At 39.8% G+C, this 72,089-nt stretch overlaps 2 protein-coding genes and 1 long non-coding RNA gene across 3 annotated transcripts in view; all 3 read right to left on the bottom strand.

The window, feature by feature from the left end:
- Window positions 1-1,382: 1,382 nt before the first annotated feature.
- Window positions 1,383-31,795, bottom strand: LOC124119687 (deoxynucleoside triphosphate triphosphohydrolase SAMHD1-like). The gene is made up of 18 exons (XM_048391921.1): window positions 31,686-31,795; window positions 14,378-14,504; window positions 13,483-13,501; window positions 12,922-12,949; window positions 12,472-12,632; window positions 12,194-12,306; window positions 11,938-12,008; window positions 11,350-11,487; window positions 10,729-10,785; window positions 10,347-10,514; window positions 9,438-9,529; window positions 9,193-9,249; window positions 8,336-8,472; window positions 5,696-5,808; window positions 5,370-5,447; window positions 4,609-4,710; window positions 3,812-3,928; window positions 1,383-3,659 (listed from the first exon to the last, which is right to left on the bottom strand). Exons 2-18 carry the CDS (start codon window positions 14,490-14,492, stop codon window positions 3,615-3,617), a joined length of 1,611 nt encoding a protein of 536 aa, XP_048247878.1. The 5' UTR covers window positions 14,493-14,504; window positions 31,686-31,795; the 3' UTR covers window positions 1,383-3,614.
- A 26,410-nt stretch (window positions 31,796-58,205) lies between these two features.
- LOC125377866 (neurogenic locus Notch protein-like) lies at window positions 58,206-66,215 on the bottom strand. Its single transcript, XM_048391935.1, has 6 exons — window positions 66,073-66,215; window positions 64,725-64,838; window positions 62,687-62,875; window positions 61,742-61,891; window positions 59,819-59,932; window positions 58,206-58,789 (listed from the first exon to the last, which is right to left on the bottom strand). The coding sequence occupies exons 1-6, from the start codon at window positions 66,140-66,142 to the stop codon at window positions 58,206-58,208; spliced, it is 1,221 nt and encodes a 406-aa protein (XP_048247892.1). The 5' UTR covers window positions 66,143-66,215.
- Window positions 66,216-68,096: 1,881 nt separating this feature from the next.
- Window positions 68,097-72,089, bottom strand: part of LOC125377860 — a 12,336-nt gene continuing 8,343 nt past the window's right edge. The window contains exons 2-3 of the long non-coding RNA XR_007219850.1: window positions 69,105-69,165; window positions 68,097-68,276 (exon numbers count right to left, since the gene is read on the bottom strand). This is a non-coding gene — a long non-coding RNA (uncharacterized LOC125377860). The remainder of the gene's footprint in view (window positions 68,277-69,104; window positions 69,166-72,089) is intronic.

Consider the following 72,089-nt stretch of genomic DNA (forward strand, 5'->3'; position numbering starts at 1 on the left):
GGTTGGTGTAGTGTAGATGGGGGGTTGTGTAGTGTAGATTGTTGGTGGTATAGTGTAGATTGCGAGTGGTGTAATTTTTAACATGTGAAGCTATTTATTTGACATTTCTTTTCTTATTGCATTATGTGTAAGTATGGGACATTAATTGTATTAAGATGACTACAATGTGTAGAATTGTGTCTATCTATGGCGACAAGATGGACACAATTTTATGGATAACAACTTCTTTCATACTGTGAAAAGCGACGTTTCGGTATAGGGATCTATACCGAAACGTCGCTTTTCACAGTATGAAAGGAGAAAAGGAGGGTCCCTGGGCACGTTGCCGGTTTTGGATCTATACCGAAACGTCGCTTTTCACAGTATGAAAGAAGTTGTTATCCATAAATTGTGACTATCTTGTCATCCGTCAACTTCGAAGTAATGCCTATCGAACAATGTATCTATGGCGAGACGTGTGTTTGACAATAAGCGTAGTATGCAGAAATAGTCCTCAAACAAAATCAAGTGTAAACAAAACTGGCAACGTGCCGAGGGACCCTCCTTTTTTCCAATTATATATAAGGTGCATAAGGTTTTGTTTAGTAGCCAATAGAGAGTTCCTGTGTATTTGCTCCATTGTATTATCTTATATGATTGTGAAACGTATCCGTTGTATTACAGTATAATTTGTTGATTGTTCATTGATCTTGGGTGGCTATTCACTGATTTCTCAATATAGATCTGAACTTCTGGGTTAGTCTTAGCATTACAGTTTGGGAACCAACACGTAACACTATCATAATGGAGTAATTAGGAGCATTAAATACACAACGTCAACGTCGGGGAATCACAACACGTCCTCTCGTGGTTGTCTTCTCCAGCTGACTGGAAGGGTTCTGTAAAGCGGGGGTTGCAGACCAGAGTAGATGACTTGTAAGTTCACATAGTTCATTGGAGATTCAAACGTTGTCACTGTGTGGTTGCTCTCGTTCACGCTCACACTACCACAAGGCACCTTTCCGAGATGCCTCCAGTTACAACTGACTACTGACTTTGCACCAGACATGGCCTTCTGTGAAGGTCTGTGTTCCTGACAGAATGAACCATCTTCTAGTTTATCTAGTATGTTCCTGTTCATTTGTGGCTAACAAATGCTTGTTCATGGCACTTAGTAAGTCTTCTGATACTGTAGGAAAAACGACTTCCATTCTTGTGTTTACAGAGTTATAAATGTACAAACCGCTGTGCAGACTTTGCAGACATCCATTATGCTGATTTACACAGTGTGCACAGCTTTGTACCTATATACCTTCATAAACGCAAACAAATACTGTATTGAAGTCTATTCTTAAATGAAATACGATATGTAAATATGTCTCAAAATATCAATGAAGACCGTGTTGACGTGTGGATTTCAAATTCCTTTATTATTTCAATGAGAAGTTTAAGTACAGATACAAGTGCGTTTATCAAGCTATCAGTTAACTGGAGAGGACAGGGTTATACAGGTACAGTTATACACATATAAATAGAACGACAAACAGACTAACACATGGTGCAAAAAGATGAAAGCTTCAAACAACAAGGGTGTGACAGGGAAGTATGATTTCCAGGAGATACTCCATTGGTAATACTGGCTGGTATCTGTGCCGAAGAAAAGGTAAAACATCAAAGGTTGCTATAAATCAAGCGATTTCCTTTGAGCGTCAAACATCTTATGAAACTTTACCCTTTCCCGCTTCGCCTATGATATCGCAGGGTGAAGGGTGGCAGTAATTAATGGTTTAGACACATTTAAGGGGATCCTGCCCTGTGATGCTAATTGATCAGCTATCCGTGTGATGATTTTTCAACTTCGTATACCACTGTCCCACATGACAAACTTAAGGAAAAACATTATTCCTTGATCTTTTGGGGTTTTTTTTGTACAAAACATGGATACCACAGATAAACTTAGGCATCTATCTTCAGAGGTTCAGGACAAATTGTCAAAAAAGAAATATAAGATAATAATAAATAATAATATAAGAAAATGGTAGAATGTGTTTGATCAACGTTACAGTTTTTAAGGCCTAAAAAAAGCTTTCAAAAAGTGGTTAGGTAGACATGCGGAGACATTTCCAAATTTGAAGCATCAGTGACAAAAATGATGTCCGATGCAATTCACTATTTTGACTGTGTACCTTTTCAGGATAGCAATCGACTGCGTGTGTTGGTGAGGATGCCACCGGTAGGACAGGATACGCTCATCTTTTCGCGAACATAATGTTGTTCTTGTATCGCATTACAAAAATTGGTCGGCAATATTCAGACATGGGCTTTACACATTGTACCAATGTGGGGATTCGAATCCGGATCGCCGTTTTAACCCGTTCAAATACCCAATCACACCTGTCATTGTCCACTTCCCACGTTCTTGAAAAAAAAAGTTAACAAAATGCAACATGTTACAGCAATATTACAAATATACAATTGGGGAACATATTACATTTCAATAAGATGAGATACAATTACGAATACCCTACAGTTATTGATACAAAAAGTTCATTGACTGTATTTCTCTGCTGGGCCTAATGTTATTATTGAAGGCGTGTCATTCTACATTAAACATATTTCATTTAACCTACTACCTTTCAACGGTACATTAATTGGCCAATGTATGCAATTACAAAGTCTATGCATATATATGTGCTCTGTCTATATTATGCTGATTTGAAGGTAACACTAGTACTCACAGTACATGGTATTCGAAAACTGAAGTAATAACTATGTCTTGTTCTTTTTGTGCTTTTCCTTAATCTTAGCAGATTGTTTACTCGAAGACTTATAACAACCAGTTTCGCTGGTAAAATACTTTTACAAGTTAATACAAACCAATCGTTTCTTTTCATCAAAACGGGAGGAGATATAATATGAAGTTGTTGTATTGCTGGATTTACACGAGTTACAATTGAGGTGTTTATCATCGATCAGTTAAGATGACGGACAAATTTTCATGGTATAAATTTCAACGGTTATAATGTCATTACCTCGGATATATATTTATTGCAGAATAAATGTTCAATACTTTATAGTTGCTATATGTCTATATGGTAACTAGTATATTGATATACGTGCTCACAGCTGCTAAGCGCATATTTTATATAATTCAAGATCACACACAACTATTCGATCCCATTCGTGTTTTAGCAGTGGATTTCTTGTACCGGCTAGGCGATTTTGCAGTCATAATGTGCATAAAACTATCTGTTCGATTTATTATAGTTACTTGGAACCTCAGTAACAAGTCGAAGTAAAATATGAGCTTCGGAAAAAGTTGAATTTACGAAGCGAGATGTGAGTCCAATATTATACGAACCATAAAAGAACACATATTATTATCATGAAGTCTATTCAAGTGTGCTTTCAAAGGCACAATGAACCTGGTCATTTTCCTCATGTGAGGTGGGGTCAGTGTCTCAAGCAAGTCATCTGTCTAGTACCATTCCATGACTACGTTAACATACCATCAGTATAGAATAATATAGAGTGAATATGTAGAGTGAATTGTTACACACTAAATAGCACTTGGACCTGAGAAGGCAATCGGCTATCTCGTCACGCGTGAGCTGCAAGCGAACGGCATTCCCACTTCATTGGTTGGAGGCTTCAGGTTCACCGTTATATTCTTCTGGGATCTGGTAAAACAATGGATTTGGGAGAAATGGTAACATAATTAAGAAACGTGAAATTTGGTACGAATATGATAGTGTAACAGAAACCATGCATAGAACATATTGATTCTTAATATGTAAACGATGAATAACTTAAAATGTTCAGCCCAAATCACCTCCGAATCTGGCCATCTCTGTTTGAAACTTCTAGCAATATCTTTTTCAAACTCTTTCTCTTTGGAATAGATAGCAACAGCACGTTCTTGAAATACTGCAGGAAGCATCTGTGATTTCTAAAAAAATAATAATATAAATATTTCATCAACAATATCAACGGATTACTTGATAATTTGTTAAAAACAACTTTCTTGACCAATTGAATTGATTGGATATTGTCCGAAATGTGTTACGTGTTGATTCCCAATGAAGGTCTCGCTCAGCCAACTTTCCAGGAAATAATGCCATGAAAAGTTTCGAATAATATCGTCCTTCCACAACTATACCCGTTCAGATTCAGCTTGGAATTGGTCTTGTTGTAAAAGGCCCCAAATGTGATTGAGTGGTCAGGCTCACATACTTTGTTGATGTACATGCATGATATTTCCCAATTGCGTAGATTGATGCACATGGTGACAATCACTGAATTGTGTGGTCCAGACGCGATTTATTCACAGGCCGCCACCATATTGCTGTGTGCGGCGTTAAAAAAAATAAAAATACACACAACAAATTGCAATAACTGTGAACAAGTCAGTAGAACAAGCTTCTCGCACTATGGAAGAACACTCTTCGGAACGAGCTGCCGTGGACCTCAAAAAGATAACAAACTATCCACAACATTATAGCTTAAAATTTGAATCTAAAACTGCACACACTGAAAGTATTTCATTCCGACCTTACCTGTGCTACAGTAAAGGAAATGACAATGTGAGATCAAAATATTCAAAGACAAGAATAGCAAAGAGTAGCATACCTGTTTTGTCGATAGGAAAGCCTTTCCAGGGTTTGATTTTTTATAAAACCTAACGTTGGTTATTGGGTCCTCTTTTTTCTGTCCATAATCGAAATACATCAGCTACAAAATAAACCAACATGTAACCAACCATCTTGGCGTTCCAAAATCGGGAATAGGAGAGCGTGAGATGGCGTTAAGTGTGTATTTGGTGAGTTCAATTTACCCATTGTCCCTCAATTAATGTAGTTATTACAGGTGATAATTAACACAAACGAACAAAGAATAGGCATGTGCCTGAAATCAAAACGACTGAATTCAAAGATTTTTCTTCCAGTGGATTCCAACTAATACATATAAATATATATGTTTTAGAAATTGTGGCCAACCACACATTTTGAAACAAACATGACAGCTATTCTTAGATTATCGCACCAACACTATGTCATCAAAACGATGTAGGACAACCCCCAGGCACCCAGATGACCTAAAGCACAAAACGCCACTGGAAGATGATGATGATGATGATGATGGTGATGATGATGGCGAATAGCCTAATGATACTGCGTGAAGACTTCGCATGATGTATCCCAAGAATATGTGAAATGTCCATGGCTTATATCAGTTAAAGCTGCAGGGGAAGTAGGACCAATATAGATAATACCACGATTCGAGAGACTTGATTCACCCCATTGGTAAATACCCATTGGTAAATAAGCAGCATATCTAAATTGACCCCAATTGTCGTCATTCTATCTCGGCAAGTACCAAGTTGTACCTACAGCTAGTTCAAACTGATTTTCATTGAAGGACCTTCCAGGTTTCTCCAGAATTTCTCTTTTATACCGTTGAATGTCCTCCTGAAAGTAAAATGTTGAACTGTAATGGTTACTCTTCCCAGACCCAAATTTCTAAAAAAATACATGCCAAAAGTATATTAATAACCGTGGAACTACGAAATGTACCTACTACTTTGCTTTCAAGGGGGGCGTACTATATAAACGTTCACTTAATTTACGTCACAGAAAACAAATGTGAAAATCTTAGTATTTACGTCACGCATGTGTGAACCAATGATAGCAGTCTAAATATGAAACTATCATCATACTTGTGTAAAAGTGTCGCCATCCTGTAAAATGCGTGTGCCAACACATTTATACAATTGTCTTGCCCGGACTCTTCTGATGATGTTTCTTGCTTCTTTCAGATCTTCCATGGCGCCTGTAATTGATCCATAGAAAGTAGCTTTGGTGCACAAACAAGAGACAAAAGGGAAAATAAGATCCATGTGCTATGTTACACAAACAGTTTTGTCCTACGGTAAACGCATGTACGGATTTAAAGCGAAGAGTAGAAACAGAAAATCGTTCAGAATATATATTGTTCACATATTCGGTGTGGCCAAAGTGATCCCCAGGGTGTCAGCAACATGCTCAATTACAAAACGTTTTGGACATACAACCGTGCCGTGAACAGCCTCCACTTTAATTTCAGACGTGGTATCTGTCGGAAGACAAAGCGTCTGTACTGCTTTCTTGCGTATACTTAACATCCCATTTCTGAATAAATGAACACAGCTGAAGGGCAGCCATCCCCATGTCTTCTCTGTTTCTCATTTGGTGACAGGCCCTTTTTGTGTCATTTTGTGAAAATGTAAAAACTGCTGAAACATATAACTACGGTAAGAGATCAACCGAGTATTTTGTGAGTGCTTGTGGTGTGAAACAAGGGTGTACCTTAAGCCCCGTGGTATTTTCTCTTTTTATTAATGAACTTGTAGTATATTTAGATGGTAAGTTTGATGATGGTATATTTATATTTAAACACGTTTAATATAATTGCACTTCTATTTGCTTATGATTTGGTTCTTGCTGCTGATAGTGTTATTAAAATCCAGTGGCGTCTTAATGCTTTATATTTTTACTACAAAAAATGGGAAATGGAAATTAATACAGTCAAGAGTAAAATTATTGTCTTTAAAATGGGTGGCCATTTATCAATATATGAAAATGGTATTTTGATGGTAAACAAATGGATACTGTAAGTATGTATAAATATTTAGGCTTAATTATAACGCCAAAACTCATTTGGTTCAGAACACTTTCTGAACAGGCTTCCAAAGCACTATGGCCAGTAATATCCCTGATCAGGAGACTTGAATTTACTGCTAAAGATTCGTGTTACCTAGTCGATAAGACAAATTTACCCGTTCTCTTATATGGTTGCGAAATCTGTGGCTACCAAAGAAAGGAAAGCATAGAAATTGCCCACCGAAAGTTTTGTAAATATTTGTTACACATTGGATATAGATCATCTAACGCAGCTGTCTGTGGTGAATGGTGCACTACCTATTTTGTAAGATGTGTTAAATATTGGTTAAGATTGCTTCATATGAATTTAATAAATATCCATATCATTGTTATCTCTTTTTATTAGCTACTGTTGATAGGAAACGCCCCAACTGGGCCACATATGTAAGAAATATATTATTTTCATACAGCTTTGGTATCGCTTGGATTTCACAGGATGTTGGTGATTCAAAGCTATTTATTATCCACTTTAAAGACAGCGTGTACAACTGTTCTTTGCAAGAATGTCATGTTTAGACTCAAATGTATTAACTTTTACTCATTTTTAGATTGTGAAAAATATTTATCTCTTCAAATGCCCTGGGAGTACAAAGTTTAGAATTGGCTGTAATTCTTTGGGTGTTCAGCATCTACCTAGGGGTGTATCATCATTGACCAATGATAATGTTCTGTGTGAACATTTCAACGCAATTGAAGATGAAATTCATGTTGTATATGTCTGTAAACATTATGAAGATGAGTGTAAACTGTTAGTAGCTAATTTGTCAAATAAGCGGTATTATTCACTTTAAAGCCTATGTACTTCGTCAAAATTGAATGTATTATTTCCAGTTACCAAGTTCTTAACACAATGTCATCTTTTAAGAACGGTTCCGCTCAATAAGTAATTTTGTTAATTTGAGTCTGTATATATTCATGTGGTAACTCAAATTATGATGTAAAAAGTTTTGTACTTTAGGTCACGTGCTCTTTAATGCAAATAAACCTGTCTGTCTGTCTGTAAAGGAAGTTTTCTCAGTTAAATTCACCTCTGTATATACTCTAGCTGACTATCCAAAACAGATACCGTTATCAGTGTGTGCCTCAGCTTTATGTCATCCCAGAGATACTATTATCAATACACGTGTTGAAGCAAAATTACACAAAACAATATAACAACACGAACGTATCACTTTACCCTCGTACACTACATTGTTTATACGTCAATATCAGTATTAAATTAAAGATTACATCTACATCTATCTAAAATTGAGTTGAGTTGAGTGAGTTGTGTTTAACGCCGCTTTTAACAGTATTCCAGTCATATCACGGTGTGTCAGCTTAATGTGGGAGGAAAGCTCCAAGTGATGCAGGTCTTAGACGTTTACCACTTCGGTGAAACCCACGAGCACGGGTAAGGTGCTGACAAACATAGAAACATAATCTAGGCGAACCGGGATTCGAACCCACAATCATAGGTTTCTGGCGTGCCCAAGGGACGCAAATCTGCACAGCGAATTGCGGCGCCTTAGACGACTGGGCCACCCGTGCCCCCCTCTATCTAAAGAATATCTATGATTGGATACTACATTATTATAATGTGTTACATGTGTGTGTGAGAACGGAATGTTTTGATATTCATTCAAACTAGTAAGGACACTTAAATGTATGATATTCACCAGAGTCAGTTTCTTGGTGACTCGTTCCTAGTGTTATAGGGAGCTCCACCAGTTGTAGGATGCTGTCATTCAGCTTTGAGTAGGCCTTCATGTCGTCGATACATTCAGATATGTTTCGACCTTTTGATACTTGATCACTGAAACAAAACATATAAAATACTACATGCGTCTTGTTTCCTGTTTCTTGAATACTGTGACACATTGGTATGGTTGTATATTGAATCATTTATATCAGTAAATTTCAATCCCAAATAGTGCTGTTTGATGTTTCTGTTGGTGGACTGTGGTTTCCAATTTTATACTGTGTTGTAAAACGAACACTTTTCTTGAACGTTTTTCGCTACTTACAAAAATGAGAATCCCTGCACGTGTACACATCAAACTAATGTCGTTTTAACATTTCTGTTTTAGTTTCAGAGGGATGAGTATGCTGTTGTGGTCCTGGATTTTCTGGTCCATTTTCGATCACTTGATTGTGTGGTTTGTTTACAGGCCGCCGTTGCATGGCAGGCACTCTGATGTGCGGCACCAGGGAAACACACATTGACCGGTAGGACAGGATGCGCTTATACGTTTGATGAACACCTGTTTTGCAGTGATCCGTTCATATGACTGTCACCGCTATTTAGTCATTTGCACCAAAAATAATCTGTTTCGGTGGATAATCGAGATTGATTATTTTTTGTTACTTTGTGTGTTGATGAAAATGATTTTCTTTCAATCAAAGTGATAAACACTCGTGCATCGAATTATTAGTGTCGTAATAGAAATAAATCTTAAAGCATTACCGACCCCAAGTTATCTCATTTCAGTTTTTCTTATGATTAAATTCAAATTCAATACAAAACTTCATTTACCGATCCGATCCTGATATCTGCACAGTTTTGTCAACTTTTACAAGCACATCAACAATCCTGAAAATAAACATGTAGCAAATTCAAAAATATGGCTACAATATAAAAAGTACAGTTTCCCTGTCTTGTTTATGAAATACGAGGTATAAGCACAAAGTATAGTTACTCGTGTGCTTCCATAAATGCTCCCAGGTGTCTGGCCATTTCATATATTTTGTCAATACGTGAAGATGTGTTACTGTACTTACATGAGTTCTACGCCAATTTTAACTTTGTGCTGGTAAGCTCTTCGGTGTAATGTCTCCCGGGTACGAAACATATCGTACAGGTTATTTTCCTCCTGCAGTCAAAACAAACAGAACATGAATCTGGTCACACGTTCAGGTCACCCGGTCACCTTGGGCGTCCGGCATGTAATAACTTCTGATGGGAAACTTTGTCCCAAAATTCAGTTATGGTTGTCACAGATGCAATAAGAGATAAATACATTTGTGATATCTTCAAGTGGCATTTTAGAAGCTATAGTGTCACATCACTGAGTATCAAGCACTTTTATGATAAATGTACTGACGTCTTTACTGATGAAGAAAGACAAAGAAAACTGTTTGAATTCATCCTTGTACCGTTGTCAAACAAGACCACTGTTTTTGCTGTCTTGTCACCGAAACTTGGCCTGTACAGTATTAAAGAAGTTGTTAACCATAAATTGTGTCTACTTTATCATAAACGTTGAAGAAAAATCTGACGGACTTTGTCATCCGTCATCTTCTAAGTAATGCCTATCAAACAATTCAACGTTTATGATGCCTTATTACGTCCTGGCGTGCTTGTATCTCTTCCTCCACCACATTCTATCAACATGACCACCTCTTAAATCATGTATGATCCTGACAATAATTACACCCAAATGTGTCTCCACTGTTGTGTTGGTTGTGTTAGGAATCCGCTTGCACCATGATTTGTAAAACGGAAATTTAATATTTGTTTTCTATATGTGGCCGGATATAAAAAAAAAACATTTCTTAAGCGGGAGATGCAGAATACATTTTGCTTTATGCATAGACACAGTGAAGGGATCCCCTTTACTAGAACAAACATTTCCTGGTAATGTCCTTAGCCTGGAACCTACGACATAACATTGCAGATTAATGGATTACCTTGTCGCGTGCACAGATTCGTGGCCCTTCACCCTCCACGTCGATGATACGAGCCAACTCCATGTACCTGTCGTGATCGAAGTTGTTTTTTATGCCCAGCATGTGACAGTCGCGAGCCAAGTAGTCCCATTTGTCTACATCAATTCCCGTTTGGGCGTTGGCAACAATCTGGTGATAAAATGCGTTTGTGGAACACTAATGTATAAATACTGAAATTTGCAACATTGAGCTACCCCTTGCAATTGTAGCATTTCGGAAAATGTCTTTATCTCCTGGTAACTTCATTCTTTAATGTTTATTTAATTATCCTCAAAACAACTCAACTGCTCCAGCAACAAAAGGCTAAAAGTCGTAAACATCAAACGTGATATGAAATACTTACTTCATAAAGGAAACGTTTTTTTCTCTTTTGTTGCACACGTTCATCTTCTACATGCTCCTGTAACACAGCATTGTACATGATGATTACAAAGGATAAACATATATCCTTCCTGTTACATAAATGTGTAAGCAATATTTATTTTAAGGTGAGATGAGATGAAATGAGTAAATTTATCATTGGGTTCAAGGTTATTGCACCTATATAGCGACGTGTGGTTGTGTGTGTTTTTGTGTCTGTGCATGCGCGTCTTTGTGTGTGCTAGTCCACTGAAATACCCTGCCACATTTTTACACAGTATACTGACTCTTAGCCGAGCAGCCAATGGTTTATCCTGTTTATGTCGAGCGCCATGCAGAGTAACAACTCGTAGCTTCTCTAACGTCTTTTGGTATGACGCGGCTGGAGATCGAACCAACAATCTTCCTCTATCTGGACAAACGCTCTAGCCATGAGTTTCGATGAGTATGGTTTGTTTCAGTTCAGCTTTCCATTTTATTGTAACAATATTCCTTTCATTTGTCAGATAGAGAGATAGCTAGATCCATGGATACTAACACAGGATAGCAGAGCAATATTCATCTTCCATGCTTCCACCCTATATCTGTAGGAACATTACTCAACTGTCTCTTTTCCTCCTAAGATGAGATCCTTAATCAATGCGAGTCGAGTCCCATCTTTATCAAACTCCTCAAAGGCCTTCATCACCTGGTCATTTGCTTTAAGTAAGTGTTCCAACATCTCCACTGATGCATCCTCATGCTGAAGTCATTTAAGTGAACGATAGCAACTTCTTGAATATTGCTCATATATATACATGAATACAATTATATATATATATATATATATATATATTTACAGTAAACTACGTTTATAACGAATCGCTCATAATATAAGAAACATTTTTTTGAGTCCCGGCCATTTGTTGCATATATGCTGTATATATGCTTATTATGAACTGCGGTTGTTACGAGCTAAAAATAGTGGTCCCTTTGAGTTCGTTGTAAACGAGGTTTACTGTACATACATTTTGCTCTCTGTGTGTCTCAACACACTGTTACAATAACTGCCATATCTGACACTACAACTGATGAATGACTACTTGAGTATGGAGAACCACGCGTGGGTCGGATCATGTCAGGACGTATATAACAATATACAGTTTACAAGCGATCTGTCAATACATATTCTGAACATTAGATGTAAATATACCTTCCACGTTTTGTCTTTCCTTACACAAGGTATGAACATCTTCTCAAAGACGTGTGAGAACGGGCCGTGTCCTTAAAGAACAAAAACACACGTCTATTGTACTTGTCCTCTCAAAATGTTTTATTCGCTAGAAATGTAATTAACTGTGCATATTGAAATAGCCAATCCAGGATGTATGGTACCATCCCGACAGTATCGGAAATGATTGAGATTGACACGCATTGTGATTTTAAAATAATCCAAGTTTACCAATTACCAAGATCGTGACACAGTCCTGCTATTTCAATGCACTCGATGTCACCTTCCTCAAACTGTTGTGGATGTTTCTGTTTCAGAATCCGAGCAAATTTTCCACCCAGATAGTAAGTTCTGTTTCAACAAACAATCTTAATATCTATACGGTCATTGAGAGTTTGGGAAAAGAAAGAAACATAAAGTTAAGTATATAATGAAGTGTACAGCAAGTAATTCATGTCATGGGAATGTGATGAATGTAGGGGTGCTAGTTTGACATTGTCATTAAGATATACTTACCCGATGCTGTGCTCAAACCTGCTGTGTGATGCGCCCGGGAATACAAAGAAAGTTCCACCGAGTTGCTTCAAATACCTCAACCTCTGAAACTGCGGTGTGTCTACTATCTTCACACACAGACCTGTCACTGTTATAGTCCCATGAATAGGATCGTTGAAAATCTAATAGAAAAGATGGATCAGGTGCTTCTTTGGCGTGAACAACATTCTGTATACAAACAATTTCATGTGTATATAAATATAGCGACAGAACCCTTTCCATAACCAATAGAAATAGCATAAAGTATAGTCGATTATTTGATTCCTATTATTTCACGAGCATGTGTTAAGGAATCACTATCAAATAGTAACATAATGCCTCCACAGGAATTTACACAATGGTTATACATATGCATATGATTCATATATATTAGATGACATGTCGATGACATATTGACGTAATTATGCTTACCTTTGATTCCTTGGAATCAGAATCACTTCTGCAAAAGTTCACAAATATATTATGAGTGAGGAGAAAAACCTACTGGGTTTTTAAATTTGATGAAGTCCAAAGGCTGAGTAGATACCTCTTATTTTAATTTGGAACCGAGCGCTTTAAAATAGAGGAGTCTAAAAGAGAAACTATTGATACGTTCCTAGGGCTGATAGATCGGCAGCCATCTTTTATGTAGGCTATCAATGTATTCATCCGTTTTGTGTGAAAAGACTTAATATATTTTAAAGGGGTTTCCATAGCAAAACGAAAACCTCTTTTTAACCAATCAGAATCAAGCCTTGTTAAATGTTGTGGTAGAATCATAAATATACTTTACTATTGTTACTAAATCATTTAATCCTTGACGTCGGTACGACTTTGACTGAAATCTTTTCAGGTGTCTTCTTATGTTCATTTACAAAAATATTTCACCAAAGCGCAATGTTTTATTATTAGCATAAGACCTTCATATAATTCTTTAAGTGATACTTTATAGCACAATACACATGGACATAAACACATGCATGCAATACTCACAACGGGAAACTTGAGGTTCCTGTAAGTAATGATAACAACATAACCTTGGATAGGCATTTAGAAGTTGGAGGAACAGGAATGCTCTCACTAGATAGAACCAATGGTCTTTCCATTGACACAACAGTTTATGATATTGTGCCATATCAGACTTGAATGCTGTTGATATTTATTGAAATGGCAAATATCTACTTAAGGATAGTTTCATCTTTGTAGCATTCAACATGTATATAAGTCAACTTAAATTACAGACACACACAAACAGATCTATCTTGATGCGGAGGTATTGTTCTCAGAGTGAGAGGGAGTGAATGTTGTTCAGCAGTATTCTATCGACACTAAGGCAACGTATAAACGAACGATTTCGCACAAGATAAAACATCGATCGATAGCCTGAGCAACGACCCATGCCGTAGCAACTGGATGACAGATACCAAGGTAAATCATTGGAACTCTGTGCACATGATCAAACTTTTAGTCGGCTCTTATGACCAGAATGTGGTACAGGGAGATTATTCGTGGTAGCAAAAACCATACCCAATCTGCCTGTGGTTGACATTGTCTGGTATAGAATTGTCGTGAAAAAATCCTTTCCATGATCATAGGAAATAAGGAGACTCCATTGTACGATTCAGACTATCCTAAGCATGTGTTCATGAATCGCCATCAAATAGTGATGATACCAGGTGTTCGTAAAAGGTGGGCGTGTCCTGCACCACCGGTAGCACCGTCACAAAGACATGCAACGAACAAGAGAAACCAATTTTGACAGCTGTACTTAGACCTTGAATGTTGCAATATTAAGAAGGCACATAGATTCAGTCTTATCAGGCGTCAATATTACCGTTGTTTACATTCATACTTTAAACTTTTGGATCAGGTTAAATTTACGACTTACCAGATTGAACAACATTTTTGAGCAGACTTTGCTTTTTTGAGGAATCCTCTGTGTCACCTCCTTCTACAAGGTCTGCCTTCCGTTTATATACTTTCTCAAGTTGATTCGTAGACATGTTTGCAAATATCTGAAATTACATTGTGAACAGTGAACAGAGTACATTGTGTTGGTACCTCTTATTGCTAAACGTCTAGGATATATTGTATTATGTATAGTGAGTAATAAAAGCTGGTTTGTGAACATTGTGGTGGGTATTGTGTTCATAAACAATACGGTTACCCAAAAGAAATCGGTATTCACAGAAATAAATTATGAAATCAGTAAATGACCCACAATGTGATTAATCCATTGATTTATTTAAACACACGGTTTTAGGTTTACAATCAATAGGGCAATACATAGGATCAAATAAGTGCCAGGAGCAACAGATAACACGCCCTAGTCTTAATGTAAACTCACTCACAAATGTTCAGAAGTTATAAACAAAAAAACAGAACTACTTGTGATCAGACATTTTTGGTTCGAGTGTTGTGATTAGTCAATTTCAATCGCCTGGGGGATAACGTCACGCTACAAATGGCTCTCTAGTAACAGCCGTATTTCAAATAGTGGACAATACGGGAACAATAGCTAGAAATAAAAACTACTGGGACAGCCATCCGATGGACAATAGTCTTGTCTCTGTTCAAATTAGAACTATCTCCGGCGTTAGCTCTGGCTAAGGAATGGAAAGTCATGTACACAAAATTTCAAGCAATATGGGGTAAAGACCCACATAATGAACAGTACGTCCAAACAATCCACGAATGACTTGAGTAAAATATCAGCAATGAACAAACATCACAAAACGTGTTGAAGTCGGTTTTCAATTTTATCACATATTTCAAAAATTGTATCACTTCCTTGGCAGACTGTTTTTCTTTCCCTTCATATAAAAGGGAGTACATTTTCGTATCCGGGGCCATTAAACAATCATCCTAACTCGTCTTTAAATTTGGCAAGAACATTTGCATTAGGTTGTGAATAAAGGGGGTTACTGGGGTCATATGTACTGGTATAAAAAAAATTTGGCATGCTCCTTCATATGTGAATAAAGGTCTGGAGATTTCATAAAAACGATATATGTGCTTGTAAAAAGTAACTGAGATCCAGTGCCATTTATCATTGATGAAGTTATTGTGGAAATCATACATAACTATTTTTGAATAGAGAACAGAATAGAGAACCCTGCACATACAGACTGTTTAAAAGACAGAATGTCTCTCTTAATGCGAACAGAAGTCAAATCATCATTGAATGATTTGAATGCTTAACGGTTGGCTTGGTACAAAGCTTTCTTAATTGTTTAGCAGAATTCGCCAGTTCCACATTCACATGTTTTACATACATTCAACATTCAACGACCCAAAACAGAGCTGTTTGCTAATTTGAACAAGGCCCTTTCTGCTTCATTTTAGCTTGTTTACTGTTTTCACTATTTAATTTAATGTACGGCTTCAGACATGGAGATTGCTTGGACTTTTTAGGTTGGTAACTGGCATGTAGGTTTTAAGGGTATTCAACACCCACCTCTAATACGTAACTACTAATTGAATCATGTGGAATACTCACCATATCTGACTGATCAAGGACAAGTAGATCTCTCTCATGGACATGCTATTTCAATATAAATTTGTAACATCCAGATACAAAGGATAAGATGTAGGATTGTAGGATGAATGGGGTTGTATTCCAGGATTTGGGGACTATTGGCTTCTTGAAATCATAAATACCCCAACCCTTAGCCCTCGTTCTATCAAGAGATGCATATCTAAGTCAATCGGTTCCAACTCAACATTCTACATTTTCATCATGGCATCCCATCAGAAACCAGGAATAGTATAATGATGTACAGCATCTACCTGACAATACTCCAAGGCAGTTGGAGTTCTCTGAAGCTCTTATAAACATCAGCCAAAAACAAGACAACTGTTTTCATGTATAAGTCATGATGATCTCCTATTGTTTTCACCCCAACTGAATCTACATTTGTTGTGCATGATCATCATCATTGTCTGTAACAGACCTCTTTTGTGAAGAACAATTCAGTTGTCTTTCATCAGCATATACAGCTGTTTAAACTTTATAGTATTCTGTACTTTCAAATTATCCACTGTAGTATCCAGCAAAGCACTTAGACACTGTTGTGAATCAATGTACCTCAAGTTTAATGTAGAAATATATTTCTCCAAGTTATTGGACAAGCATCTAAGCTTTTTTTCTGACTTATTTTATTGTCTCACTTTTTTGCTTTGTCAGTGCGTTCATTGCCTTTTCATATTTTCAATTGATACTGCAAGTTACAGTACCGATGGGCAACACCTGTGTACACAATAGTTGAATGATTGTGGTCACGTACTCAGTCTGCACCTAATTTTCTCGGACAAATATGGAAAATATGCAGTGGTTCAAATAGTTGAAACTTTTTATCAATATTTTTATTTTTACCGAGGTGCATTACACGTTTGGTGTCGACACCAGTTGCATGTATCCCATCTGGCTCGTTATCAGTTGCTATAGACTTGGCTTGGTGTAAACAAGGCCGTTTCTTCTCCTAAAAAACTTCAGAAGAATGTCTCTTCATTCGTGATTGACACTTGTGTTGATATAAATCACCCAATCTTGAAAATGAGTGACCACATTCTTAAAACTCATGTCGTTTTAATGCCCACTGTCTGGATATGATTAAGTATACTCCTGTTCTGTGTACATGATCAGTTGCACGCATTACATTTGCAACTCACTGATGGAGGTGTATTGTTAAAGGCTACCCTTACTTTAGATTCACATCAGTATCATGTGAACAATTCTTTGCAACATTTTTCCTGTCAAAATGGGACGTCTGGCTGGTGACATTCCCTGCACATCTGAAGCGACGACGTACGGTTTGCGAGGATATTCGTCGAAGGCCAGGGATGCTTCTTGCAGTCACTGTTGCTGGCTGGAATCGATTTCGTAGGTGTGTTGTTCGAATCCAGTTGTCTTGTCGATTATTGGTTACGCGTGGATGGAATGCATGCTTTTGATTCCATACATGTACTACAGTATTGAAAACCAAACTTGAAAAATACACTAAAATATTGGTGTCACAGGAACTGTTGTTGTTGAGTATATAATTGCTTTTATTAATCACCAGAGTGTCTTGTGTGCTATTTACAGAGACCAGTATTCCCCAGACACATTATTGGTGTGTATGCGAGGGACACCCTACAAAGTATTTGTCAACAGACTATACTTACCCATCGTATAGGAAGGGGCTGTTTTGTGAACACAGATGCATAAAATTCACGTGGACAACACTGGATAGCATTTTACTATAAGAATCATGTTTGTGAATTTGTCGATACTTTTGGTGGTGAAGACGGATGCATCAATTCACGTGTCTATTTTATTGTCTACATTATTGTCTACATTATCATGCATTTCATATTATAACCAGATCACACTAATGCTGTCAGAGATGAGGCGGTCAAACGCGCATGTCTTCTAGTTCGTGCTACGGCTTAAATAAGTATGCATAGTTGCCATAGCCAGCACCAACATAAATATCCGAGACTTCTCAGTGAGACCATGTGTTACTGAAGTCACTCCTCCTCCTCCTCCTCCTCCTCCTCCTCCTTACGCCCCTACCCCTCCTCAACAGATATATACTACTGCTATGTCATTTAAGTATTCGATTCCTTCTTATGCTATCTTGGTATCAGATACCACAGAGAGGTTATCAAAACAGTACCTAACATCAGCATATGGTGTTACACTGAGTGGCAACCTGCTAGTAAAATTATACCTTTTGTGACATTTGTGAAAGGCATTCCTCCCAATCTCCAGGATGAACATTTTTTCGATGCCCAGAACAACATGATTGATCTAGATGACCTGAAGTCCGAAGCTAAAGATGACCAACACATCTTTCAACTGTTTTCACGTACCTCCAACCACAAACATGTAATCATGTCTATGCTATTGCACACCCTATTTCCGAGAGGTAAAGAGCCACGTGACATAGCTCTGAACTCTCGACACTATTCAATTCTCCAGTCGATAGACAACATAACTAGACGCATTTCCCTAAAAAAACACAGATCACCTCATATCAGTGTATAGCGAAGCAGTGCAACACCCTCAGTGAAATCTAACTGTAGACCTTAGACCTTACACTAATGAAAAAACCCGACTACAGCCTAATATTTTAGCAATGACAAAAAGCAGACAAACACATAAACTCAACCTGATTTGACCCGTGACATCAGCTCTGAAACAGCGCTGTTTCAACCAAATAGTATTCAGGGGCATGTCAACTCTCAGCCACATCACACAACAACATCAGTATATGAGGCAAAAGTTCATACAAGCCAGAATTTCAACAGTGATAACCTTGACCACATAAACAGCAACGCTTCTGATGTTAAGCTCCCAGTTCATGGCTCCTGCTTGTGCCGACAAGACCTACAACATCACATCAAGACGTGGTGTCCCAAGAACAAATGGAAGTCGTTAAGAAAATGTGCGAGGTATGACAAGGACAGCGACGAATGACAATGTCATCTGTGTCTGAGCAGAAAGGAATTGGAGTTTAAATTGAACAAAACATGATTGGTAATGAATGGCAATAAGTCGGCCTGCAATGCCTGTGGACTCGTGTCAATGATATATAGATATGGAGAGGAAATGAAACTTAAACGGAAACAGTATCAGAGCAAGGAAAGTCAGACGAGTTATAAGAAACTGAAAAGATCATGGGAATAATAATAAAGAAAGCGATACAACCCTTTCAATATCCAATAGAACTCTCTCTAGAAAGTCAATTGTACGATTCGACTGTATCATGAACATGTCTTTATGAATCACTATCAAATTGTAATGATACCAGGTGTTTGCGAAAAGGTGCGCGTATCCAGCCCCACCGGTGGCATCCATCACAATCACATGCAAAGGTTGGTCAATTGTTCATCAGAAAACAGGAACACGGGAACATATGGTACAAGTCAAAATATGGAATTGCATCGGACATCATTTTTGTCACTGGTGCGTCAAATTTGGAAATGTCGGCCATAAAACCTTTTGAAGTACTGAGGCCTTGAATCGAACAATTTCTGAGCAAGAGTTGTATGACGCTCTTTGAAATCTTCGTAGAAAGTGCATGCTGGATTGTATCTTTAAAGTTGCGAAATGTAGAGATCAAAGACTGCAGCTGATGGACTGATGTTCGACAAGAAGGGAAAGTTGACTATTGGAAAGTTGAAGTCATCCCTCTGGTCATACAGTCTTGTGGGGAGTGTTTTGTCACTCTGAACCTTTAGCATAGATCAAAATATGAAACAGATGAGGCTGTCTCACTGGTATCATTTATTTCTAGTTCAGGTGGGTACATCAGTTCAAGGGAATTGGCAATGTGATTGTTGTTGAACGATATCAGATCATCGATATACCTGAAGCTTACGTTAAAGCTCTTGGCCAATTCTTTTTGTTTTGCCTTTGATAATCCAAACAGAAATTCCGATTCATATGCTTGAAGAATCAGATCCGCAAGAAGGGGAGCACAATTGGTGTCCATGGGGATGCTTGTCAATTTATTGAAATGTGTTCTCGAATTTACAAGCTATTTCTCAGAGGCATCATTGTTTCATTCTATACTTCATTCCCACAACAAATCGAACATTGATCAAAGACAAGATAAAACGTCATGAAAGATATTCTATCTCATGTTGACATGGCAAAATAAGAAAGTGACGAAGACTAATTATATGAGTAAAACTGTTCTTTAAAGGTTGGTTACTGTTACGTCTTCATTAGTTATGGACCCGTGAAGATCCGGGGTAGAATAGGTCTTCAGCACCCCATGTTTGCTATAAAAGATGACTATGCTTGTCGTAAAAGGCGACTAACGGGATCGGGTGGTCAGGCTCGCTGACTTGGTTGATGCACGTCATCAGTACCAATTGCCTGGATCTATGCTCATGATGTCAATCACTGGATTGTCTGGTCCAGACTCGATTATTTACAGACCGCCGTCATATAGCTGGAATAATGCTGAGCGCGGCGTAAAACAACAAACAAACATAACAAAAATTCATTAGTTGTGATTGGGTTGGTGACACTTTGGCATCACAAAATATACCATTAACATTAATATGTCAGTGAACATGAACCGATCTGATCTCCTTAACTGAAACCAAATATTGACATCAATATGGCGACATTGAACATAGACGAAACCTAAAGTAAATAAAAGAGTGTATGTAAAGAGGCGAGCAAAACTGGGTCCTCCAGGCTTTAGAACACTAGTACTATTCAAGACATACTACATACAATAAATTATTGCATACAACTTCTTGTGCTCGTCGAATCACAATGTAACAAACCATTTATTTACTGAGTTAAGAAAAGGACGCAAAATACACAACCGTTTGTGATTATGTCTTAACATGGGTATGGACATGTATGGACACGAAGGTGACCAGGTCTCGTGTTCAATTCACGTGTCATCTTCACTGGTCAAGCCCTTCAGTCGAATGTTACATTTAAAACACACACGTGTCCCCTCTGTTCTGATAGATAAATCCCGCATGGGCCATATCCTTAGCTGCTTGTTTCTTTTGAATTGGCCTGGTAGAAAAACTTCATGGACGACGTTCAAATTTCCTCCAGTCAGTGCAGTATGGATTCGTCTTGAAACCCACCACAGCATCCGTGCAACATTCTGATATCATGCTTCTCAATAGAATAATATAAAAACTGTCAGCAACAATGTTCAAAACGAGTTACAACGAATCCAGACCGAGAGCCAGGCACGAATGACTGATAAAGTTTTAAAAATCTCATATTTCAATATATGTTATAGTTATACTCTTGTTTCCACCACCGTCATGTAGCGTATTAGTTGGATGTTTTAATAGTGAGGTTATCCGCTCCTTTGGACCTTCGGCTTTCGTATAATTGTTCAAGCTATTTATCCTATCCTTGACATTAAAGAATTTTATTCGTGTACACATCGATGCAACTTTGTGTGCGTCCTATATTCTGTGACATGTAGGTATCCATTGATGAACGTAGTAAATTTCGAATTCTTTCTTCTTCTTTTAATCGTCTTTTAGTCGATTATGGATTGCCATGAACTAAATATGACATTAAATTGTTCGCTAAGATCATTCAGGCAGTGTGCGTTTATTCATGGATGTTTATTATTGTGCATGGATGAAAGGTTTCATTTTCCATTGGACCTGAGTAAGTGTTACACCTCTCATTGTTGGTTTCTCATTCAGAAACTGCGTCACGTCAGGTACGGCATGACTTTCGCTACGACAAACGACAGCTCGCGTAGAATAGGATAAGACGAACTGTAATGAAGCGTTGATGGACTGTGGACTGAGGGTTGGTTCAATATAATAGTCGTCTCCAAAAACTTCACTGTCTATTTCCTGTGAAGTTTTATTTCAAAAATGGAGATAATAAATGCATTAACGATAGTAAAAATTTTGGCTGCACATTTCATCAGGAGATGGCATATTGAACTATTTTCGTTCAGTTACAAAAACAGGAGGTACACATGAACAACAGCGGGAAACGGTGAATATTGCTTCCACTCTAAGCAGAGAACCAAACTGGAATGACTGTAACTTTTAGGCATAGTATATTTTATGTACGTTTCTAACTCGGTGACTGAATGTTTGATGACCCAGCAGCTGTAACGCGTGTGCATTCAAGCGATTCCCGCTGTTATATAATAAAATCGTGTACTGGCACACTATATCAGGAAATATATAATATTCAAAGGGTAAGACAAATATTGATTCTACACCAAACTACGAATCAGTGTCTCATGACTGACTAACGAGAGGCTTGCTGCCATTTAAATATCGCATAATACACTCTTTAAAAAAAGAAACGCACAGGTAGTATGTCGTTCACTGAACCTGACTCCATAAAAAATCCGGTATATAAATTGGATATATGTTATTGGAAAATGTTGGTGGCCTGATATTCTACAAACAGTGCGTCAAAACGCAGCCATTGTTGATTTGCAGTGTCTTAAATGGCATTGTTTTCACACCTGTTCAAAAATGTCATGGAGGTAAACAGGAAATCAAAATGCACGTGCAAGTTGTGGCATTCAATTGTCAACATTTTACTAATCGGAACATCGCCATAGGACGTATCTAAAGAGGGAAATCGCAGTCTTCTGTTGCACGTAGCTTCAACGTCGACCACAGAACAATTTGCCGCCTTTGTGACCGATACACACAGTTCAATTCCACTGCAGACCGTCCGAGAACCGGCCGACCAAGAGTTACCACCCCTGAACAGGATCGCTACATTCGACTGTTCCACCTACGTCATCGTAATGCCACAGCTACGGAGACTGCAGGACGCATCCCTGGTTTGAGGGAGATATCGGACCAGACTGTCAGGAACCATCTTCGCGAGGCTGGACCAGTTATCGTCCCTGTTTTGCAACAGATCCATCGACAGCGACGCTTGCGTTGATATCATACCTTACAACCTTGGAATTTGAGAAACTGGAGACGAGTGTGGTTTAGCGAAGATTTTTTTCTTCTTCACCGGCGAGGAAAACCACCTGTTTATCGTCGTCGAAACGAGCGTTTTGCCCCACATTGTGTACGTGAATTCGACAATTTCGGTGGCAGTAGTGTCATGGTGTTGAGGGCCATATCCTACACCACGAGATCTGACGGTTGTGGTCACACCAGACACTGAGTTCAGCGCAACCTTGTGGCCTTATGTGACATGACAATAAACAGTTTTCTATGCCTTAGTATTTATCTGTGTGGTACTTTTTACGGTTTATCTTTTACCTGCTTCTGTTTTTGTTAATTTGCTACTTATCACAACATATCATCCATATATGCCTCTTGATTGTAGTCACTTCAATTTGATACATTGAACCGTCGCTTAATGCAATAAACGTTATGTAGTGTAGACTGCATATTGAACCCTGTAGAGATAATAGTTTTGGGTATGTACTATTTATAGTTTGTATTTGTAGTGCACAAGGTCTGCTGGATATGCAGGTCTCATAACCCAGATCTGATAACAGGTAAAGTTTGTGTTTGCAAGGGTGTTCACGTATTCACGGAAAAACGTGACGCCATATTGTAATGCATGCATTGAGGTGAGGTGAAGTGGTGAGGTGAAATGAGGTTTAACGTCGCATTCAAGAATATTGCACTTATGGCGATGCGGGCATACATGCGCGCGCGTGTACATGCGTGTGTGTGTGTGTGAATGTGTGTGTGGCTGATGGTGTGTGTGGCCGATATTTTAGCGCTAGCCCATTGAGATATCATGCCGCAGTGTAACACGAATACCCCACTCAGACACAACATACTGACTCCGAGCCGACTTGTCCTTGTTTAGCCAGGCAGGGTAACAACAAGTAAAATCTGAAGGGAACCCCCGACCTTCCACTCTCTTGGCGGACGCTCTACCACAAGACCAGGGAGGCGGTCTGAAGTGAAATAGGTTTTAACGTCACGTTGAAGATTGTTGCACTTACATAGCGACGTGCATGCACGTACGTGTGTGTGTCGAAGAGGTGCTGCTTGTATTGGAATGGTTAAAACTGCTTTTATAGCACTAGCCCACTGAGTGATCATGCCGCATAAATACCTCACTCAATCACGGTATACTGATTCAGAGCCGACCAGTCCTTGTTTTATCCCCTTATTGCCTAGCGCCAGGCAGAGTAACAAAAAGTACCATCTATTAATGTATTGTGGTTTGACGCTACGGGTTTCGAATCATCGACTTAGACACTCAAATAACGTAATATTAGTGAGACGAGATAAAGAATGTATTAATATGTTTATAGATAGTTTACATAATAAACCTAGATTGTCTATTACCAATCAACATATTCATTAATGGTACATGAGACATAAAAACGCATAACAATGCCATAGATCGTGTATCATAAATGTCTTACCTGCAACAAGCGTTTCATAGACAAATGCAGCCGGTATAACTTTGTGTACACCAATTGAAACATAAACCTGACAAATAATAGATAAAACGTCCACTGTTCAGTGTAGATACATGTAACTGTAACCAGGTTAGTTCACCGATAAGACGCAGGCCAATGTACTGAGCGATATGACCACTTCATATTATGCATAATTAACATAACTACCTATAAACAACCACAGAAAGTACGTAAGCATTCGCTCGACTCATTCTCAAATGAAGGCTTTTTACAGGGAGACGATATTTAGTGTTGGAATTACCATGTGACGTAAACGATTTATTTACAAACTTAGTTAAAACATAGTTAAAAAATATTAATGACCGGCACTATAGTTAAAACGAATTGAAATTGAAAACGTTGTGATAATGTAAGTAAATAAAATATAGGTATGCGTTCAAAATAACAATGCATATAAGACCTGTAAGCAGTCAGTTCGATGTTGGAGGAGAGACCGAAGTGATGCAGACTCCTACCATTTCGCTGAAACCCACCAACAAGGATATGGTGTCCTACATATGCAAACTGCAACACGTACACTAGCACTGAGATGCAGAGGTCAATGCAATGGAAAGTTTTGTTCTCTCAACTACTGTGATACCAGGTCAAGTATTCGTGGTGTTATCTTGAAATATCATACGGATCCATAAATTATATTTTATTGATTGTACCATTAGGAATTCATTCCGGTCTGAAATCACACCCTTCATTTTTAAAAACATAAGAGAAAAGAAGTGTGGACAGACTTTATGGCTTGCCGGTGACCCGCGAGGCAACTACTTCTGTTGTGCGATGTTGCAGCCCAATGTCAATCAACTAGTCCTTCCATATTTATATTGAATGTACAAGAATGACTTTTTTATGTCACAACCGTAGGCGTAATGAAACATCAAAACCAGATCAATGATAACCGAAATTCAGTTCCGTATTTCAGTTCCATATTCATATAATTATGATATTCCAAGGTAATACATATATGTGTGCTGTGGTTTGAATGATCATGAAAACAATAAATGCAACATGATATACCATGATGACCTGAAGTCTGTGTGCAATATTATGTGCATGTCATGTTGTTTTTTCAATAGTACTTCAATTTAAGTCAGTATTGTCACGTGGCTATTGTTGACATTTCTATCTTCTCAACACACAACTTCCCAAAAAGTTTGCACACAGCATGCAGTATCAACTATCAATGTTTGAGGTAATTGAAAACCCAAAAGATCCTCGTTAAGGAAATCCTATACAAATGTCATGTGTGTAGAGCTCTTACAGCTAGGCGTAATGTTGGCCTTAATTTACAACAAACCACACTGGCACGTAGCTGGGCGGGACTCACCAAACCTACTTTTGTCTTTATGAAGAAAATGATTGTTTCCTTCAAAAGTATTGGTTTATTATGCTCATCGACAGACTCTGTGTTTGGGATTTCTTCTGCAATTTTACTTTAATGTCTCACGAATGTGTCGTTTATACTGCACCATTCCCATATTTATAAAAGTAGATGTTATCTTTATGATGCGCAGATACCACACAGCTAAAGATAGGACATGTAAAGTAAAGCATGGTTGCTTGTTGGCTACATATACGTACCCCTAAAGAGAACTAAAACTGTCAGCTGACACCCAATTGTAGAGAGGTATCTGACACAGGGTAGCACTACTGTCATTATGTCGTACAATAAGAGCACCTAAGGGGTCGGCTGAGAGGGTTTGAAGGGTAGGCCGGGATCGTTGAAAGGACAGGCCGTGGGGGTTGGAGGGTTAGACAGAGACTTTTATGGGGGTGTAGACAGGGAGGGTTGGACGGTGTAGGCTGAGAGGGTTGGAGGGTGTAGACAGAAGGTTGGAGGGTGTAGGCTGGGAGGGTTGGAGGGTGTAGACTGAATGGGTCGGATGATGAGACTCAGGGGGTTGGAGGGTGTGGCCTGAGAGGGTTGGAGGGTGTTGACTGAGAGGGTTGGAGGGTGTAGACTGAGAGGGTTGGAGGGTGTAGACTGAGTGGGTTGGAGGGTGTAGACTGAGAGGGTTGGAGGGTGTAGACTGACAGGGTTGGATGGTGTAGACTGAGAGGGTTGGAGGGTGTAGACTGAAATCGCTGGAGGGTGTAGACTGAGAGGGTTAGAGGGTGTAGACTGAGAGGGTTGGAGGGTGTTGACTGAGAGGGTTGGAGGGTGTAGACTGAGAGGGTTGGAGGGTGTCGACTGAGATGGTTGGACGGTGTAGACTGAGATTGCTTGAGGGTGTAGACTGAGAGGCTTGGAGGGTGTAGACTGAGATTGCTGGAGAGTGTACACTGAGAGGGTTCGAGGGTATAGGGTTGGGTTGGACGTAGTGGACTGAGAGGGTTTGAGGTTGTGGCCTGAGAGGGTTGGAGGGTGTAGACTGAGAGGGTTGGACGGTGTAGACTGAGATTGCTGGAGGGTGTAAACTCAGAGGATTGGAGGGTGTTGACTGAGACGGTTGGAGGGTGTTGCCCGAGAGGGTTGGAGGGGGTTGACTAAGAGGCTTGGAGGGTGTAGACTGAGCGGCTTGGAGGGTGTAGACAGATTGCTGGAGGGTGTTGACTGAGAAGGTTGGAGGGTGTGGTCTAAGAGGGTTGGAGGGTGTAGACTGAGACGGTTGGAGGGTGTAGACTGAGACGGTTGGACGGTGTAGACTGAGATTGCTGGAGGGTGTAGACTGAGAGGGTTGGAGGGTGTTGACTGAGGGGGTTTGGGGGTGTAGACTGAGAGGGTTGGAGGGTGTAGACTGAGAGGCTTGGAGGTTGTGGCCTGAGAGGGTTTGAGGGTGTAGACTGAGAGGGTTTGAGGGTGTAGACTGAGAGGCTTGGAGGGTGTAGAATGAGAGGGTTGGAGGTTTGTGGCCTGAGAGGGTTGGAGGTTGTGGCCTGAGAGGGTTGGAGGGTGTGGCCTAAGAGGGTTGGAGGGTGTAGACTGAGAGGGTTGGAGGGTGTGGCCTAAGAGGGTTGGAGGGTGTAGACTGAGAGGGTTGGAGGGTGTGGCCTAAGAGGGTTGGAGGGTGTAGACTGAGAGGGTTGGAGGGTGTAGACTGAGAGGGTTGGAGGTTGTGGCCTGATAGGGTTGGAGGGTGTAGACTGAGAGGCTTGGAGGGTGTAGAATGAGATTGCTGGAGGGTGTAGAATGAGAGGGTTGGAGGTTGTGGCCTGATAGGGTTGGAGGGTGTAGACTGAGAGGCTTGGAGGATGTAGACTGAGATTGCTGGAGGGTGTAGAATGAGAGGGTTGGAGGTTGTGGCCTGAGAGGGTTGGAGGGTGTTGACTGAGAGGGTTGGACGGTGTAGACTGAGATTGCTGGAGGGTGTAGACTGAGAGGGTTGGTGGGTGTAGACTGAGAGGGTTGGAGGGTGTTGACTGAGAGGGTTGGAGGGTGTAGACTGAGAGGGTTGGAGGGTGTAGACTGATAGGGTTGAAGGGTGTAACTGAGATGGTTGGACTGTGTAGACTGAGATTGCTGGAGGGTGTAGACTGAGAGGGTGGGAGGGTGTCGACTGAGAGGGTTGGAGGGTGTTGACTGAGAGGGTTGGAGGGTGTAGACTGAGAGGCTTGGAGGGTGTAGACTGACATTTCTGGAGGGTGTACACTGACATGGTTGGAGGATGTAGACTGATAGGGTTGGAGGGTGTAGACTGAGAGGGTTGGACGTAGTGGACTGAGAGGGTTGGAGGTTGTGGCCTGAGAGGGTTTGAAGGTGTTGACTGAGAGGGTTGGAGGTTGTTGACTGAGAGGGTTGGAGGTTGTGGCCTGATAGGGTTGGAGGGTGTAGACTGAGAGGCTTGGAGGGTGTAGAATGAGATTGCTGGAGGGTGTAGAATGAGAGGGTTGGAGGTTGTGGCCTGAGAGGGTTGGAGGGTGTAGACTGAGAGGCTTGGAGGATGTAGACTGAGATTGCTGGAGGGTGTAGAATGAGAGGGTTGGAGGTTGTGGCCTGAGAGGGTTGGAGTGGGTTGACTGAGAGGCTTGGAGGGTGTTGACTGAGAGGTTTGGAAGGTGTAGACTGAGAGGCTTGGAGGGTGTAGACTAAGATTGCTGGAGGGTGTAGAATGAGAGGGTTGGAGGTTGTGGCCTGAGAGGGTTGGAGGGTGTTGACTGAGAGGGTTGGAGGGTGTAGACTGAGAGGAGTGGAGGGTGTGGCCTGAGAGGGTTGGAGGGTGTAGACTGAGAGGGTTGGAGGGTGTAGAATGAGAGGCTTGGAGGGTGTAGAATGAGATTGCTGGAGGGTGTAGACTGGGAGGAGTGGAGGGTGTGGCCTGAGAGGGTTTGAGGGTGTGGCCTAAGAGGGTTAGAGGGTGTAGACTGAAATGCTTGGAGGGTGTAGAATGAGATTGCTGGAGGGTGTAGACTGAGAGGAGTGGAGGGTGTGGCCTGAGAGGGTTGGAGGGGGTTGACTGAGAGGCTTGGAGGGTGTAGACTGAGAGGGTTGGAGGGTGTAGACTGAGAGGGTTTGAGGGCGTTGACTGAGAGGCTTGGAGGGTGTTGACTGAGAGGTTTGGAAGGTGTAGACTGAGAGGCTTGGAGGGTGTAGACTGAGATTGCTGGAGGGTGTAGACTGAGAGGGTTGGAGGATGTGGTCTAAGAGGGTTGGAGGGTGTAGACTGAGATTACTGGAGGGTGTAGAATGATAGGGTTGGAGGTTGTGGCCTGAGAGGGTTGGAGGGTGTAGACTGAGAGGGTTGGAGGGTGTGGCCTAAGAGGGTTCGAGGGTGTAGACTGAGAGGCTTGGAGGGTGTAGAATGAGATTGCTGGAGGGTGTAGACTGAGAGGAGTGGAGGGTGTGGCCTGAAAGGGTTTGAGGGTGTAGACTGAGTGGGTTGGAGGGTGGTGACTGAGAGGCTTGGAGGGTGTTGACTGAGAGGCGTGGAGGGTGTAGACTGAGAGGCTTGGAGGGTGTAGACAGATTGCTGGAGGGTGTAGACTGAGAGGGTTTGTGGGTGTAGACTGAGACGGTTGGAGGGTGTTGACTGAGAGGGTTGGAGGGTGTATACTGAAACGGTTGGAAGGTGTAGACTGAGAGGGTTTGAGGGTGTTGACTGAGAGGCTTGGAGGGTGTTGACTGAGAGGTTTGGAAGGTGTAGACTGAGAGGCTTGGAGGGTGTAGACTGAGATTGCTGGAGGGTGTAGACTGAGAGGGTTGGAGGGTGTAGACTGAGAGGCTTGGAGGGTGTAGACTGTGATAGCTGGAGGGTGTAGACTGAGAGGGTTGGAGGATGTGGCCTAAGAGGGTTGGAGGGTGTAGACTGAGAGGCTTGGAGGGTGTAGACTGAGATTACTGGAGGGTGTAGAATGAGAGGGTTGGAGGGTGTGGCCTGAGAGGGTTGGAGGGTGTAGACTGAGAGGGTTGAAGGGTGTGGCCTAAGAGGGTTGGAGGGTGTAGACTGAGAGGCTTGGAGGGTGTAGAATGAGATTGCTGGAGGGTGTAGACTGAGAGGAGTGGAGGGTGTGGCCTGAGAGGGTTTGAGGGTGTAGACTGAGAGGGTTGGAGGGTGGTGACTGAGAGGGTTGGAGGGTGTTGACTGAGACGGTTGGAGGGTGTTGACTGAGAGGGTTGGAGGGTGTATACTGAAAGGGTTGGAAGGTGTAGACTGAGAGGGTTGGACGGTGTAGACTGAGTGGGTTGGACGGTGTAGACTGAAAGGGTTGGAAGGTGTAGACTGAGTGGGTTGGAGGGTGTAGACTGAAAGGGTTGGAAGGTGTAGACTGTGTGGGTTGGAGGGTGTAGACTGAGTGGGTTGGACGGTGTAGACTGAGAAGGTAGGACAGTGTTGCCTGAGAGGGTTGGACGGTGTTGCCTGAGAGGGTTGGAGGGTGTAGACTGAGAGGGTCGGACGATGAAACTGAGAGGGATGATGGGTGTCGAGCGTCGACTGACTGAGTGTGTTGTAGGTTTATAGATAGAGCATGCTCTATTGTACCTCAAACTTTGTGATGTGTGAGTCCCCAAGGGTGGTGCTGTTGCAATGCTGCTCGACATAAAGGGAAAGTTTACATTTTGAAAATTAAGTAATCCCTCTTGTCATACATTTTTGTGCAGGGTTTTTGTCACCGAAATTCTTTATGCACAGATCTAAATATGACCCAGCGTCTCGCCTTTGTTTGTGTTTCAATAGATGTCATCGGTGGAGCAGGATACGCCCACCTCTTCGCTAACACAAGGTACAATCACTATTTGACAGTGATTCATGAATCGTACCATGGACTCTGCTTTCAGTGGAGATTTCTTAAGATTATGGAAATGGTTTTCATTCATCCTTCTTTTATAATGTTCAACACCATTTCCAAACCGTACGCAAGACGGCTATTACAATTATTTATTCAGAATAAATATGCCAAGTTTGAGTATTTTGTTGAAAAACTTTACTTGAAAACATGACATGACTGAAGGCGTCACACTGATGGCTTGTATAACATAGCATCCACAGCAAGTCGATAGTGTCAGTATCATACAGTTTGTCATCATCGTGAGGACACGTTAGTGCAAAGTGATAAGATGTATTAGATATGGCGTACATTGAAGTGTAGCTCTAACAGCGAGTTGTCACCGGTCATCGAGCCTGCGCATGGCTTCATGAAAAAAACCCTGGTATTTTCTGACGAAGAATGGGTGTGTTATCCTCGCTTATTACCCACGTGGTGAAGTGTGGTGTTAAAATACTAAATCCGTAGGTCACACGTGTGTCCTACAAGGTTAAACTCGTTTAATTCGTTTTGATTGGATAACCGTGACCTCTGTCACACCCGAACTACTTTTTTCATAAAAAAAAACGCGAGGCAGTACTGAAGGATTCTCACAAAAGCGAGAGACATTTACACACACTTTATTTAAGCAAACAAATTCGAGCTGCTGCAGACATTATATAATCGAGCTATATCCATATGCAATGTCTACCGATGGAATGAGCGTGAAGCACCCGACCACTTTTGCGACTTTGAATTTGATTTTTAAGGTTAAGCGTGGTGAAATGAAGTCAGTTTAAACTATCTGGACAGATATCCAGACATACGTTTGATGTTTTGGTTGTGCCATCAGTGTCGCCATTCGAAGCGAAGGTTGTGACATTACTTCTGAAGGTAATACCCGGGCTTAAGTTTGAGTGCGGTATTCAAAAAGTGGGACTCTTTAGCGGCTACCTATATATTGCCTTATAGTGCCCTCATCCTAAGTCCAGACGAAACAGGTCCAAGAACCGTATCTTCTTATTTCTTACACAAACAACCATGTACACTCGCACACCAGTATAGATTTTAACTAACTGGACAGTCAAGGCTCCTTACCTAATGGACATCTGGAGGCGACCGAGCTTCGAGACGAACTCTTGACCACAAACCCTGCACTGCTCGCCTAACTACGGGAAAGTCTTTTTGAGGCGTTCGGGTCTGTCTTGCCTCTCATGTGACAATGTTGATTGGTTAAAAGCATAGCAGATCATGATGACACGTTGTGAACTCATGATCAGATGTGTGTATAGTCCACGTTGTACACTATCAGTGAGGGCACGTCTCATAATCCTGATCAGATATAAGGTAGGACTCAAATGGGTGTGTATTCAAGTGCATGAGCGTGTTCAGTGAGAAACGCGTAACCACACCGCAGTGCATGCACTGAAAAAAACGGGGACATGACACTCGATTTGATGTAATATACTGAGACTCTGGACGAGTGATGGGAGAGGAAAAAAGGTTGACCTCGAGTAGGAAGGTACCACGTGTACGGGACCCGTGATGATTCTGGGGTAGAATAGGTCTTCAGCAACCCATGCTTGCCGTAAAAGGTGACTATACTTGTCGTAAAAGGTGACTATACTTGTCGTAAAAGGCGACTAACGGGATCGGGTTGTCAGGCTCGCTGACTTGGTTGATGCATGTCATCGATCCCAATTGCGTTGATCGATGCTCATGATATTAATCACTGGATTGTCTGGTCCAGACTCGATTATTTACAGACCGCCGTCATATAGCTTGAATATAGCTGAGTGCGGCGTTAAACAACAAACCAAAACCACGTGTACGGAAAACCACAAAGCTACAGGCGCTGTTACACATCTGCTCAAATCGATTTATGGTCAGAGTAGATAAGTGTAACAAGGATAGTGCGCCGATAAGACGCATGTCGTAGTGTACTGATGTGTTATTTGCGACGGAAGTCAGAACACATACCTTGAAACAAATAACACCTACTTCATAATAAATATACACGTTCATTGATATCACACATGTATTCATTTACACCGTCACACGAATTCATAGAAATGTGATAGAAGTGAGTGAGTGAGTTTATGCTTTACGTCACATCGGCAATATTTCAGCCATATCGTGACGAGAAGTTATACATTATCAGAACAGAACAGAACAGAACAGAACAGAAGTTTATTCAATATTTTAGGCCGTATGACCTATAGTACAGTAGTGTTTGTTTTTTGTATCAACATTGTACAGTCACGTGTAGGTAATAATAAGTTTACATAAAATATTAACGTCTAATTTCAAAAATCTTCTTCAGGAATATTGACAGAGATGATATTGTATTTGCATTGCAGGAGTTCAACAAATTTCTCATCAGTTGTTCATCTTTGTACATAGTTGAAATCATAGGGAGGTATCTATTTCTAAGAAACTGATAATATTTACAAATGAGAAGTACATGAAACTCATTCTCAACATAGCCTTCATTACAATAACGGCATAAACTACTTTCTTTATCTTGTACATTTTTCTTTCCGAGATTGTTAACATTAAAATTATGTAATGATATACGTAATTTACACAAAGATCTTCTCAAAGTTCTATCCTGAAGTACAGATACATATTTTTCAGTAAAGATTTTATATTCGTATAATGGCATAAAAACCTTGAGGATGATATTTGACAGTGCCAATCTTGTGAAAATATATCAACTAATCTTTCCTTAAGCATGAATATAAATAGTTTATCATTTCCAACATCTTGAGATATCCATGCAAGAGAAAAACCAGACATACAAAGAATATTTCTGATATCAGACACCCATAAACAATATTTACCCTTTTCATCCAAGGCTTTTAACATATTATAACAATGAAGAGGAAATCTATTTGAATTCATACGAAGTAGCTTTATCCAATATTTAACTGCCCGTAGCTGGGATGAAACAAAAAGACTGGTACGACCAGTTTCTCCTAGAATGGCTTTGTTAGAGGCATATTTACCGACACCTAAAAAACGTTTTAAGTACATGGCATGAATTTTTTCTATGGAATCATTATAATGACATCCCCATATTTCTGAACCATACAGCAGAATTGGTGCTATTTTTCTGTCAAAAATGTCCGAAACAACTCGGAAAGGTATAAATTTATTTTCTTTGAAAACTCGATAGACAGGAATCAAGGCTTTAGATGCTTGCAGAGCCAACTGCTTACAAGCTGTTGACCATGCTAATCGAGAAGATACAGTCAATCCTAAATATTTATAATATGAAACAATATTGACTGTCTTATTACAATACGTCCATTTTTCAAATTTATTTAGAATGCCACCTTTTCTGAAAACAATAACATTTGTCTTTTTCAAATTTACTTCAAGGCCCCATTTCTCACAATATAGCTGGAGAACATTTAACTGTTTCTGGAGGCCACTAACTGAAAATGATAATAAAGCAATATCATCAGAAATTAGTAACAGCATTATATCAATTATATCTTGTGACACAAAAACTCCGTAATCACATTCATGATACATTTCAGTTACAAGTTCATTTATGAAAAATATAAATAGGACAGGGCTGAGTACACAGCCCTGTCTTACACCAGCTGAAGTTCTGAAACATTCAGTGGTTCCTTTATCTGTCTTGATACATGCCTTAACTGATGAGTACATGCTCTGTAGAACGTTTGACTATTTGCCTGTTAATCATTTAGTAAAAACATCATTTTCTTTCTATCCACATAGTCAAAAGCCTTTTTGAAATCGATAAAGGCACAATAAAAACGACCCTTGGGTTTGATAAGATATTTTGTACACAAAGATTGAAGAATAAATATATTGTCTGATGGAGAATAGTTGGGTCTAAATCCAGCTTGGGATTCTGATAACAGGTCATTCACATCTAACCATGTTCTAATACGTTTTTCAATTACAGCAGAAAACAATTTGCCAGTCACATTTAAGAGAGAAATACCTCGGTAGTTGCTTGGATCAGATATGTTTCCAGATTTATGTAGAGAAATAATCATTCCTATATTCCAGGAATCTGGAAAAACACCAGTATCTAGAATTTTATTAAAAAGCTGCCTAAGATACAGGTTTATGAAATTTGTTATACTTTTCATATATTCAGGGGGTATACCATCCTCACCGGCTGCTTTACCCACTTTTAACCCATTTAAAGCTTGTTTAATTTCATTTTCAGTAATTTCACCTGATAAGAGCTGGTCAGTAAAAGGCATATAATTACAATGTTGACATGAATGGGAATCTAAAAAATCCTGAACTGATTTATCAAATTCATTTACATCTCTGTTAAAATCTGGATTTAATAAATTCTTAAAATATCTAAACCAAGTGTCAGGGGTTATATCACCTTGTCGTGCGTTACTTCTCAAATAGTGCTTCATAGTATTCCAGAACTCTTTACAATCACTCATATTTGCAGCCTCGGTTAATTTTTTACTCATATGTATTTTATACTCATTTTGTTTAGTTTTACACTTTTTTCTGCATTCAGTTTTTGCACATAAATAGTCTTTTAAGTTTGAGTCACTCTTGAATGATCTGAAACGATTTAGTAGCATGTATTTCTTAGATTTAAGTTGACAGCACTCTGCATCAAACCATAACGGTTGCTCTTCAGAGGTTTTATTTCTAGACCATCTACAGACTGCCCCCGCCTTTTCCCCACAGTAGATAAGTATATCAGCTCATTTCCTGACTGCAGTATTTATGTCAGTTTGCAAAACAGAAATAAAATCGTCAAACATTCGACTACTTTCCCTGCTAAAAACATATTCTTGATATGCTGGTATTCTGTCTATAGGAAGCCTATATTTAGGAACAGGAGTGAGGGTAATACCAACAGTGTTCTCTGTAGCTTGCTTACTCTGTAACTCTGACGTGAAGACATGTTCCATACTACATAGAACCGGCAAGTGGTCAGACTCGGTTCTGTTAAGAACCACCAAATCAATAACCCTAGAGAAAACCTCAGATGATACAATAAAGTAGTCAACAGTACTACACCCAGTATGGAAAACAAAAGTAAAATCTCCATTTCTATCAGATGTAGATCTTCCATTTACAATATGGATACCTAATATTTTACATAGGTCTAGCAATGATCTACCAAAATTATTGATTTGTGTATCACATGACGCACGGGGTAAAGAGAAATTATCAGATTTATAGTCTTTATTTATAGGTAAATAGTCAGTCTCATCATTCATGATAAAGTCCTCTTCACTTCCTGTTCTAGCATTGAAATCACCACATAAGATGAATGTACTCCCCTCCCAATAGTCATGGATTATTTGACAGAGCTGCTCTTCCAACTTGTCAATTCCAGTTCCATCTTCATTAACATAGACAGGAGAATGTTCAGGGTGAATATAGATGAATATCAGGAATAATTGCAGAGAAGAGGTTGGGTTTGTCAATCTAAAAAAAAGGGCATTATCCCACTGGCAGTAAACTTGTTTATACTGTGACAATAGATATTTCCTTAAGCATACAGCTATGCCACCTGAAAACCGACCTTTAGTTGCAGAACTTTTGGCATTACAGACAAATACATCATACTCATGAAATATGTTTTGCAAGATATCTAATGCATCAGTACACATTGTCTCTAAGAAACAGAAGATATTACACTGTTTGCAGAATGTTATGAACTCAGAATACTTAACTTTTGATTTCAAGCCATGGATGTTCCAGATACAAATGCCAGTACTTCGGTTAGGATTCTCCAGGGTAACATTATCAGTAGCAGATGTGTTTGTCAGCCACTTTGATATACCGGGATCAGTTTTAGATATACTGTCACTGTTTGTTGTTGTGTCAGGCGGATATGCATTTACCACTGGTAAGGAATCCGATGATGTGTGGGAGGTAATATTGTGGCATCTCAAGTTGTCAGTCACATTAAAGTCAGATTGAATAGAGGAATTCCTGTAAGTACTGAAGTCATGGCCGGAATCCTATTGAGTCGAATCAGACGCCACATGAGACGATTCAGAAAGTCGGTGATTATCTCGGGAGACCCACCCACGTCTTTGACCTATTTGTTTAATATTATGGTTTTCTTCATCATAGACAAAAACTTTCCCGTCAATTACAAGTAAGTCATAATTGAGGAAAGCGACCCTGCCTTCGTCTCGTGCTGGCTTCATAAAATCAAAGAACTGTGATCTTGTATCACGAACTCTCTGTGTAAAGTCCTCGGACACTCTGAACTCTTTATTTCCTTTAAGGTATTTTACATTATCTATCCATATACGAGGGGCGATTTATAAGTTGTGAGCCTACCTCTGAAGGAGTGTGGTACGGATGAATTCCTTTGTGGTGGTGATAGATTGATCAAGTACAGTGACATACACAGGAGGATTGTCGTATTGGTCACATTATTTAGTTTAGTATAAGCTATCGACTGCAAGGGGGGTTATGAGATGACTTAAAATGGAGAAACAGGAAAAAGCGAGCTGTTATCAAATACCTTTACAAGAAAGGATTAACACCAAATGCCATATATGACGATATGTTATCCACACTGGGGGAAGATGCCCCGTCATATGCAACAGTGAAAAGATGGGTGGCAGAGTTTAAACGGGGGCGATCGAGCACTGATGATGAACCCCGTCCTGGTCCACCTGTTGTGTCTTCAAGACCTGAAATGGTACAGCGAATCCTGGACATAGTCATGGACGACCGACGAGTGACACAGCGACAGATAGCCAACTTAGTGGACATCTCTCAGGAGCCAGTGCATTTCATTCTGACAGATATTCTAGGAATCAAAACAACAGTCTAAACAGTGGAAACATGTCACATCTCCTTCTCCAAAGAAGGCAAAGTCTGTGCCTTCAGCTGGGAAAGTCATGGCATCCGTGTTTTGGGATTCTGAAGGTGGGATCATGGTGGACTGGCTTCCTAAAGGCCGTACTGTTACAGGGGCTTACTATGTGGAACTTCTGAGACAGTTAAGAGAGAAAATTAAAGTTACGCGACGAAAGTTGACGAAAGGTGTGCTCACTGATAGCAATGGCCAAAATCCATGAGTGTGGCTTTGAACTTCTCCAACATTCACCTTATTCACCTGATTTGGCTCCGTCGGACTATCATCTGTTCCCACAGTTGAAAAGGCATTTAGCTGGAACTCATTTCCAGTGAGATGATGGCGTCATTAAAGCGGTCAACAACTTTTTGAGTGACCAAGAAGTTGACTTCTACAGAAGTGGCATAATGGCATTGCAACATCGCTGGCAGAAGTGTGTTGACCTTAAAGGGGACCATGTCGAAAAATAGAAAGCTTTGGTATCAAACTGACTTTATTTTCTTTGTTAGGCTTAGAACTTATCAATCGTCCCTCGTATTTAAACCAAATAAGAACCTATCAGCGATGGACAGTAAAATTACTAGAATATCACAGATTTAATGTATAAAACTAGCGTACAACAATAAAAAGATATCACCAAATAGTCATGAAACATTACAATATAAAAAAGGGCTATAGATCGCCAGCATCTGAAGGTAGATCACCATGCTGGGGTCCATGGGGACTTACATTACTTTTTCTACCTGCATGGACCCCAGCCGGATTTACATCATCCCCTCAGCTGTTGGCGATTATTGACCAATTTAGCCACAATTTAAAGGAACATATATACTGCGATTAAAACGTGGCTGAAATAAATATACTTTGAAAGATGTGGTTTTACATATCCTCTCAAGGAGACAATAATTTTACACTACTTTAACCCACTTCGAGGATATAGCCACTTACAATCACAGATATTGATTTATTAAAGCGATTATAAAATGAATTTATATATTTACAAAACATAACAATCAAAATTTATGAATTGAGTCAATTTCTTTCAAAAAAGCAAGAATTAAATAAAACCTTAACAGATGATAAAAGATCCTTGGGCGATGAAGCTTTGAAATAATTATTCCTTGTGATGGAAAAATCAATGCAGTCAAGCAGGACATGCTTGACCGTGATTCTTTCATCACAAGGGATACAAAATGGAGGATCCTCACATTTTAACAAATGTTCATGAGTGTAACGAGAATGACCAATACGACATCGTCTTAATACAACCTCTTCCAATCTGGACTGACAACCCAAGTAGGTATAACCGATATTTCCTTTTATTGCATGTAATTTATTTATACCCACTTCTTCTGCATTAGATCTCTGATGTAAGATTTAATGACATGTTAATAATCACTGTATGGTATAAGAAGTGGTGTCACAGATTTGTCGAGTGCTGCTTTTGCAGCAGTATTGGCCATTGTATTACCAACAATTCAAACATGGCTGGGAAACCAACAAAAGACGATGTCGTATTGGCCAGTAGCAAGTTTGTTATGTAGTTCTATGATGCCGAGTAAAATTGGATGCTGACATGAAGTGTTTTTAATAGCCTGAAGACAGGAGAGAGAGCCTGAAAATATTATGAATTCTTTATGTTTAGTCTGTTTATTAATATATTCTAAAGCAGTTAAAATAGCCTTTGATTCAGCTGCGAAAATAATTGATGTTATCAGGTAATCGAGTTGATAAAGTTCTGGATCCAATGATAGTGGCGCTGGCAACAGATTTAGATTTATAAGTATCATATATATATTCACTTCTTAACTGATCATATTCTTGTTGATATTGTAGTTGATTTTTTTAAGTTTAGATAAGGTAAGATCCACCCGTGGCTATACCAACTGCCAAGGAGTAGAAGTAGGCAGGCGAAAAGGAGCTATATTTTCCAGATCAATATTTGCGGTAGTGATAAAAGGAGTGGCAGAATAAGAGATGACTTCTTACTGTGCAGATCCTCATAAAGAGGATTAAATACACAATTGTATGCAGGGTTTGATGGATTAGAATAACATTTTGTGATATACTGCAAAGATAGTTTAATACGGCGTAGTTTAATTGGCGGCTCATCGGTCTCAACATATAGGTAATGTTGAGAAGCTGCTCATATTTACTCTTCCACCGATCAAGGACAACAGGGAGCGACTTTGAAATAGACCCGTCTCCAGTGACCACTTCCATGGGTATCCGTCGTCGTCACTGATTACCCACTCCAACCTTTCCTATAGTAATCCAGAATCGTTGATCTGGCTTATCAACTAGACTTGCTATTTCTTCTTGAATCTTCCTAACGTGTCTACGTTTAGCTCGCTGAACACAGCAATCAAAGTCTTTCCTCTTAGCTTTGAAAACAATCCTCTGTTGTGCTTTGTCTTTACCTTCATGTTTTATCCAATTCTTCACGTGTCTACAGAGTTCTTTCCATTTAAGTGTTAACTCCTCTGTCCACCACTCTTTCTTAATTCTACGTCGCTTGTTGCTATTGGAAACAGATATTACCATATTTCTGTGATTTAGCTGATTCTTCATTTCACCCCTTACTACGTTACAAAATTCTTGGTATGAGTGAGTGAGTGAGTGAGTGAGTACGGTTTTACGCCGCTTTTAGCAATATTCCAGCAATATCACGGCGGGGGACACCAGAAATGGGCTTCACACATTGTACCCATGTCGGGAATCGAACCCGGGTCTATGGCGTGACGAGCTAATCTTGGTATGAAGAATCCACAGATGATTGTGATTCACAGGCCGCTTCAAGTTTGTCTATGTTCTCTCTGATTAACTGCATAGTCTCTGGGTCAGAGAGAAAATGTTGTGGTACATCAGACAGCTCGAACTTGAGATATTACGTTACTAGCCTCTTTTTCGTACAGATGTTCATTCACATTAAATGACCAGGTTAGCAGCGAGTGATCAGGGACCAAGTGAGAGTCGACTCTGTGATCCACACACTCTGTTGACGAGCTCACTTGCATGCTCCACATTAAAGTTGTTGTAACATCCGAGATCTTCATTGGGTAATATGCAATAGTCCACCACGGCTTACCCACGTGTTGAGACAGAAGTAAAATCACTAATATCACAATTTCTACCATTCAAATACACATACTGCTTTTAATAAGAAAATATCACCATACCTATTTTTTACAAAATCAATGACATTTCACTCACATATATAATCAATACCTTCAATATAATCATTCATGTTTCCCATTCTACTGTTAAAATCTCCACAGTGACACTACAATTCTTCTGATATTCATAAATATCAAACAAAAGCGAGTCAAGAAAATCATATATATCAACATTTCTTGTAGAGTGTTCGGGTGGTAGGTAGCACACTGCAAAGGAATGTATCTGATCTGAAAGTTAATCTTCGACAGCAATCCACAATATACCTTCATGAGACCTGTCTAAGACAGAGAGGTTGTATATGTCAAAAAGATTGTCCCTCAGTAGGAAACCGACTCCCCCGGATCCAGTTTTGGCACGATTGTGTATAATGCGTCTGTTATGCCGCACCCAGACATACCGAGGTACACATATGACATTATCACCTCGGAGATGAGTTTCAGCCTGCCCGACAATGTCAAGGTCACAATGCTGGATACATGATGATCTAAGAACATGGTTTTCTGACTCACAGTTTGTACTCCATCCGTTTTCGTTCCAAAACCCGGATTTTATCTATCTTCGGCGACCCTCACTCTGACGTCGGTCGCGTCTTCTGTCCCAGTCGTTGTTTGATGATCTTGAGTCGTCACGTTGGTGGCGTTGACCTCGATCACTGCTGCTCCCTCGTTGTACACAATCCGGCGACCTTTCACCTGCAGTCTGCTGTCACCCACAGCATGTACGATAGTACGGAGGTTGTGAATTTCACGCTGCTCACATGGTGTATTGTAAGGCACTATGTACACATCACTAAACTGTCTGGACGACTTGAGGTTTTTCTTCTTCAGAATAGCCTGTCTCTGTTCTCTCGTCTCACATGTCTTTTATTGGACCCTAATTACTTTATGATGGTTGGGTCTCTTTTTCTCAGCTCCATAGCCGTGACGCTGGAAAAGAGCAGCATTTAATTAATGAGAGTAGGTTATATCATGGAAGATACACTTGAGGGTTCTACTAATTACCGTACCACAGGAAGAGACCTGTAGACGTGAGCGCGGGGTTGTGTATAAGATGGCCGTTGCATAATGGCCGGCAGGAGAGATAAACATTGAGCTAAAGCACTTTTGTTTTCACGGGCTTGTTGAACAGTTTCCCAGCGCTACTGTCAATATATCTTTTACTTGATCCTTGATACATCATTTTGGTATTAACAATATATTATTTACAACGTACATTATTAGTTTACTAGTCATTTGTTTTTGAGTATTGGTCAATTGTGTTTAACTAACAAGCAATACTGGTAATATATGATGACATGCAAATATAAAACGTCGCATGTAAAACGTAGTAAGTACAATAGTAAATGTATATATTCAAATCGCAAAAAATACAATTATAACAAGATACATATGTAATTCTAAAACCTGCGTTCCACATTTAGAGCCAGGCGGAGAACTGATTAAATAAAGGGAAGAAGCTTGCCCTTACACATATGTAGATACATCGACTGAATATGACTATATATGTAAATGTTAACATACTGTACCTATCTACACACCGCCGTCATATAGCTGGAAAATTGCTGAGTGCGGCGTTAAACAACAAACCAACCAACCAACCTATCTACACGAACTGTAAAAAATGGGCATAAGGTCACGGAGACGAAGGCTATAGATATAATTCCTTATTTGATTTTTTAGATGATAAAGTACATTATTTGAAAAATTCTGTTTTTGATATCTAAAAATCGATTTGCGGTATCAATAAACATTTCATGGTATAATAAAATCATAATTGTGATATAAATCCATTCTTTGGTACCAATAAATGAATTATTTATATAAAATATTGAATAAATAGTAAAAAGGCGCCCTATATATTGTTCTTTGTGGATTGTATTGAGTAACGCGATTGCATCACGGTTATAGTGTTAACTGCTAGTCTTTTTTCTGCACCATTATTTCTTTCTTCTTTTCAAAAACTGTTTACAAAATGGCAACTTATAATTAACCAATGAAATTATACGGACCTGGCCTGCGTTTATTCATCTCTCTGTCATTATTATCGTTAACATGTGTCTAGTTTTAAGTGTATATACTTATACTGATTAAGGAATGACACATCATCGTAACATCTAATATATATACATGTAGCACAACGAAACTTTGAGTCTGTAGCACACAAAACATCACCCCGAATTACTGTGTAACGGTTAACCCGTTGTTTTCAGACGTTCCATTCAGATCAATAAATCAGGTGTGACAGTTACGGGTTATAAAGAGTTGATACATACTGACGTCCTACCTATTCAGTATGAATACGTATGCACCTTTTGAAACGGTAAAAGTTGATACATTTAAACGTTAGTAGCATATAAACACTTGAATTGAAAGGTCTACAAAACGATATTTCTTATAATAGAAGGTCCGCAAGGGTATGCAGAAAAGAACCGTAACTGGTTACGACAAAAATAGTTCTCTTGATATTCAATACTGGACATTTCCCCACTCCCAACCTTTTGTTTGTTTTTTTGTAAAAGTTAACGAGTGGGTGTTTGGTGGGGGACTTGACGTATCTTTTCAGAGGGTGCATGAAAGATGGGATTAAGGGAGAAAGGAAATATTTTCCTGAAAGTTACCAATAACTAATGGAGGTTATTGGAAATGGCTGAACCTGTAGAAAGCATCAAATCAGCGACAGATGTGACAGATCTCACTGGGTGACATTCAACAGGCCTATGGCACTCGTGAAGAGCAACCTCCCCGTGGTGAGTGCTGGGTAACGCTAATAGCTCTTCCCCTGTGTGGAACCGGGGCAGAATGTTTCGGCAGCACCCCATTGCTGGTCGTAAAAGGCGACCAAATTGGGCAACATGTTTGCCGTTGGTTGCGCCCCTGTGTCCGTGGAGGACGGGATTCTGGTGGTTGAGGGCACTGGAGCCAGGAACAGTGTTCCTTTGCCCAACACATCACTTTGACCCTTACTTCACCTAGACGGGTGGTAGAGTTGGCCCGATTCTATCAATCTGCTTGTCACGCCATGCCCTGTGCATGGATTAGAAATTTTTGAATAATATCGCAGCAATTTCCTTCATACAAAAACTGACGGCCAAAAGAAACGATGCCAACGATATTTCTAGGATCAAATATGACCAACACAATTTGAAGCAGCAATAACAATTGTATTGTAGAAATTCATCACTCAGAACAGTAAAATGCGAATTTACTAATTCAACAACAAAGTCCTTGACCTCCAACAGGGACATTTCTTGACAAGGGGTCATTCGTCCAGTATTCGATCAACAACATTGGTTACAACTTTCAGGTGACGACGGCCCAGACCGTTCAATACGGGATATGACCTCCATGAGCGGCAATGCATCTTCGAATGCGGCGTCGAACTGAGTAGACAAGCGTCCTCACATCGACTGCAGGTATCCGATTCCATTCCTCATGGAGGGCAACGATCAACGCTTGTCTCGTGAAGGGAGGATGTTGACGTTTCCGAAGACGACGCCTCAGCTGGTCCCAGAGATGTTCTATGGGTGACATATCTGGTGATCGAGCTGGCCACGGCAGGACAGTCACGTTGTTGGCGTTGAGAAGTCTTTAGTAATACGGGCTTTATGGGGTGTGGCGTTATCTTGTTGGAACACCGTGCGTTGGATGAAAAGAAGAACCACTGGCCGTAAGATATTGTCAATGTAGCGTTGTGCTGTCAGATTGCCTTCGATGATGACAAGTTCCGTCTTCTCGTCCGTGCAAATGCCGCCCCAGACCATCACACTTCCGCCCACGTAAGGTTCCACCTCTTGGACACACCAGTCGTCGATAAACTCGCGTCCGCCCATCAGGTTTGAAGGGTTGGAACCTGCTCTCGTCACTGAACAGCACTCGCCGCCATTCCCTTTGTTGCCATCGCTGAGTTTGCCTGCACACCGTCAATCTGGCACGTCGATGTTGACGGGTCAAGGTCATGCCCTTGAAAGGGCGATAAGCCCCGAGACCATAGTGTCGTAGTCGTCTGGTGACTGTTTATCTGCTGACCGGATGACCTATGCTGTTGGCAGCTGATGACGACACAGTAAGAAATCTGTTCCTCAGATGAAGTACCCTTAAATAGCGGTCATCCTGCAGGGTCGTGACCTTTGGTCTCCCACACCGTGGTCTGCCTGCAGTTCTGCCAGCCTGTCACAGACGTGCCACCAGTCTGGTAATGGTCATCTTGGAGCAGTTCATGTTTATGGCAACCGCTCTCTGTGTCGCTCCCATCTGCAGCATACCTATGGCTCTCTCCCTCTGGACAGCCATCAGTCTTGGCATGTTTGTTGGTGTTAATCATCGTTTTGTTTCGCGGGTGCTGGTGCTGGTATGAAGTACGACATCCAGTTAATTATCAATAAATATGGCAGTTATTTTGAATTCGGGTGGGAAAAAATCAAAGAGAATCTTTTTTCCCAGTACGTTTCCACTCGGCAACCGACTTTAGAAACGTACTGGGACGTACCCCATTTTCGTGTAACTCTAAGCATATGGTCTCGTACGTAATCAGCTGGTAGGTCTAATGTGTAATCTTGTTGAGACAACGTTTGGCGACAGATCGTATTTGTTTTTTGATATTGCCAAGTAGCATTGTTCTGTAGCCTATAGGTGGTGGGAATAGTTAAACCTAATACAGACAAACTCAGATTGACGACAATGCCGATACCGGATGAATAGGCATGCTGACGAAGCATGCGGGTCACCAGGCCTGACAAAAATCTCTTAGAATATTACATTTTCGCTTCTGACAATGTAATAATGAGCACCTAGGTAATTTAGGTATACACACATCAAAGTGTTGTTCTTACCACGTTGTCACTGGTAGGCCTTATTGTGTAGATGTCGAGTCGGGGTCGGGTAACACATGAGGTGATGCGGGTCTTCTCTTGTTTCCGCTTGATTTTCATCGTTTCCATACCGCGAAGCTTGCTCGTTTTGGTTCAAAAGCGTATGGTTTTGCGATTTCTTGAAGGGTCAAGGAAACTTCTTCGGACCAAGCAATATATCGGATGCCATGTTGTCTCACAATAAACTGGTATTTGATATATTTTGCTTTGTGACAAGACAGGAACCGAGTTAAATTGGCACCAATTACGTCATAATCTAAGGGGGGTAACTCAGGCCTGTTTAGCTCGGAAAGGCAGGCCTCATAACGGCATGACATTTTCACACTTACTGTGAGCTTCCTACTTTCACTGTGAGAAAAATAAGTGTATATTTTCAAACACTGATACTAACTAATTCTAAAATTGCGTTTTGTTTAAAATAAGAAAGAAAGTGATTTCCCCTTTAAAGACATTACCAGTCAGATATATGTTGATATTGAGAAATCCGTCGCCACCATATGCCAGTTGTTTACGAGAGCAACTTCCCAAATGAGCAGACGACATGGATCACGTGAACCCCAGGCTCGACACAGCCGGCCTGGTGGGATATGGATGTGAGATTGCAAAGAGTGAGAAGTACTCAACACTTGACAAATTTAGATGTACAAGCGACGAACACAACCTCAAACGTCATAAACGACATAGAGGATATTTAAAATCTTTATGCAATCGAAAGAAAAGTGACTTTCAAAATACGGACTTCATATATCCGGAAACCTCGGTTCCCGGACGATTTTCATTCAAAACGAAATAATTACTTTATAAATTTACCCGTATATACGGAAAGTCAGTTCCGGAACCGGACGGTCATTTTCATACACAAAACACTGAAATGCACACAAAATTGTCTCACTTATCCGGACAATACACTTCCGCTGGTGGTAATCCTTCCGCTGGTGGTAATCCTTCTGCTGGTGGTAATCCTTTGATTCGTGAGAACGTGTATGTCTTGAATAAAGATTGAGTGGATGTATCTGTTTGCTCTGTCATCTGTCATGAGTTGCATAATTGAAGGGAAGTAACTCTTCCAGTAATAAGCTGGTTTCAGTTAGACGGAAATTCGTTTATACGGACAAATTGTGACATGACGCAAGTGTCCGTATAAACGAGGCACGACTGTACAACAATTGGAATGTTTGATGCCATTAAAAGTGATAGTGATAACCTGTGGAAGAAAATCAGGAAACACGTCACTTAAACGTTACAAGCAATGTCAATTCTAAGGAATGGTTTGACAACTTCGAAAAACTTTTAACCTCGTCTCTGTCCAATTCTTTCATGGAAGATATTCTACATCCCGAGCTGCTAGCACATGACACCGAGACATGTCCGGACTGTGATGTTGGACAACCTGAGCTACTACAAGCAATTCGGAATCAAGAGAAAAATAAAGCTCTGTTCCAGCAGAACTATTTAAAATCTCCCTCGATAGTATTGTTCCTATATGTGTAAACTTGTTCAACGAGATTTTGAGGTCGGGTGTGTACCCTGAATCATTGTGCAGAGCGATTATATGTCCGCTTCACAAGAACGGTGATCATGATGAAGATCAGGTTAGCAACTATAGAGGAATCTCTTTACTTCCGGGTATAGGGAAAATATTCACCAAAATCTTAAATAGAAGACTTTTTATTAATCAGACGAAAGCAACATCATCAGTTCAGATAATATGTTTACGTTATATGGAATGGTGAGGAAATATTTATCAAAATCGAAAGGAGGAAGATAATACTGTTTTTTCATCGCCTTTAGTTAAGCTTTCGACTGCGTAATCACTCCTTCCTGTGGCATCGTCATCTTAAGTATGGAATTCACGGGTATTTTCTGACAGTGTTTCGTGATATGTACTGTGTATGGTCTGAAAATGGTCTTACAGAGTATTTCAACTGTTGTGTCGGAACACGCCCTACATTATTCACACTATTATTAATGAAATTGTCACATAACTGAATCAAGCAAAATGCTTGATTTTTCATTTCAGAAGAAGAGCCAAATGTTTGTTTCTTGCTATCGCCGATGACGTTGCAAATTCAGATGACACCGAGGGAGATTATGTAAATTCAGGAGCAGATTAACTGTGTCAGTGATTTTTGAATGAGATGGGGTGTGGCTTTAAATGTAAAAAAATCATAGTTTTCAGAAATGGAGGACCACTGCGGCACAATTAAAAGTGGCATCACAGAGGAAATCAATTAGAAACAATCACTTCTTAAAAGTACCTGGATTTATTCTTCACGCCAAAACTAATCTGGACAAGAGCAACAACTAACTTCAGCATAACAAGTTAAATCTAAACTTTAAGCCTATTCAATTTTCGTATCAACTCTTGAACAGGAACCCTACTTAAATAAAGTACATTGACTGTAAACGTCACATGATATATTTAACTCCTTTCCGTTGTGGTTGCTATAAACTTAGAATGGAGATAGGAAGACATAAAGGTGAAAACCCAGAAGAACCTTTATGCAAATACAATGTAAAATTTGGATTGGACTATGTCGAAGATGAATATCATTTCTTGTTAGTATGCCAACAATATTCAGAATTACGAACTCGGTATGTTGATGCGCATCATTTCACTAATCCATCTTTAAGCAATGTTTATATATATCACCTCCACGTGTAATGTTTATTAAGTTACTTGTATATTTTCATTGATATGCCAAATATGATGACTTTGCATGTCTATGGGTCTGTAGTCTTAGAACCTATGAATAAACTCTCGGACAACTCCTATGTTCCTGAAGTCTCATGTTAAGAAAATCTGTATCACCCAGAAACAATCTCTTTTTTGTTTATTTGAACGAAAAATTATGGGCTATTATTTAAAACCGAACACGAAATAACGTGCATATGTGCAAGGGGTTAGACCAAATATACGTTTTACTTATTGGATTTTCAAAACATAGCTCCGCGGAAAAAATGACCACACGGAGAAGTGCTAGCAGCGCCTAATTAACAGTCACGCAAACAGCACATTGGCTCATCGCCTGCTCTCAAGTGAGATGTAACGCTGGCGACATAAACGTCAATTCTACTTAATAAACAGCACTTCTTTCAGGAATTGTTCTATCTTTTCCTTACAGCTCCAGCTATTGCTTTTCATTTTCTTTGAGAAGTTCGAGGATCACACACATAATCCGGCCTTTTCGCATCATCCAAACAGTGAAAAGAAAATGATCACATTGCACAAATGTAAAGATGTAACAGGAACTTCTTTCGTAATGTGAAGAGTGAGTGTATTTCAGTTATTTCATGGTGTGTCAGCTAGTTGTGGGGGAAAATCCGAAGGTGATGCAGGTCTCAGACGTTCACCTTAATTGAAAGAAACCAGTACATACATGTAAGCTACACCCACACACATGTCTAAGATCCATAGTAAATCGAAGTTCGGGACAAGTAGTATATCCGAAGTATATTTAACTTAGGGTATGAAGTCTCTCGCATGTAATCTCTTAATGAATCGGTCCAGGGCCTCGTTCCTCAAAGCGATTTTAGCGCTACAATGATCGTAAGTCTATGTTAAAGTATGGGACTTACGATCACCTTAGAGCTATGATTGCTTTGAGGAACGGGGCCCAGGGCAAAAGGTGAGTGAGTGAGTATGGCTTTACGCCGCTTTTAGCATTATCACGGCGGGGAATAACTGAAATGGGCTTCACACATTGTACCCATGTGGGGAATTGATGGCTTGACGAGCGAACGCTTTCACTACTAGGCTACCCCACCGCCCCCCAGGACAAAAAGCGTTTACTACGAGCCCTGACAAGCCGTGCTAGAAATGAAATATGGTGCAAACCGGTGTAACATATGACCTCAACTGATGCGTAAACAATGTGCCACTCATTGCAATGGTGTACTTCTTACACGTACATACATGTTCACTGATTCATCATTGTATGTGTATGCGTCATCTCTATTTTCGTAACATCTATCGGCCATTTTTCGCTTTATCTGCTGCATGACGTCATATATGTTTGAAGGGGGCGAAGTAAAAGATGTTTTTTTGTTTGGATTTATTTTCCGATACCAAGCAGAGCTCTTATTTACCGATTACAGAAAAAAATATCTAAATCAATGGGTTTAGAACCACAGAATAGATGATGTATCACGTTTGTAACAAAACTGTAAAAATAATATCGAAATAAACTTTAGTGAGTGTACGATTGTAAATTATTAACGATGCCTGGACACGCCACCAATCAGCAGTTGAACTGCATATTATTTATACAGTTAAGAGAAAACGAAACCATACCTCTCAGTTGATTTTATCATATGTTTAATTTTCAATTGAAAAGATCTTAAGTCAGCGATATTATATCCAACAAAAAATAACTAGACTGAAGAATTCTTCTACATGGTTTTATTTTTTAAGAAAAAAAATAATTTTTTATAAAATTGAAATTGGAAGCAATACACAACAGCTGATGTCCACCTGAGACATGTTACCTTTGAAAATCAATAATAAAATCTTTCGGCACAAATACTCATTTCTAAAATGTGGCTGTGCTGCAAATTCATTTCCTACCCCAGTCTTCATGGAACCAATTTTTTGTACACGAAAGTACTCAGCCAAAGATTACTTTTCACAATCTGTTGCAGGAATGTATTAAATAGACATTACATTTTTGCAATGTGTTCTTTCAATTTTCCATTACATAAGAAACAAACAAGGCGACTAAATGCACCTGGGGTCAGGCTCGGTGGCTTGATTGGTTTGCTTGTCCTCGTATCCTAATTATGCGTGGCTCGATGCTCATCATGTCAATTACTGGAGTTTTTCTGATCCATACTCGATTACTCCACCGTAATTAAGCGAGATGTTATAGCTATTGTTGAGTGTTGCGTTACAAAATAAACAGAAAAAACACAAGCTTATAGCCCTTGTGCAATCGCTAGTGAAGAAACCAACACGCACTCACACACACATGCAATTTTGTGCTTGATATTTCTTTGTAATAGTAAACCACGCATTAGACGAAGTACATGGTATATCGATAGTACTGATATTTTGTCATTGCTTTTCAAACTCAAGGCGTGTATATGTTGGATTAAAGAGAACCGTCGTTTATAGGTTTATCTATTGACGTATTTTAAAAGACATCTGCTCAGATGCGCGGTGGTCAATGTAGCCTAGCAAACATCTAATCCCCATGGGTATCGCATTTGTGTCGCAAAAATAGTTATTGCTAAGTCTCTTTCTGTGAAAGTCCACATGCCACTCACTACTAATACAGACGCTAAAGCACTATGATGAAACATTGTACCAATAACACTTATGTTGTGTGGGAATTCATAACTAACTGTTAGGATAATACAATAATGTGGCTTTGCAGTTCAATACGAAAGATCTGTCTGGTAAACAGTGATGTTGGCTCAGCCTCGACTGGCCACTAAAACAATACCGTCTCGTCTAAACGCAGACTGGATACTGGTTAAATACCGTCAGACTGTCTACACGCAGACTGAATACTGGTTCAATACCGTTAGACTGTCTAGACCGCTAGACCGCCAAGACGCAGACAGAATACTTGGTTTATACCGTTATCCAGACTGGATACTGGTTCAATATCGTTAGACTGTCTAGACGCAGACTGGATAGTGGTTCAATACCATCATACTGACTAGACGAAGACTGAATACTTGGTTAATACCTTTATACTAACTAGACGCAGACTGCATAGTGGTTCAATACCGTTATACTGACTAGACCACACTGGATACTGGTTCAATATCGTTAGACTGTCTAGACGCAGACTGGATACTGTTTCAATACTGTTATACTGACTAGACGCAGACTGGATAATGGTTCAAAACCTTTATAATGACTAGACGCAGACTGGATACCGGTTCAATACCGTTATACTGACTAGACGCAGACTGGATACTGGTTTAATACCGTTAGACTGTCTAGACGCAGACTGGATACTGGTTCAATACTGTTATACTGACTAGACGCAGACTGGATAGTGGCTCAATACCGTAATACTGACTAGACACAGACTGGATACTGTTTTAATACCGTTATACTGATTAGACGCAGACTGGATACTGGTTTAATATCGTTACACTGTCTAGAGGCAGACTGGATACTGGTTCAATACCGTTATACTGTCTACACGCAGACTGGATACTGTTTCAATACCGTTATACTGACTACACGCAGACTGAATACTTGGTTTATACCGTTATACTGACTAGACGCAGACTGGATACTGGTTCAATACCATTATACTGACTAGACACAGACTGAATACTTGCTTTATACCAATATACTGACTAGACGCAGACTGGATACTGGTTCAATACGGTTAGACTGTCTACACGCAGACTGGATACTGGTTCAATACCGTTACACTGTCTAGACGCAGACTGGATACTGGTTCAATACCGTTACACTGTCTAGACGCAGACTGGATACTGGTTCAATACCGTTATACTGACTAGGCGCAGACTGGATAGTGGTTCAATACCGTTATACTGACTAGACGCAGACTGAATACTTGGTTTATACCTTTATACTGACCAGACGCAGACTGGGTAGTGGTTCAATGCCGTTATACTGTCTACACGCAGACTGAATACTGGTTCAATAGCGTTAGACTGTCTAGACGCAGACTGAATACTGTTTCAATACCGTTAGACTGTCTACACGCAGACTGAATACTGGTTCAATACCGTTAGACTGTCTACACGCAGACTGAATACTGGTTCAATACCGTTATACTGACTAGACGCAGACTGAATACTGGTTCAATACTGTTATACTGACTAGACGCAGACTGAATACTTGCTTTATACCTTTATACTGTCTAGACGCAGACTGGATACTGGTTCAATACCGTTATACTGACTTGATGCAGACTGAATACTGGTTCAATACCGTTAGACTGTCTACACGCAGACTGAATACTGGTTTAATACTGTTATACTGACTAGACGCAGACTTGATACTGGTTCAATACCGTTATACTGACTAGACGCAGACTGAATACTGGTCCAATACCGTTAGACTGTCTACACGCAGACTGAATACTGGTTCAATACCGTTATACTGACTAGACGCAGACTGGATACTGGTTCAATACCTTTATACTGACTAGACGCAGACTGGATACTGGTTCAAAACCTTTATACTGACTAAACGCAAACTGGATAGTGGTTCAATACCGTTATACTGACTAGACGCAGACTGGATACTTGGTTTATACCGTTATACTGACTAGACACAGACTGGATAGTGGTTCCATACCGTTATACTGACTAGACACAGACTGGATACTGGTTCAATACCGTTTTACTGACTAGACACAGACTGGATAGTGGTTCAATACCGTTATACTGTCTACACGCAGACTGGATACTGGTTCAATACCGTTATACTGACTAGACGCAGACTGGATACTGGTTCAATACCGTTAGACTGTCTACACGCAGACTGGATACTGGTTCAATACCGTTATACTGACTAGACGCAGACTGGATACTCGTTCAATACCGTTATACTGACTAGGCGCAGACTGGATACTGTTTCAATACCGTTATACTGACTAGACGCAGACTGAATACTTGCTTTATACCATTATACTGACTAGACGCAGACTGGATACTGGTTCAATACCGTTATACTGACTAGACGCAGACTGGATACTTGGTTTATACCGTTATACTGACTAGACACAGACTGGATAGTGGTTCAATACCGTTATACTGACTAGACGCAGACTGGATACTGGTTCAATACTGTTATACTGACTAGACGCAGACTTGATACTGGTTCAATACTGTTATACTGAATAGGCGCAGACTGGATACTGTTTCAATACCGTTATACTGACTAGACGCAGACTGAATACTTGGTTTACACCGTTATACTGACTAGACACAGACTGGATACTGGTTCAATACCATTATACTGACTAGACACAGACTGGATAGTGGTTCAATACCGTTATACTGTCTAGAAGCAGACTGGATACTGTTTCAGTACTGTATACTGACTAAACGCAGACTGAATACTTGCTTTATACCGTTATACTGACTAGACGCAGACTGGATAGTGGTTCAATACCGTTACACTGTCTAGACGCAGACTGGATAGTGGTTCAATACCGTTACACTGTCTAAACGCAGACTTGATACTGGTCCAAACCTTCATACTGACTAGACGCAGACTGGATAGTGGTTCAATACCGTTATACTGACTAGACGCAGACTGGATACTGGTTTAATACCGTTATACTCACTAGACGCAGACTGGATAGTGGTTCAATACCGTTACACTGTCTAGACGCATACTGGATAGTGGTTCAATACCGTTACACTGTCTAGACGCAGACTGGATACTGGTTCAAAATCTTTATACTGACTAGACGCAGACTGGATAGTGGTTCAATACCGTTATACTGACTAGACGCAGACTGGATACTGGTTTAATACCGTTATACTGACTAGACGCGGACTGGATAGTGGTTCAATACCGTAACAATGTCTACACGCAGACTGAATACTGGTTCAATACCGTTAGACTGTCTAGACGCAGACTGAATACTGTTTCAATACCGTTAGACTGTCTACACGCAGACTGAATACTGGTTCAATACCGTTAGACTGTCTACACGCAGACTGAATACTGGTTCAATACCGTTATACTGACTAGACGCAGACTGAATACTGGTTCAATACTGTTATACTGACTAGACGCAGACTGAATACTTGCTTTATACCTTTATACTGTCTAGACGCAGACTGGATACTGGTTCAATACCGTTAGACTGTCTACACGCAGACTGAATACTGGTTCAATACCGTTAGACTGTCTACACGCAGACTGAATACTGGTTCAATACTGTTATACTGACTAGACGCAGAGTGGATACTGGTTCAATACCGTTATACTGACTAGACGCAGACTGAATACTGGTCCAATACCGTTAGACTGTCTACATGCAGACTGAATACTGGTTCAATACCGTTATACTGACTAGACGCAGGCTGGATACTGGTTCAATACCTTTATACTGACTAGACGCAGACTGAATGCTTGGTTTATACCGTTATACTGACTAGACGCAGACTGGATAGGGGTTCAATACCGTTATACTGACTAGACGCAGACTGGATAGTGGTTCAATACCGTTATACTGACTAGACGCAGACTGGATACTGGTTGAAAACCTTTATACTAACTAAACGCAGACTGGGTAGTGGTTCAATACCGTTATACTGACTAGACGCAGACTGGATACTTGGTTTATACCGTTATACTGACTAGACACAGACTGGATAGTGGTTCCATACCGTTATACTGACTAGACGCAGACTGGATACTGGTTCAATACTGTTATACTGACTAGGCACAGACTGGATACTGGTTCAATACCGTTAGACTGTCTACACGCAGACTGGATACTGTTTCAATACCGTTATACTGACTAGACGCAGACTGAATACTTGGTTTATACCGTTATACTGACTAGACACAGACTGGATACTGGTTCAATACCATTATACTGACCAGACAGAGACTGAATACTTGCTTTATACCGTTATACTGACTAGACGCAGACTGGATAGTGGTTCCATACCGTTACACTGTCTAGACTCAGACTGGATAGTGGTTCAATACCGTTACACTGTCTAGACGCAGACTGGATACTGGTTCAAAACCTTTATACTGACTAGACGCAGACTGGATAGTGGTTTAATACCGTTATACTGACTAGACGCAGACTGGATACTGGTTTAATACCGTTATACTGACTAGTAGCAGACTGGATAGTGGTTCAATACCGTTACACTGTCTAGACGCAGACTGGATACTGGTTCACGACCGTTATACTGACTAGACGCAGACTGGATACTGGTTCAATACCGTTACACTGTCTAGACGCAGACTGGATACTGGTTCAATACTGTTATACTGACTATGCGCAGACTGGATAGTGGTTCAATACCGTTATACTGACTAGACGCAGACTGAATACTTAGTTTATACCTTTATACTGACTAGACGCAGACTGGGTAGTGGTTCAATGCCGTTATACTGTCTAGACGCAGACTGAATTCTGGTTTAATACCGTTAGACTGTCTAGACGTAGACTGAATACTGGTTCAATACCGTTAGACTGTCTACACGCAGACTGAATACTGGTTCAATACCGTTAGACTGTCTACACGCAGACTGAATACTGGTTCAATACCGTTATACTGACTAGACGCAGACTGAATACTGGTTCAATACTGTTATACTGACTAGACGCAGACTGAATACTTGCTTTATACCTTTATACTGTCTAGACGCAGACTGGATACTGGTTCAATACCGTTATACTGACTTGATGCAGACTGAATACTGGTTGAATACCGTTAGACTGTCTACACGGAGACTGAATACTGGTTCAATACTGTTATACTGACTAGACGCAGACTGAATACTTGGTTTATACTGTTATACTGACTAGACACAGACTGGATACTGGTTCAATACCATTATACTGACTAGACACAGACTGCATAGTGGTTCAATACCGTTATACTGTCTAGAAGCAGACTGGATACTGTTTCAATACTGTTATACTGACTAGACGCAGACTGAATACTTGCTTTATAACGTTATACTGACTAGACGCAGACTGGATACTGGTTCAATACCGTTACACTGTCTAGACGCAGACTGGATATTGGTTCAATACCGTTACAATGTGTAGACGCAGACTGGATACTGCTTCAAAACCTTTATACTGACTAGACGCAGACTGGATAGTGGTTTAATACCGTTATACTGACTAGACGCAGACTGGATACTGGTTTAATACCGTTATACTGACTAGACGGAGACTGGATAGTGGTTCAATACCGTTACACTGTCTAGACGCAAACTGGATACTGGTTCAATACCGTTATACTGACTAGACGCAGACTGGATACTGGTTCAATACCGTTACACTGTCTAGACGCAGACTGGATACTGGTTGAATACCGTTATGCTGACTAGGCGCAGACTGGATAGTGGTTCAATACCGTTATACTGACTAGACGCAGACTGAATACTTGGTTTATACCTTTAGACTGACTAGACGCAGACTGGGTAGTGGTTCAATGCCGTTATACTGTCTACACGCAGACTGAATACTGGTTTAATACCGTTAGACTGTCTTGACGCAGACTGAATACTGTTTCAATACCGTTAGACTGTCTACACGCAGACTGAATACTGGTTCAATACCGTTAGACTGTCTACACGCAGACTGAATACTGGTTCAATACCGTTATACTGACTAGACGCAGACTGAATACTGGTTCAATACTGTTATACTGACTAGACGCAGACTGAATACTTGCTTTATACCTTTATACTGTCTAGACGCAGACTGGATACTGGTTCAATACCGTTATACTGACTTGATGCAGACTGAATACTGGTTCAATACCGTTAGACTGTCTACACGCAGACTGAATACTGGTTCAATACTGTTATACTGACTAGACGCAGACTGGATACTGGTTCAATACCTTTATACTGACTAGACGCAGACTGAATACTGGTTCAATACTGTTATACTGACTAGACGCCGACTGAATACTTGCTTTATACCTTTATACTGTCTAGACGCAGACTGGATACTGGTTCAATACCGTTATACTGACTTGATGCAGACTGAATACTGGTTCAATACCGTTAGACTGTCTACACGCAGACTGAATACTGGTTCAATACTGTTATACTGACTAGACGCAGACTGGATACTGGTTCAATACCTTTATACTGACTAGACGCAGACTGAATACTGGTTCAATACCCTTAGACTGTCTACACGCAGACTGAATACTGGTTCAAAACTGTTATACTGACTAGACGCAGGCTGGATACTGGTTGAATACCTTTATACTGACTAGACGCAGACTGAATGCTTGGTTTATACCGTTATACTGACTAGACGCAGACTGGATAGTGGTTCAATACCGTTATACTGACTAGACGCAGACTGGATAGTTGTTTAATACCTTTATACTGACTAGACGCAGACTGAATACTTGGTTTATACCGTTATACTGATTAGACGCAGACTGGATACTGGTTGAATATCGTTATACTGACTAGACGCAGACTGGGTAGTGGTTCAATGCCGTTATACTGACTAGACGCGACTGGATACTGGTTCCATACATTTAATCTGTCCAGACGCAGTCTTTATACAGGAACTAGCCCGCCGAGACGCCAGGCGCAGATTGGTCACAGGCATAATGTACGGTAACAGCTGTTCTCATAAACTTCAGGAGATACATGAATGAAAGAGTGCACGCTTATCTAAGAGATTCTTGTCAAGACTGAGTTCGGAATTTGGCGCCATAAATGATTTTTTTACCTAATTACGGTCCATTGCTTGTTTGTTTGTGTTTAACGCCGCACTCGGCAACATTCCTGCTATATGACGGCAGTCTGTAAATACTCGAGTCTGGACCAGACAATCTAGTGTCATGAGTATCGATCCACGCATTTGGGATCGATGACATGCATCAACCAAGTCAGCGAGCCTGACCACCCGGTCCCGTTAGTCGCCTCTTACGACAAGTACATTATAAATTTTGTGAAGGCTACTTTAAAGAATTAAATAAAAAATTACAAAACTATTGAATTTGAATACCTTTGCTCTAAAATCTCACGATTTTATTCAAGTTATTTATTTGGTTAGGCAGGAGGTATTGTTGCGCATATCTCGCCCGCGGTGAATTTCTTGATGCTGCTAGCAGTTTCAGGAGCATCGATGTGAAACACGTGACTCAGGGCTGGTGAAGAAGCTACGATGTCGACGGTAGTGTTGTCCGATTGTGCGGTGACTGTCACCACAAACACTTCCGCCATAGCTTTCAACTCTTTAATGCTACTTTGCACATCTTCATCAGCGCTGGTTTTCCCGTCAGTGAAGAGAAGTACCACGTTTTCGGCGTCAAACCGATCGCCATTGGTTTCTGTGAAGACTTCAGACGTTGCTAGTTGGATGGCATCCCCGAGGAATGTGCTCCCCCCTGTGTGTGTTTGGGAACGGATGGCTGCCATGACGCTTGCCTTGTTGTCACGGTATGTATTTAAGTGGAATACGACTTCAGCTTTTCCCGAGAAAACCACGAAAGCCACGTTAGTTCCGGCAGGGCTTATGCTTATGTTGCTGATGGCATCCACCGCAAAGGTCTTCATTTTCTCATATTCACTGTGATTGACAGAGGTAGAAATGTCCTCTATGATGAGCAGGTCCAGTACCTTTGGTTTGCATTCTGTAACATAACACATGAGATTGACGTACATCTTTATGAACATGAGAATAAGGCCATCCGGACAAACATTAAATTAAACAAGGTAAGTGTGACGATCATATTCATAGTTCATTTTCTTGAAGACTTTTGGAGGTGATGATATACTATCTATTTTACGGCGACATGTGAACAATCAAGTCTGATTGAACATATTTCGTGATTTTCTTTTGACATTTAATATATTTGCACATTAAATTTAAGAGCAAGCCATAATCCAGTTACACAATGAACATACCACACACAACGAAAGCAAGTGTGCCGTTTGTCTGGATCCCGTTAATCTAAAAAAATCTCTTCTTGGCGATTGCCGTTTGGAATTGTTATTATTTAAAGGGAATACCATGGCCCTAGGGCATTTAATCAGGAAATTTGTTAATCAGGACGATTTCACTTGGAACTACAGTTGTGTGTTGTTTGTTTATTATTTAACGCCGCACTCAGCAATGATCCAGCTCTATGCCGACGCTCTGTAAGTAGGCTTAACCAGAAATTCCAGTGATTGACATAATGAGCATCGATCCACTCAATAATGATACGATGGCATACATCAACCAAGTCACCGAGTCTGATCATACGATCCTGCTAGTCGAATCTTACGACAAGCACATGGGTTGCTGAAGACATATTTTAACCCCGGATCTTTACGGGTCGGAATCACACTACTAGGATTAAAGCAATTCACTGTATACTCATGTTATTGAGACCCATGAAGATCCGGGGTAGAATAGGTCTTCAGCAACACATGCTTGCCGTAAAAGGCGACTATGCTTGTCGAAAGAGGCGACTAACAGTATCGGGTGGTCAGGCTAGCTGACTTGGTGGATGCGCGTCATCGTATCCCATTTGCGTAGATCGATGCCAATGATGTTAATCACTGGATTGTCTGGTCCAGACTGGCCATTGATTATTAATAGACGGCCGTCATATAGCTGGCATGTTGTTGAGTGCGGCGTTAAACAACAGACAAACAAACAATCTAAATAACGTTACCTGTTTCACATTCAAGTCCCTTGTAACCTTGTTGACAAATACAGGTGAACTCGCCCTTCTTCGCCTCACAAGTTCCATTATTCAGGCAGGGATTGGTGACACATGCATCTACATCTGGAATAAAGAGGTACATTTACGAATACCCGATGGGGATTCGGGTTAGAATAGGCTTCTGGTTCTCATATTAACGTCAAATTATGTAGCTGGTTTCGAGAGTATATTGTGCTTAAAAGTAAATTACTATTTACTATAAATCATTATTCAGCACTGACACCCACGGGATATATGGGTTCTGTGATATATACGCATATATTTATAAGAGAAAAATTCCAATTTTTACTTGTCTAGAAGCGGTCACGTGACCACCGATCAATCAGACAGGCAGATTCCTGTTTCTGCGTGGATCCAATTCCAAACATACGCATCCCCACAAGGCAATAAACATCGCGATTCGCTGACATGACAAACGATCAACAGACAGGAAATGTCATTTTGGGGTATGGGACGCGTCCTTGGTGAAGTGGTTAGAGCGTCTGTCAGGCGAGCTGAAGGTTGGTGGTTCTATCCCAATTCGCGTCAAACCAAAATACGTTAAAATATGGTACTTTTGGTTACCTTGCCTGATGATTGTCATTTAGGGGTTAAAATTCGGATTAGTCGGCGTGCAGTCTGTTGAACTGATTCTTCGTGTCTCAGTTGGCTAGCACTGTGCGAAAGTCCAGACTAGTACCAGCAGTCAAACACAAGTGCATGCACAACATAGTCTTGAAAGCGACGTTCACCCCCAATGCTGGGTTTCACTGACTATTTTTTCAACGCATGTACATGTGTGCTTACCATAGCCAGCCGTAAAGATCCGGTTTAGAATTTGTCTTCAGCAACCCATGCTTCCTGAAAAAGGCGACTATGTTTGTCGTAAGATGGGACTTCAGGATCGGGTGGTCAGACTTGCTAGATGCATGTCATCGTATCCAAAATAGGAAGATTGATTATCATGATGGCAATCACTGGATTGCCAGGTCCAGACTCGAATATTAACTCAACGGGTCAGAAGGACCAAGGTGAGCTTATGCCATACCGTGGCGTCCGTCGTCCGTACGTCAACAATTTACCCAAACGGCCTCTTCTGAACCACTAATTGGAAATTAACTAAATTTGACTGGAAGTATCCCAAGGTTGTGGGGATTCAAATTGGAGAAATGGAGGGGCTGAATCCTACCCCCACTCCGGGGACTGAGGGGCGGGGCTCAAAGGGTAATTTGCTTTAAATGACTTTTTCTCTGGACATCAGAGATGGACATCAACTATGTTTGGTTGGAAGTATTCTAATGAGGTTGGAATTCACAATCGCCACCCCCCACCCCCAAGGGACTGAAGAGCGGCGCAGAGTTCATAACCTGGACACAGTTAAGATCCCCATAGTATAAACATATGTACAATTGAGAGTATAATGAGAGGAATGCACATATGCTACCAGTGCTGGTCCTTCTTTTCATCTGTCCGGCACTCGTAAAGGAATTAGAACCTTGACCATAACATGCAAACCAATATCATCCCTACCCTATAATTAACATATACATTGTATACATTTGTTTGTTATGAAGAGAATAATACCTTTAATATGATTTATCCTGGATCAAAACATGAAAACGGTTCAGCTCTTTATGCTACATTTGTATCTAGAGAAATACACGTTCATGCTGTCAAATTTGCCATTCACCCATTTTAAATGCTGACAGAGTCAAACTTACGAAATATTTGCAGTATTATATACATGTACAATGCATATTTATATTTTGTCATGATTGCGTAACCAGGTGAGCGATACAGGCCCTATGGGCCTCTTGTTTACAGACCGCCGTCATAAAGCCGGAATATTGTTAAGTGCGGAGTTAAACAACAAACAAACAAAACAAAGCTTACCATAGCAGTACGAAAATGAACTGTGGGGACGTGGGAACCTGAACACTTGTCTACCGTCGCTGCAATTCTGGGTCGGTGTAGTCATGTACGCTGCGTAACATGCATGCGTAGACGTAGCCAGACATAACTCTGCCATGTCACCTCTTATCTCTGTGAAACAGGACAACACATGAACGTGTGAACAGGAAATGTTTTAATTGTATATTTCTCTTAAAAATAAAAAATAAAAAATGGCAAGATCTGAATTGAATTTTTCCTAATGCTTCTGCTTCAATAAAGTGCGCGGCAAATCAGCCTCTCGGTTCACTTCAGAAGACATCATTCAGCGATACTGGAACTGGAATCAAATTGTATTACGACTCCTTATCAGTCGATGGTGCAAAAGGAAGACATCGCCATATTTATTACAAACTTGCCGATGAATAATAATAATAACCGTTTCAGTCACCAGAAAAGAAACCTTTAGTACATGCTTATGAAAAGGTATATTTAGCATTTTCTTCTCACTCACAGTGTTAAGTAAAAGTGGAGACACCAGGTTTACACAAAACATCAGAACATAAAGGGTAAACACGGTCGTACTTGATACAAGGGGTATTAGAGAACATCACCCAACTTGATAGAATTAAAATGAATAAACACTGTCTCTATTTCGGCTTGTTTGTATTTTACATCGCAATCAGCAGTAAAAAATATGCTCTGGTTAAGACAATCCAGTGACTGAAATAGAAATATTGAATGACAAGAATGATGGATATTTATGGGATCAGTATGTGTCAAAAACCCATGAGTGAGTAAACACTGATCAACCCCAACCCCAACCCTGATCAATATCTTGGAAAACATGTAACATTTAACTGCATGAGAAACCTGACGGATTGCCGGCCGCAATACGGACCGACACTCGTCTTTGAACGCGTTTTTGTCGGAAATAAAACTGCTAACCTTTGAGCCAAAATGGAAATTTTTCCCCACATGCCGGACCAAAAACAGGCCGGGTCAGTATTTTTGTGTCATTGAAGGAGTCGTACCACCCAGACTTTAGACTGGTCGAATCTCTGACTTGTCCAGCGTGGGTGTTAGATGGCCCTCTTTTCTCTATGTCTGGTATCATTGTTGAAACAGTACAAGGATCTACAAGTATAATAAAATAAAGTTTGGTCAAATATTCGTTAAATGATTACTAGTACTTAAAGCAAATAACTGACCCTCGAAATCAGGCAAAGAGAAATAATACGTTTTGTCAGAATTTGTTGTCACATGGTAAACGTTACACGTATTAAACACATGCTAACCATATCTACCAGAACTCATGTTATTTCTGGTATAGCTGTGTATTTGACATTAATAACGGAAAAAAATTGTTTGAATTACACTTTTGGATTTCTGTGTTTACCTCTATTCCACACGACACACTTAAGGGACACTTCATTCCTTCAAGTTGGCGAAATGCAAGACCTCCTCACAGAAGAATCAATATGAAATTTTGGATGGGACATTCAGTCAAGAAGGAAGCATTTCAATGGGCGCCAGTTGTGCTTCCCTTTTGCTGATCGGGTCTTTTTATGCACGTGGATAGGAATATGTGCTCGGATTGGTAGAACACGGGGATTTGGCCAAGAAGATTATCTTAAAGAGCATTTATGTCGATTATCGTTCAATAATGGTCAAATTGCCAAATCTCTTCTACTGATTTATCAAGCTTGGCTCCGTTGCACAAATCGGTATTAACGCTACGACGATTCCATGCTTTAACACATTTAACGCATTTCCGGCAGTCGTGGAGTTAAGATCACTCTGAGTAAAGCGGCCCTCAACTAAAATATACTAATGAAACCCTTTTTGTATATTTATGTCCGTGCATAATGTTTCAGTGACAAAAGCTAGTATCACGACTGTATGACCAGTGCACGACTTCAACATTCCCTTCATATCGAGCAATACTCCAGCAGCTCTTGGCAATTATATCTACATTTGTGATGTATTAGGGCATCCTCTTTCCACGAAACTTTCAATACTCAAGGCCTTATATGAGTTTTCAAACAGGTGTTATGGTAGACATGTAGAGGACATTTCCAAAGCATCACAGACAAATTATGTCAATGCAATTCCGTTTAGACCTGTACGACATGTTTCCCGTCTTTGTTCAAGTCTACAACTAAATTGCCTTTGGATTTGTTTGTGACGGGTGGCACCACTGGGACTTGGTACACTCACCTTGTCACGTACAGGTCGTATCTTCACTATCTGATGGTGATTCACAGACACATAATTAATATGATGTAGTCGGGGATTTCTTATGACTATGTTGTTTTTATTTTCAACAAGGTTGTAATATACATAAGAGCCACTGACTGTTCCATATTTAGTTAAAAGATTGTTGATATTGTTTCTAAAGCTGCAACCCACAAACGTTCAGTTATGTAAAGCGGTCTGTGAATAACCAAAGTAAGGGTCAGGGAAACCAGTGAGTGAACGTCCCATGTTCGATGGTAATCGATGACATGCCATCAATCAAAGCGCTGACTTAATGATGGTTGAGTTGAACACCAGTAATGGGATTCCTCCGTTGTACCCATGTAGGGAATCGAACCAGGGCCTTCGGAGCGACGAGTCAACAGATTAACCACAAGGCTACCCAACCGCTAACTTAAAGTTTGAGTTAATAGGACGAACAACATATTATTAAAAAAAAATTTATGATTTACAATACTTGAGTACTTGGTTTGGTTTGGTTTACTGTTTAACGCCGCACTCAGCAATATTCCAGCTATATGACGGCGGTCTGTAAATAATCAAGTCTGGACCAGACAATCCAGTGATTTACATCATGAACATTGATCCACGCAATTGGGATCGATGACATACATCAACCAAGTCAGCGAGCCTGATCACCCGATCCCGTTAGTCGCCTTTTACTGCAAGCATGGGTTGCTGAAGACCTATTCTACCCCGGGTCTTCACGGGTCACTTGAGTACTTACCGCCATCACACGTACGACCTGTATATCCTGCCTTACATGCGCATGTGAAACCGTCACGGCCTGCAATACATGTTCCTCCATTTGCACATGGCGTACTCCTACAGTAGTTAGGTGCTGCAAGAAATGAGCAATTCGTGAAGATAGTTATACAGCATACACTATTAAATGATTCTATTCTTCAAAACTAATCCCCTTAGATCAATATCAGATAATACTGATCTGAAGATGTTACTGATCACCTGACTTATGCGATACCTAAGGATTCCGATTGATTAGAGTTTGTTAGAAAACATTGTCTACGTCTACGAGTACTGAATAACGTCGTTTTAAGCGGTTGTTCAACGATATTACGATGTGTCAACTTCATATGAGAAAAAAGACAAAGGTGTCGCAGACCAAAGGATTCAAACCTACAACAATGGCTACCTTGAATGGCTTGGAGATGTTAAGGGTACTGCAAATTGTGCGCCTTTTCGTGTTACCGGCACGTTCATAACTGTAAAGATCTTTGTTATAACAATGCTTCAATAGGGGAGTGGCTTTGTCTTACAGTGAAGCCATTTCGTCGCAGATAGAGGGTCAATTGTGTTGGGTTTGTTTGGTGATAGAAACATTAAACGTGGCACAGTTGTAAGTAATTATGTCATTCCGAATATTTTCTGATATGGGGCCACCAAAAAAGTCCAATATGGCCGCCATGCAGGAATGACCTTATGGAACTTCTCGTATATCTCAGTTAAACATGACCCACAACCTAAATATATAACGAAAAATGAACATTTTGGAACGTATTTACCCATCATTATATCTGTAGAGTAAATAACTTTATCATATTATACTATTTATCTTTATTTGAAAATATGCATTTCTTTCTTCTTCGGCATATCTTTAAGACATACTTCATTAAGGCCAATTAACTATACCAATACTGTATACTCATATGGTGAATACAATGACAAGAACATAATATTTGAAGAACAAAATTTGTTTTTATTGATACATAATGTGAATGGCTAATGGTTTGGTTGGCAAGGGACCGATGTAATGTTGGGTAAATACATTCCAAAATTTTCATTTTTCATAATATATTTAGGTTGTGGGTCAAGTTCACACGAAATGCCGACAACTGTTCCAAGGTTCATGCTTTTATTACAGAGTGCATCCTTTTCACGAAACGGCTGTATTACTAACGCAGCTTCAAACTTTCATGTAGGTGAAACGTTCAGAAAGCGAAATCCGGTATCTTATGTCACAGGGCCACTCATGGGTATTATTTATGTTCTTGATATACAAGTAGATTCATGTCAAAACACTTATTATCACAATTCTCATAATATCATAATCTCACCAAGGCAGAAGACACTCCGAATAACATTGGTCTTGATCCTGTAGAGTTCAAAAAAATTGAAACACTTCATTGTTTCAACTTCGAATGTGGTGGAACATGCGTCGGTTTCGTTTTGAACACACACCACCGAGACAGTGGTTCCCCTTAGCTCTACAAGAAAACATGAAAACGATGTCATATAGAATGAAGGCAATGCGCTGAAGCGAAGGGGTAAGTAAACATGAAGCTTTGTTCCTTTGTTTGTTGTTTAACGATGCACTCAACAGTATTCCAGTAATATGACGGCGGTCTGGACCAGGCAGTCCAGTGATTTACATCATGAGCATCGATCTACGCAATGAGGATACGAAGATATGCATCAACCAAGTCAGCGAGCCTGACGCCCGATCATATGACACGCATAGTTGCCTCTTACGGCAAGCAGTGGTTGCAGAAGACTTATCCTCAACCCGGATCTTCACGGGTTGTAAACATAAAGTAAATGGTATATTAGCGTTGCCATGTTTTACCTCAGGCCCTAGTGTATACAAAGTGGAAAAGGTTGTATATGATACTGTTTTGTTTGTTTGTTGTTTAACGCCGCACTCAGCAATATTCCAGCTATATGACGGCGGATATACTGATACTGCCAACAAAAACTGCATACCGAGTCTTCTTAGACAAATGCCTTAAGGCTGTTCGAAATGTGCCAATGTTAACCAAGCAGCGAATGGATATCCAGTAGGGCAAGAATATAAATGGAATGCAAACCCTTTAGTGCCTTAGGTTTGTACCCCCACGGAGATGAGGTTGGAATGAACACTGTTTATTGAGTAATAATGTAATTCGTTTCAAACATACTTAGTGCCGACTCTTGCACTAGATTAGTTGCTACAATTACCATCATCATCATGACATTAAACCTAAAACAGAAAACACACCCACACTGAACAGGACACGTTGTCTGTGAACGTGCTTTAAACAATAATTCAGTTAGATGACGGGCTGTAAGCTTAATGCTGGAGAAAACCTTAAGTCTTTGAGGTTGAGGACGCTTCCACGTAAGTGAAACCAAAGAGAATGGGTAAGACCCATCGTGTTTTTTTCAAATCGCCAGCTTGTCCTTTCAAAGAAAGAATTTGACTCTGACACAAAACAATCACTATCTTTGCGCTTGAGTTTTTGAAACTTACGTTTCCTTTGATATTTATAACATTATAACAATATCAACATCTTGATCAGAACCAGCTTAAATGATATTTTGGGTATAAGCAATAACAAGAATGTCAAAATCATTCTCATCTTATGGAGTTATCTGTTTCACCTGATAACAATGCTGGTAGGCTGATGGTGAGCCAAAAACCAATACAAATACATGAAGTGTGTACTATACACAAACAAATATATTAAAGATGAAGACAAAAGGGATAAATTTCCTGAAAAGCGTTATGTTAACATTTGTGAAACTAAAGAACATGACGTAGGATTCAAAGTGACATAAGTTTATAAAAAAGACGTTATGGGTGTCAACTTCATTATTACAAGGAACAACGTTTCAGAGCATATGCTTACTCCCTCATTATAAAATGTATACCTTTTTATCACTGAGGTATTCAATCATGGTAGAAACAAAGCACTGACAGCTTACAGACAACTGCCCAATTTACATCATGAATAATATTTCTCTTCACCTGATTTCAAGATATCAAATGTGTTTAATTTAACGTTAGTCAGAAGCAAAAACATAATAAAGCAGAATTTAAAAATACTGACTCACAAATATATTAGATAATTTTTCCCCCATTGCTTCAGCACCGCGCAGTATTATAGTGGATTGTTTTTCATGGCAGGATACGAATCTTGAAGGAGGTTGTATTTAAATCACTTTAATTGGAGTCTTGTAGAAATGTATAGTGACAGTAGAGACAAACACTGTTTTCAGACAAATGAAGGCCGAAACCGTTTTAGGACAAATGTTTGAAGAACAACAATAAACAACACATCACCACCCCCTGACACGAGATCATATTCAAATATACCTTTCCTCCAAATGGGATACTTTCCTCCACAAGAACCTACACCGGGTGGATAATCCAACATTACACCATGATCAAATGCAACCAAGCTCGCTCCATTATTCTTTGAATCATCCATATCGAGGTCTCCAACATGTGGCCATCGCTTGTGGGTATCTTTTTCCGAGGTGTAATATGTGCACGTGTTAGCTAGAAAACGTGAACAATTAAGCTAATGACATTAAATCCTCAATATAGTAGTTTCAATAACAAAATTATACAGTAGATTCGGTTTTACCTGGATTAAATTGATAATGGTCATGATATGTTCAATCCAATTTGTTTCCTTATGATTGTTTTAAATAAAACAATAATGTCAAAAATGACTGTATTCTTTGTCTGTAAAAGGCGTATTTTTCAACATCAGATCTTGAAATCCCCCAAGGCACAGTCAGCAATATTCAGCCAATATCATGACGAATAATCTGGACCAAAGAAACCAGGATTTTCGAAATAAAAATATACAATAAAGGCGTTAAATTGTTTGACAGGCATTACTTAGATGTTTACGTATGACCAGGTAGACACAATTTTATGGTTAGCAACTTCTTTAATACTGTAAAAAGCGACGTTTCGGTAAAGATCCTTATACCGTTGTCAAGCAAGACTCATACCTTTGTCAAGTCTTGCTTGACAACGGTATAATGATCTATACCGAAACGTCGCATTTTACAGTATTAAAGAAGTTGTTATCCATAAAATTGTGTCCACCTAATAAAGGAGTTGAGTAGAGGAATTGTCAACTGCTATCGCTATCGGCAGCATCACTCTTAACACATATATGAAATTGTTTTTGCGGAATTTATATTTTTCAAATATTATTTTTGGGTATGATCTTTAACATTTGCAACCTTGAAAGTATTAATGACGCTTTTTTATTTAACGATCTATCTTCCTTTTCAATTACTTCTTTAACTCTTCTCGAAATAATGAAGAAATAATGTGAATTAAATTTCAAACAAAACACGCTGGTCTTACCACTATGGGCATGGTGCGGAAGAAGGAACAGCAGGAGAGGAAGGACTTGTCTCTTCATTGTCTGCAAGAGATACATTTCACGACCGTCATCTGAACTACTATTCATTTATCTTCTCTATTTTATGACTTTTTAAACATGTGCATGACATGATGCATTTCCATGCATGCCCTAATGTTTGGAATACGTTTTTGAATTGTTGAATTCTATGCGCATAGGCGAAATCACCTATGGGAAATTATATTGGTATGTGCATGTGCTTTGTCTTTATTTGCCAGGTAATAGGAATGTATGCTTATAAAATGAATTATTTCCATGTATTCCTAACGGTGCTGACACATAACGAAACGAATGAATTTAGGTGATCAGTTTTGTACAGGTTTGAAATCATTGGAAATAAATAAGATCAATCCCCAACTGTTTCGATATGGTTTGAAAGCGATGCAAATTGGCAGTAGTAGTTACACATGTTTCAAACGTGATGAAATGGTATTTGGAATGTTTGTCTGTCAGAAATCTGTAGAGTTCCAGGCGTTTGAAATATATTGGACATTTTTCAGTATTATCGATAGTACTAGTGTTTCTGTCGAATGTAACCCGATATCAAACCCAAGTTATTCGTTCATAGTGGCTACTGTGGGAGTATTGGAGCTTTTAATGAGCAACAACTTAGATTTCTTTGTTCTGAGTCATTGTACAACTTTTAAGAGACAGCAGATTATTTATTTTCCTTCTAGTGTTAACTACGACACAATAGCATAACCACTACTTACTTAGACAAATACTCAAGGGTACAACACTTTGGCAATATCGGTTAGTCAAACCTATGAGTTAGTCCTGAATGTCAATCAGTCTGCAGTTTTACAATTGCATCCTTCACTTCCAGAGAAATATCAATAAATATAATATCAATGAGATGTCAAATTTTTCACTGATACATGAAACACCAATGATTGTATAACATTAATATTCCTCTGAAGGTGTCACAAATAATTGTATAACAATGAATATTTATTAACTTTGATGTTATTTATCAATATTTTAAAAAGAAATGCCATCGGCGTGTTGGTCTTCAATTCTGATGCCATGTTCCAGTTTGTGTAGGTTGATCTTAATGTATCTTATATAATAAAATAATATGCACTTTGTGTTGGTAAAAGACATTGGAGACGTAAATCAATATTTGTTATATACCCTATCTCTATTATAACAATACATAGATTCCATAACTCAACTCATATGTTCATAAACCAGGTTTATTTGATAGGGCACATTACTTCTAATTTGTCATGCATAATGACTGCATTAACATGAACGCAGTAGAAAATACATATTAGAACACTTATAAGTATGTATATAGTAAGTGTAATACTTACATTCGAGTTTTGTTTGTAGAGAATTACAGTGTCTGGCAAATGATTCTCATATATATAACAGTTCCCATAAATGAACAAACAACAATGGGATTGTCCCCTTTATGTGTTCTAGGATACTATATGTTCTGTATATTTTAATCCGCAAATGCAGGAAAGATGTCACCTGCTTCAGCGGTCCTTTTTTTCTGTTGAAACATCCGGAAGATGTACCGCTACATGCATTTTACCAAAATAACCTAGAATCTACGTTTGTAATTCATGAAACATTCACGCATTGAAATTGTCCTTTGGGGTTAAAACAGTTCAACAAAGTAAGCTGAAGAGAAATGAACGTTAATGACATCGACTTCATACAATTACTAAGAACTTTATATTTTGTGATCTCTATTCATGTCGTCTAAAACCCAAAATCCTAAAGGGGCACAGAGTTGTCATATTTTATTTATTTTAACAGACAACATGCAATTAGAAATACAATCTTCCCCAATCCGTCTTATCCGTTTTCAGGTGTATTGTAGGATGTTAAATATGCTATACTCAAATTTACATTGTTTCAAATTTTCGCATGCTCAGTTTATTCATGATTTTTCCCTGATTGACATTCTTTAAGGCATAAATGACAAATAAAGCATTTCGTATGTTAGTTCGCATGTTAGATTTTTGTAACCAGGTTCTTTCATTTGGTCTTCACTCCCAGGAAGTGGCCCAACAGGATTAAGTCGCCTTCAATTTCGGTTAGACCAATTTTATTCAAACAGTTTCTGGGTAACAGACACAGACAGGGAACCAACAAGTACCATCTTTAAAAGTCTTTTGGTATGACGCGGTCGGGGATCGAACCCCGGACCTTCCGCTCTCCGGGCTACCTCTAGACCACGGAGGCGGTGATAAGACTGAATTACTATAAAAAATCCAAATGGGGTGTAATAATGAATCGATGTACGCTGTCATTATATTCTATTATGAAATTTCATTATATAGTCATACACGAATATCTTTATTATAAGGCTGACTATGCCATGGATCCATTAAGCTTTCACAATTATGTTGTGACAAAATATGATAAGACAGATGCTTACAGCATAATTTTAGGGGATGGCCGCCGTCATTTAGCTGGATTATTGCTAAGTGCGGCATTCAACAACAAACAAACAAACATAGAGGCCTAAATACTTTATGAAAGTTATAGTGCAAGTAAAAGGTTCACATAAATGTGATCTGTTCATAAAAAGTAAACACTTAAAATGTTCGTGTTCACTTGCACTTGCTGTCGTCCAACGGTCCACTGTGGTCATGTTACAAACAAACTACGGGTTTTATCTTCCCCATGGCCACTTGCAATCAAATATCCCTCGTAAATGTACTGAGCATCCTTTGTCCAGCTTAACGAGCTGTGCCTTTGTTAACAGACTCTGCAACGATACCGAGCGCCCGCAGAGATTAAATTAGTTATGTGTCCATTGATTCGTCTTGTATTCCAAACCTATAAGACTAACATCTAGTCTCTGAAATCAACATATCTTACAGAAACAACATTTGTTAAATTATCTTAATGAAATATTATAAATAGGAGCCCGGAGACTGTGTTAATTTTCAGAGACAAAACAAATC

Source organism: Haliotis rufescens, unplaced genomic scaffold, assembly GCF_023055435.1.
Source record: "Haliotis rufescens isolate VD_foot unplaced genomic scaffold, xgHalRufe1.0.p SCAF_102, whole genome shotgun sequence".
NCBI lineage: Eukaryota > Metazoa > Mollusca > Gastropoda > Lepetellida > Haliotidae > Haliotis > Haliotis rufescens.

Bases quoted from the DNA above. Each gene is read 5' to 3' on its own strand.
- LOC124119687 (XM_048391921.1), bottom strand. From the start codon at position 14,492: ATGTCTACGAATCAACTTGAGAAAGTATATAAACGGAAGGCAGACCTT. The intron at 9,530-10,346 runs GTAATCCATTAA...TTTTGACTGCAG, and splicing joins GAATCTGTGCACGCGACAAG to GAGGAAAATAACCTGTACGA. The intron at 3,660-3,811 runs GTGATTTGGGCT...TTGTTTTACCAG, and splicing joins AGAGATGGCCAGATTCGGAG to ATCCCAGAAGAATATAACGG.
- LOC125377866 (XM_048391935.1), bottom strand. From the start codon at position 66,142: ATGAAGTGTTTCAATTTTTTTGAACTCTACAGGATCAAGACCAATGTT. The intron at 62,876-64,724 runs GTAAGTACTCAA...TTATACTTGTAG, and splicing joins AGGTCGTACGTGTGATGGCG to ATCCTTGTACTGTTTCAACA. The intron at 58,790-59,818 runs GTAACGTTATTT...GTTATGTTACAG, and splicing joins GGGACTTGAATGTGAAACAG to AATGCAAACCAAAGGTACTG.